The sequence below is a fragment of the Lycorma delicatula genome, chromosome 7 (genome assembly GCF_047948215.1).
Source record: "Lycorma delicatula isolate Av1 chromosome 7, ASM4794821v1, whole genome shotgun sequence".
NCBI classification, from domain to species: Eukaryota; Metazoa; Arthropoda; class Insecta; order Hemiptera; family Fulgoridae; genus Lycorma; species Lycorma delicatula.
In genome coordinates this window covers 7,910,730-7,982,818 of record NC_134461.1, presented here as the reverse complement: position 1 = coordinate 7,982,818, position 72,089 = coordinate 7,910,730, and the positions used below count along the sequence as shown (strand labels likewise).

General features: G+C 36.7%; 1 long non-coding RNA gene across 1 annotated transcript; it reads left to right on the top strand.

Moving 5' to 3' along the window:
• The first annotated feature begins 42,534 nt into the window (after nt 1-42,534).
• Nucleotides 42,535-59,021, top strand: LOC142327863 (uncharacterized). Its single transcript, XR_012757113.1, has 3 exons — nt 42,535-42,776; nt 54,019-54,624; nt 57,533-59,021. It is a non-coding gene; the product is annotated as an uncharacterized LOC142327863 (long non-coding RNA).
• The last annotated feature ends 13,068 nt before the right edge of the window (nt 59,022-72,089 follow it).

Here is a 72,089-nt window from a genome sequence, read left to right as displayed (position 1 = left end):
TCTTTCGGTTATGTCTCTCTATCACACTTTCTCGCATTCACTCTCTCTCTCTCTGCTTTCGGATGTGTGTGTGTGTGAGATAATGGATATGTACAGTAAATTGTCAATTGTCAACGTCCCTCTATCGGTAATGTCTCTCTATCAGAGTTTCTCGCATTCACTCTCTCTCTTTCTGCTTTCGGATGTGTGTGTGTGTGTGTGTGTGTGTGTGTGTGTGTGATATAATGGATATGTACAGTAAATTGTAAATTGTTAACGTCCCTCTATCGGTTATGTCTCTCTATCACACTTTCTCGCATTCACTCTCTCTCTCTCTGTTTTCGGATGTGTGTGTGTGTGTGTGTGTGTGTGTGTGTGTGTGTGTGTGTGATAATGTATATGTACAGTAATATGTCAATTGACAACGTCCCTCTATCGGTAATGTCTCTCTATCACACTTTCTCGCATTCTCTCTCTCTCTCTCTGCTTTCGGATGTGTGTGTGTGTGTGTGTGTGTGTGTGTGAGATAATGGATATGTACAGTAAATTGTCAATTGTCAACGTCCCTCTATCGGTAATGTCTCTCTATCACACTTTCTCGCATTCACTCTCTCTCTCTCTGCTTTCGGATGTGTGTGTGTGTGTGTGTGTGTGTGTGTGTGTGTGTGTGTGTGATATAATGGATATGTACAGTAAATTGTCAATTGTCAACGTCCCTCTATCGGTAATGTCTCTCTATCACACTTTATCGCATTCTCTCTCTCTCTCTCTGTTTTCGGATGTGTGTGTGTGTGTGTGTGTGTGTGTGTGTGAGATAATGGATATGTACAGTAAATTGTCAATTGACAACGTCCCTCTATCGGTTATGTCTCTCTATCACACTTTCTCGCATTCACTCTCTCTCTCTCTGCTTTCGGATGTGTGTGTGTGTGTGTGTGTGTGTGTGTGTGTGTGTGTGTGTGTGTGTGTGAGATAATGGATATGTACAGTAAATTGTCAATTGTCAACGTCCCTCTATCGGTAATGTCTCTCTATCACAGTTTCTCGCATTCACTCTCTCTCTCTCTGCTTTCGGATGTGTGTGTGTGTGTGTGTGTGTGTGTGTGTGTGTGTGTGAGATAATGGATATGTACAGTAAATTGTAAATTGTCAACGTCCCTCTATCGGTAATGTCTCTCTATCACACTTTATCGCATTCTCTCTCTCTCTCTCTCTGTTTTCGGATGTGTGTGTGTGTGTGTGTGTGTGTGTGTGTGTGATAATGTATATGTACAGTAATATGTCAATTGACAACGTCCCTCTATCGGTAATGTCGTTCTATCACACTTTATCGCATTCTCTCTCTCTCTCTCTCTGTTTTCGGATATGTGTGTGTGTGTGTGTGTGTGTGTGTGAGATAATGGATATGTACAGTAAATTGTCAATTGACAACGTCCCTCTTTCGGTTATGTCTCTCTATCACACTTTCTCGCATTCACTCTCTCTCTCTCTGCTTTCGGATGTGTGTGTGTGTGTGTGTGTGTGTGTGTGAGATAATGGATATGTACAGTAAATTGTCAATTGTCAACGTCCCTCTATCGGTAATGTCTCTCTATCACAGTTTCTCGCATTCACTCTCTCTCTTTCTGCTTTCGGATGTGTGTGTGTGTGTGTGTGATATAATGGATATGTACAGTAAATTGTAAATTGTCAACGTCCCTCTATCGGTTATGTCTCTCTATCACACTTTCTCGCATTCACTCTCTCTCTCTCTGCTTTCGGATGTGTGTGTGTGTGTGTGTGTGTGTGTGTGTGTGTGATAATGTATATGTACAGTAATATGTCAATTGACAACGTCCCTCTATCGGTAATGTCTCTCTATCACACTTTATCGCATTCTCTCTCTCTCTCTCTGTTTTCGGATGTGTGTGTGTGTGTGTGTGTGTGTGTGTGTGTGTGTGTGATAATGTATATGTACAGTAATATGTCAATTGACAACGTCCCTCTATCGGTAATGTCTCTCTATCACAGTTTCTCGCATTCACTCTCTCTCTCTCTGCTTTCGGATGTGTGTGTGTGTGTGTGTGTGTGTGTGAGATAATGGATATGTACAGTAAATTGTCAATTGTCAACGTCCCTCTATCGGTAATGTCTCTCTATCACAGTTTCTCGCATTCACTCTCTCTCTCTCTGCTTTCGGATGTGTGTGTGTGTGTGTGTGTGTGTGTGTGTGAGATAATGGATATGTACAGTAAATTGTAAATTGTCAACGTCCCTCTATCGGTAATGTCTCTCTATCACAGTTTCTCGCATTCACTCTCTCTCTCTCTGCTTTCGGATGTGTGTGTGTGTGTGTGTGTGTGTGTGTGTGATATAATGGATATGTACAGCAAATTGTCAATTGACAACGTCCCTCTATCGGTTATGTCTCTCTATCACACTTTCTCGCATTCTCTCTCTCTCTCTCTCTGTTTTCGGATGTGTGTGTGTGTGTGTGTGTGTGTGTGTGTGTGTGTGAGATAATGGATATGTACAGTAAATTGTCAATTGTCAACGTCCCTCTATCGGTAATGTCTCTCTATCGCACTTTCTCGCATCCTCTCTCTCTCTCTCTGCTTTCGGATGTGTGTGTGTGTGAGATAATGGATATGTACAGTAAATTGTCAATTGTCAACGTCCCTCTATCGGTAAAGTCTCTCTATCACAGTTTCTCGCATTCACTCTCTCTCTCTCTGCTTTCGGATGTGTGTGTGTGTGTGTGTGTGTGTGTGAGAGTGTGTGTGTGTGTGTGAGTGTGTGAGTGTGTGTGTGTGTGTGTGTGTGATAATGTATATGTACAGTAATATGTCAATTGACAACGTCCCTCTATCGGTAATGACTCTCTATCACACTTTCTCGCATTCTCTCTCTCTCTCTCTGTTTTCGGATGTGTGTGTGTGTGTGTGTGTGTGTGTGTGAGATAATGGATATGTACAGTAAATTGTCAATTGTCAACGTCCCTCTATCGGTAATGTCTCTCTATCACAGTTTCTCGCATTCACTCTCTCTCTCTCTCTGCTTTCGGATGTGTGTGTGTGTGTGTGTGTGTGTGTGTGTGAGATAATGGATATGTACAGTAAATTGTCAATTGTCAACGTCCCTCTATCGGTAATGTATCTCTATCACACTTTCTCGCATTCTCTCTCTCTCTCTCTGTTTTCGGATGTGTGTGTGTGTGTGTGTGTGTGATATAATGGATATGTACAGTAAATTGTCAACGTCCCTCTATCGGTTATGTCACTCTATCACACTTTCTCGCATTCTCTCTCTCTCACTCTGCTTTCGGATGTGTGTGTGTCTGTGTGTGTGTGCGCGTGTGTGTGAGATAATGTATATGTACAGTAAATTGTCAATTGTCAATGTCCCTCTTTCGGTTATGTCTCTCTATCACACTTTCTCGCATTCACTCTCTCTCTCTCTCTGCTTTCGGATGTGTGTGTGTGTGTGTGTGTGTGTGTGTGTGTGTGTGTGTGATAATGTATATGTACAGTAATATGTCAATTGACAACGTCCCTCTATCGGTAATGTCTGTCTATCACACTTTATCGCATTCTCTCTCTCTCTCTCTGTTTTCGGATGTGTGTGTGTGTGTGTGTGTGTGTGTGTGTGTGTGTGTGAGATAAAGGATATGTACAGTAAATTGTAAATTGTCAACGTCCCTCTATCGGTAATGTCTCTCTATCACAGTTTCTCGCATTCACTCTCTCTCTCTCTGCTTTCGGATGTGTGTGTGTGTGTGTGTGTGAGATAAAGGATATGTACAGTAAATTGTAAATTGTCAACGTCCCTCTATCGGTAATGTCTCTCTATCACAGTTTCTCGCATTCACTCTCTCTCTCTCTCTGCTTTCGGATGTGTGTGTGTGTGTGTGTGTGTGTGTGTGTGTGTGTGTGATAATGTATATGTACAGTAATATGTCAATTGACAACGTCCCTCTATCGGTAATGACTCTCTATCACACTTTCTCGCATTCTCTCTCTCTCTCTCTGTTTTCGGATGTGTGTGTGTGTGTGTGTGTGTGTGTGTGTGTGTGATAATGTATATGTACAGTAATATGTCAATTGTCAACGTCCCTCTATCGGTAATGTCTCTCTATCACAGTTTCTCGCATTCACTCTCTCTCTCTCTGCTTTCGGATGTGTGTGTGTGTGTGTGTGTGTGTGATATAATGGATATGTACAGTAAATTGTAAATTGTCAACGTCCCTCTATCGGTTATGTCTCTCTATCACACTTTCTCGCATTCACTCTCTCTCTCTCTCTGCTTTCGGATGTGTGTGTGTGTGTGTGTGTGTGTGTGTGTGTGTGTGTGATAATGTATATGTACAGTAATATGTCAATTGACAACGTCCCTCTATCGGTAATGTCTCTCTATCACACTTTATCGCATTCTCTCTCTCTCTCTCTCTGTTTTCGGATGTGTGTGTGTGTGTGTGTGTGTGTGTGTGTGTGTGTGTGTGTGTGTGAGATAAAGGATATGTACAGTAAATTGTAAATTGTCAACGTCCCTCTATCGGTAATGTCTCTCTATTACAGTTTCTCGCATTCACTCTCTCTCTCTCTCTCTGCTTTCGGATGTGTGTGTGTGTGTGTGTGTGTGTGTGTGTGTGTGTGTGATATAATGGATATGTACAGTAAATTGTAAATTGTCGACGTCCCTCTATCGGTTATGTCTCTCTATCACACTTTCTCGCATTCACTCTCTCTCTCTCTGCTTTCGGATGTGTGTGTGTGTGTGTGTGTGTGCGTGTGTGTGTGTGTGTGATAATGTATATGTACAGTAATATGTCAATTGTCAACGTCCCTCTATCGGTAATGTCTCTCTATCACAGTTTCTCGCATTCACTCTCTCTCTCTCTGCTTTCGGATGTGTGTGTGTGTGTGTGTGTGTGTGTGTGTGTGTGATATAATGGATATGTACAGTAAATTGTAAATTGTCAACGTCCCTCTATCGGTTATGTCTCTCTATCACACTTTCTCGCATTCACTCTCTCTCTCTCTGCTTTCGGATGTGTGTGTGTGTGTGTGTGTGTGTGTGTGTGTGTGTGTGTGTGATAATGTATATGTACAGTAATATGTCAATTGACAACGTCCCTCTATCGGTAATGTCTCTCTATCACACTTTATCGCATTCTCTCTCTCTCTCTCTGTTTTCGGATGTGTGTGTGTGTGTGTGTGTGTGTGTGTGAGATAATGGATATGTACAGTAAATTGTCAATTGACAACGTCCCTCTATCGGTTATGTCTCTCTATCACACTTTCTCGCATTCACTCTCTCTCTCTCTGCTTTCGGATGTGTGTGTGTGTGTGTGTGTGTGTGAGATAATGGATATGTACAGTAAATTGTCAATTGTCAACGTCCCTCTATCGGTAATGTCTCTCTATCACACTTTATCGCATTCTCTCTCTCTCTCTCTCTGTTTTCGGATGTGTATGTGTGTGTGTGTGTGTGTGTGTGATAATGTATATGTACAGTAATATGTCAATTGACAACGTCCCTCTATCGGTAATGTCTCTCTATCACACTATATCGCATTCTCTCTCTCTCTCTCTGTTTTCGGATGTGTGTGTGTGTGTGTGTGTGTGTGTGTGTGAGATAATGGATATGTACAGTAAATTGTCAATTGACAACGTCCCTCTTTCGGTTATGTCTCTCTATCACACTTTCTCGCATTCACTCTCTCTCTCTCTGCTTTCGGATGTGTGTGTGTGTGAGATAATGGATATGTACAGTAAATTGTCAATTGTCAACGTCCCTCTATCGGTAATGTCTCTCTATCACACTTTCTCGCATTCACTCTCTCTCTCTCTCTGCTTTCGGATGTGTGTGTGTGTGTGTGTGTGTGTGTGTGTGTGTGATATAATGGATATGTACAGTAAATTGTCAATTGTCAACGTCCCTCTATCGGTAATGTCTCTCTATCAGAGTTTCTCGCATTCACTCTCTCTCTTTCTGCTTTCGGATGTGTGTGTGTGTGTGTGTGTGTGTGTGTGTGTGTGATATAATGGATATGTACAGTAAATTGTAAATTGTTAACGTCCCTCTATCGGTTATGTCTCTCTATCACACTTTCTCGCATTCACTCTCTCTCTCTCTGTTTTCGGATGTGTGTGTGTGTGTGTGTGTGTGTGTGTGTGTGTGTGTGTGATAATGTATATGTACAGTAATATGTCAATTGACAACGTCCCTCTATCGGTAATGTCTCTCTATCACACTTTCTCGCATTCTCTCTCTCTCTCTCTGCTTTCGGATGTGTGTGTGTGTGTGTGTGTGTGTGTGTGAGATAATGGATATGTACAGTAAATTGTCAATTGTCAACGTCCCTCTATCGGTAATGTCTCTCTATCACACTTTCTCGCATTCACTCTCTCTCTCTCTGCTTTCGGATGTGTGTGTGTGTGTGTGTGTGTGTGTGTGTGTGTGTGTGTGTGATATAATGGATATGTACAGTAAATTGTCAATTGTCAACGTCCCTCTATCGGTAATGTCTCTCTATCACACTTTATCGCATTCTCTCTCTCTCTCTCTGTTTTCGGATGTGTGTGTGTGTGTGTGTGTGTGTGTGTGTGAGATAATGGATATGTACAGTAAATTGTCAATTGACAACGTCCCTCTATCGGTTATGTCTCTCTATCACACTTTCTCGCATTCACTCTCTCTCTCTCTGCTTTCGGATGTGTGTGTGTGTGTGTGTGTGTGTGTGTGTGTGTGTGTGTGTGTGAGATAATGGATATGTACAGTAAATTGTCAATTGTCAACGTCCCTCTATCGGTAATGTCTCTCTATCACAGTTTCTCGCATTCACTCTCTCTCTCTCTGCTTTCGGATGTGTGTGTGTGTGTGTGTGTGTGTGTGTGTGTGTGTGTGTGAGATAATGGATATGTACAGTAAATTGTAAATTGTCAACGTCCCTCTATCGGTAATGTCTCTCTATCACACTTTATCGCATTCTCTCTCTCTCTCTCTGTTTTCGGATGTGTGTGTGTGTGTGTGTGTGTGTGTGTGTGTGTGATAATGTATATGTACAGTAATATGTCAATTGACAACGTCCCTCTATCGGTAATGTCGTTCTATCACACTTTATCGCATTCTCTCTCTCTCTCTCTGTTTTCGGATGTGTGTGTGTGTGTGTGTGTGTGTGTGTGTGAGATAATGGATATGTACAGTAAATTGTCAATTGACAACGTCCCTCTTTCGGTTATGTCTCTCTATCACACTTTCTCGCATTCACTCTCTCTCTCTCTGCTTTCGGATGTGTGTGTGTGTGTGTGTGTGTGTGTGAGATAATGGATATGTACAGTAAATTGTCAATTGTCAACGTCCCTCTATCGGTAATGTCTCTCTATCACAGTTTCTCGCATTCACTCTCTCTCTTTCTGCTTTCGGATGTGTGTGTGTGTGTGTGTGTGTGTGTGTGTGTGTGTGTGTGATAATGTATATGTACAGTAATATGTCAATTGACAACGTCCCTCTATCGGTAATGTCTCTCTATCACAGTTTCTCGCATTCACTCTCTCTCTCTCTGCTTTCGGATGTGTGTGTGTGTGTGTGTGTGTGTGAGATAATGGATATGTACAGTAAATTGTCAATTGTCAACGTCCCTCTATCGGTAATGTCTCTCTATCACAGTTTCTCGCATTCACTCTCTCTCTCTCTGCTTTCGGATGTGTGTGTGTGTGTGTGTGTGTGTGTGTGTGAGATAATGGATATGTACAGTAAATTGTAAATTGTCAACGTCCCTCTATCGGTAATGTCTCTCTATCACAGTTTCTCGCATTCACTCTCTCTCTCTCTGCTTTCGGATGTGTGTGTGTGTGTGTGTGTGTGTGTGATATAATGGATATGTACAGCAAATTGTCAATTGACAACGTCCCTCTATCGGTTATGTCTCTCTATCACACTTTCTCGCATTCTCTCTCTCTCTCTCTCTGTTTTCGGATGTGTGTGTGTGTGTGTGTGTGTGTGTGTGTGTGTGAGATAATGGATATGTACAGTAAATTGTCAATAGTCAACGTCCCTCTATCGGTAATGTCTCTCTATCGCACTTTCTCGCATCCTCTCTCTCTCTCTCTGCTTTCGGATGTGTGTGTGTGTGAGATAATGGATATGTACAGTAAATTGTCAATTGTCAACGTCCCTCTATCGGTAATGTCTCTCTATCACAGTTTCTCGCATTCACTCTCTCTCTCTCTGCTTTCGGATGTGTGTGTGTGTGTGTGTGTGTGTGAGTGTGTGTGTGTGTGTGTGTGTGTGTGATAATGTATATGTACAGTAATATGTCAATTGACAACGTCCCTCTATCGGTAATGTCTCTCTATCACACTTTCTCGCATTCACTCTCTCTCTCTCTCTGTTTTCGGATGTGTGTGTGTGTGTGTGTGTGTGTGTGAGATAATGGATATGTACAGTAAATTGTCAATTGTCAACGTCCCTCTATCGGTAATGTCTCTCTATCACAGTTTCTCGCATTCACTCTCTCTCTCTCTGCTTTCGGATGTGTGTGTGTGTGTGTGTGTGTGTGTGTGAGTGTGTGTGTGTGTGTGAGTGTGTGAGTGTGTGTGTGTGTGTGTGTGTGATAATGTATATGTACAGTAATATGTCAATTGACAACGTCCCTCTATCGGTAATGACTCTCTATCACACTTTCTCGCATTCTCTCTCTCTCTCTCTGTTTTCGGATGTGTGTGTGTGTGTGTGTGTGTGTGTGTGAGATAATGGATATGTACAGTAAATTGTCAATTGTCAACGTCCCTCTATCGGTAATGTCTCTCTATCACAGTTTCTCGCATTCACTCTCTCTCTCTCTCTGCTTTCGGATGTGTGTGTGTGTGTGTGTGTGTGTGTGTGTGAGATAATGGATATGTACAGTAAATTGTCAATTGTCAACGTCCCTCTATCGGTAATGTATCTCTATCACACTTTCTCGCATTCTCTCTCTCTCTCTCTGTTTTCGGATGTGTGTGTGTGTGTGTGTGTGTGATATAATGGATATGTACAGTAAATTGTCAACGTCCCTCTATCGGTTATGTCACTCTATCACACTTTCTCGCATTCTCTCTCTCTCACTCTGCTTTCGGATGTGTGTGTGTCTGTGTGTGTGTGCGCGTGTGTGTGAGATAATGTATATGTACAGTAAATTGTCAATTGTCAATGTCCCTCTTTCGGTTATGTCTCTCTATCACACTTTCTCGCATTCACTCTCTCTCTCTCTCTGCTTTCGGATGTGTGTGTGTGTGTGTGTGTGTGTGTGTGTGTGTGTGTGTGTGTGTGATAATGTATATGTACAGTAATATGTCAATTGACAACGTCCCTCTATCGGTAATGTCTGTCTATCACACTTTATCGCATTCTCTCTCTCTCTCTCTGTTTTCGGATGTGTGTGTGTGTGTGTGTGTGTGTGTGTGTGTGTGTGTGTGTGAGATAAAAGATATGTACAGTAAATTGTAAATTGTCAACGTCCCTCTATCGGTAATGTCTCTCTATCACAGTTTCTCGCATTCACTCTCTCTCTCTCTCTGCTTTCGGATGTGTGTGTGTGTGTGTGTGTGTGTGTGTGTGTGTGTGTGTGATAATGTATATGTACAGTAATATGTCAATTGACAACGTCCCTCTATCGGTAATGTCTGTCTATCACACTTTATCGCATTCTCTCTCTCTCTCTCTGTTTTCGGATGTGTGTGTGTGTGTGTGTGTGTGTGTGTGTGTGTGTGTGTGTGTGAGATAATGGATATGTACAGTAAATTGTCAATTGTCAACGTCCCTCTATCGGTAATGTCTCTCTATCACAGTTTCTCGCATTCACTCTCTCTCTCTCTCTGCTTTCGGATGTGTGTGTGTGTGTGTGTGTGTGTGTGTGTGAGATAATGGATATGTACAGTAAATTGTCAATTGTCAACGTCCCTCTATCGGTAATGTCTCTCTATCACACTTTCTCGCATTCTCTCTCTCTCTCTCTGCTTTCGGATGTGTGTGTGTGTGTGTGTGTGTGTGTGAGATAATGGATATGTACAGTAAATTGTCAATTGTCAACGTCCCTCTATCGGTAATGTATCTCTATCACACTTTCTCGCATTCTTTCTCTCTCTCTCTGTTTTCGGATGTGTGTGTGTGTGTGTGTGTGTGATATAATGGATATGTACAGTAAATTGTAAATTGTCAACGTCCCTCTATCGGTTATGTCACTCTATCACACTTTCTCGCATTCACTCTCTCTCTCTCTGCTTTCGGATGTGTGTGTGTGTGTGTGTGTGTGTGTGTGTGTGTGTGATAATGTATATGTACAGTAATATGTCAATTGACAACGTCCCTCTATCGGTAATGTCTCTCTATCACAGTTTCTCGCATTCACTCTCTCTCTCTCTGCTTTCGGATGTGTGTGTGTGTGTGTGTGTGTGTGAGATAATGGATATGTACAGTAAATTGTCAATTGTCAACGTCCCTCTATCGGTAATGTCTCTCTATCACAGTTTCTCGCATTCACTCTCTCTCTCTCTGCTTTCGGATGTGTGTGTGTGTGTGTGTGTGTGTGTGTGTGTGTGTGATAATGTATATGTACAGTAATATGTCAATTGTCAACGTCCCTCTATCGGTAATGTCTCTCTATCACACTTTCTCGCATTCACTCTCTCTCTCTCTGCTTTCGGATGTGTGTGTGTGTGTGTGTGTGTGTGTGTGTGTGTGTGTGAGATAATGGATATGTACAGTAAATTGTCAATTGTCAACGTCCCTCTATCGGTAATGTCTCTCTATCACACTTTCTCGCATCCTCTCTCTCTCTCTCTGCTTTCGGATGTGTGTGTGTGTGTGTGTGTGTGTGTGTGAGATAATGGATATGTACAGTAAATTGTCAATTGTCAACGTCCCTCTATCGGTAATGTCTCTCTATCACAGTTTCTCGCATTCACTCTCTCTCTCTCTCTGCTTTCGGATGTGTGTGTGTGTGTGTGTGTGTGTGTGTGTGTGTGTGTGTGTGATAATGTATATGTACAGTAATATGTCAATTGTCAACGTCCCTCTATCGGTAATGTCTCTCTATCACACTTTCTCGCATTCTCTCTCTCTCTCTCTGTTTTCGGATGTGTGTGTGTGTGTGTGTGTGTGTGTGAGATAATGGATATGTACAGTAAATTGTCAATTGTCAACGTCCCTCTATCGGTAATGTCTCTCTATCACAGTTTCTCGCATTCACTCTCTCTCTCTCTGCTTTCGGATGTGTGTGTGTGTGTGTGTGTGTGTGTGAGTGTGTGTGTGTGTGTGTGTGTGTGATAATGTATATGTACAGTAATATGTCAATTGACAACGTCCCTCTATCGGTAATGTCTCTCTATCACACTTTCTCGCATTCTCTCTCTCTCTCTCTGTTTTCGGATGTGTGTGTGTGTGTGTGTGAGATTATGGATATGTACAGTAAATTGTCAATTGTCAACGTCCCTCTATCGGTAATGTCTCTCTATCACAGTTTCTCGCATTCACTCTCTCTCTCTCTCTGCTTTCGGATGTTTGTGTGTGTGTGTGTGTGTGTGTGTGTGTGTGAGATAATGGATATGTACAGTAAATTGTCAATTGTCAACGTCCCTCTATCGGTAATGTCTCTCTATCACACTTTCTCGCATTCTCTCTCTCTCTCTCTGCTTTCGGATGTGTGTGTGTGTGTGTGTGTGTGTGAGATAATGGATATGTACAGTAAATTGTCAATTGTCAACGTCCCTCTATCGGTAATGTATCTCTATCACACTTTCTCGCATTCTCTCTCTCTCTCTCTCTCTGTTTTCGGATGTGTGTGTGTGTGTGTGTGTGTGATATAATGGATATGTACAGTAAATTGTAAATTGTCAACGTCCCTCTATCGGTTATGTCACTCTATCACACTTTCTCGCATTCTCTCTCTCTCTCTCTGCTTTCGGATGTGTGTGTGTCTGTGTGTGTGTGCGCGTGTGTGTGAGATAATGTATATGTACAGTAAATTGTCAATTGTCAATGTCCCTCTTTCGGTTATGTCTCTCTATCACACTTTCTCGCATTCACTCTCTCTCTCTCTGCTTTCGGATGTGTGTGTGTGTGTGTGTGTGTGTGTGTGAGATAATGGATATGTACAGTAAATTGTCAATTGTCAACGTCCCTCTATCGGTAATGTCTCTCTATCACAGTTTCTCGCATTCACTCTCTCTCTCTCTGCTTTCGGATGTGTGTGTGTGTGTGTGTGTGTGTGTGTGTGTGTGTGTGTGTGTGTGTGTGTGATAATGTATATGTACAGTAATATGTCAATTGACAACGTCCCTCTATCGGTAATGTCTCTCTATCACAGTTTCTCGCATTCACTCTCTCTCTCTCTGCTTTCGGATGTGTGTGTGTGTGTGTGTGTGTGTGTGTGAGATAATGGATATGTACAGTAAATTGTCAATTGTCAACGTCCCTCTATCGGTAATGTCTCTCTATCACAGTTTCTCGCATTCACTCTCTCTCTCTCTCTCTGCTTTCGGATGTGTGTGTGTGTGTGTGTGTGTGTGTGTGTGTGAGATAATGGATATGTACAGTAAATTGTAAATTGTCAACGTCCCTCTATCGGTAATGTCTCTCTATCACAGTTTCTCGCATTCACTCTCTCTCTCTCTGCTTTCGGATGTGTGTGTGTGTGTGTGTGTGTGTGTGTGTGTGTGTGATATAATGGATATGTACAGCAAATTGTCAATTGACAACGTCCCTCTATCGGTTATGTCTCTCTATCACACTTTCTCGCATTCTCTCTCTCTCTCTCTGTTTTCGGATGTGTGTGTGTGTGTGTGTGTGTGTGTGTGAGATAATGGATATGTACAGTAAATTGTCAATTGTCAACGTCCCTCTATCGGTAATGTCTCTCTATCACACTTTCTCGCATCCTCTCTCTCTCTCTCTGCTTTCGGATGTGTGTGTGTGTGTGTGTGTGTGTGTGAGATAATGGATATGTACAGTAAATTGTCAATTGTCAACGTCCCTCTATCGGTAATGTCTCTCTATCACAGTTTCTCGCATTCACTCTCTCTCTCTCTGCTTTCGGATGTGTGTGTGTGTGTGTGTGTGTGTGTGTGTGTGAGATAATGGATATGTACAGTAAATTGTCAATTGTCAACGTCCCTCTATCGGTAATGTCTCTCTATCACACTTTCTCGCATTCACTCTCTCTCTCTCTGCTTTCGGATGTGTGTGTGTGTGTGTGTGTGTGTGTGTGTGTGATATAATGGATATGTACAGTAAATTGTCAATTGTCAACGTCCCTCTATCGGTAATGTCTCTCTATCACACTTTATCGCATTCTCTCTCTCTCTCTCTGTTTTCGGATGTGTGTGTGTGTGTGTGTGTGTGTGTGTGAGATAATGGATATGTACAGTAAATTGTCAATTGACAACGTCCCTCTATCGGTAATGTCTCTCTATCACAGTTTCTCGCATTCACTCTCTCTCTCTCTGCTTTCGGATGTGTGTGTGTGTGTGTGTGTGTGTGTGTGTGTGAGATAATGGATATGTACAGTAAATTGTAAATTGTCAACGTCCCTCTATCGGTAATGTCTCTCTATCACACTTTATCGCATTCTCTCTCTCTCTCTCTCTCTGTTTTCGGATGTGTGTGTGTGTGTGTGTGTGTGTGTGTGTGATATAATGGATATGTACAGTAAATTGTAAATTGTCAACGTCCCTCTATCGGTTATGTCACTCTATCACACTTTCTCGCATTCTCTCTCTCTCTCTCTGCTTTCGGATGTGTGTGTGTCTGTGTGTGTGTGCGCGTGTGTGTGAGATAATGTATATGTACAGTAAATTGTCAATTGTCAATGTCCCTCTTTCGGTTATGTCTCTCTATCACACTTTCTCGCATTCACTCTCTCTCTCTCTGCTTTCGGATGTGTGTGTGTGTGTGTGTGTGTGTGTGTGAGATAATGGATATGTACAGTAAATTGTCAATTGTCAACGTCCCTCTATCGGTAATGTCTCTCTATCACAGTTTCTCGCATTCACTCTCTCTCTCTCTGCTTTCGGATGAGTGTGTGTGTGTGTGTGTGTGTGTGTGTGTGTGTGTGTGTGTGTGTGTGTGTGTGTGATAATGTATATGTACAGTAATATGTCAATTGACAACGTCCCTCTATCGGTAATGTCTCTCTATCACAGTTTCTCGCATTCACTCTCTCTCTCTCTGCTTTCGGATGTGTGTGTGTGTGTGTGTGTGTGTGTGTGTGAGATAATGGATATGTACAGTAAATTGTCAATTGTCAACGTCCCTCTATCGGTAATGTCTCTCTATCACAGTTTCTCGCATTCACTCTCTCTCTCTCTGCTTTCGGATGTGTGTGTGTGTGTGTGTGTGTGTGTGTGTGAGATAATGGATATGTACAGTAAATTGTAAATTGTCAACGTCCCTCTATCGGTAATGTCTCTCTATCACAGTTTCTCGCATTCACTCTCTCTCTCTCTGCTTTCGGATGTGTGTGTGTGTGTGTGTGTGTGTGTGTGTGTGATATAATGGATATGTACAGCAAATTGTCAATTGACAACGTCCCTCTATCGGTTATGTCTCTCTATCACACTTTCTCGCATTCTCTCTCTCTCTCTCTGTTTTCGGATGTGTGTGTGTGTGTGTGAGATAATGGATATGTACAGTAAATTGTCAATTGTCAACGTCCCTCTATCGGTAATGTCTCTCTATCACACTTTCTCGCATCCTCTCACTCTCTCTGTGCTTTCGGATGTGTGTGTGTGTGTGTGTGTGTGTGTGAGATAATGGATATGTACAGTAAATTGTCAATTGTCAACGTCCCTCTATCGGTAATGTCTCTCTATCACAGTTTCTCGCATTCACTCTCTCTCTCTCTGCTTTCGGATGTGTGTGTGTGTGTGTGTGTGTGAGATAATGGATATGTACAGTAAATTGTCAATTGTCAACGTCCCTCTATCGGTAATGTCTCTCTATCACACTTTCTCGCATTCACTCTCTCTCTCTCTGCTTTCGGATGTGTGTGTGTGTGTGTGTGTGTGTGTGTGTGTGTGATATAATGGATATGTACAGTAAATTGTCAATTGTCAACGTCCCTCTATCGGTAATGTCTCTCTATCACACTTTATCGCATTCTCTCTCTCTCTCTCTGTTTTCGGATGTGTGTGTGTGTGTGTGTGTGTGTGTGAGATAATGGATATGTACAGTAAATTGTCAATTGACAACGTCCCTCTATCGGTAATGTCTCTCTATCACAGTTTCTCGCATTCACTCTCTCTCTCTCTGCTTTCGGATGTGTGTGTGTGTGTGTGTGTGTGTGTGTGTGTGAGATAATGGATATGTACAGTAAATTGTAAATTGTCAACGTCCCTCTATCGGTAATGTCTCTCTATCACACTTTATCGCATTCTCTCTCTCTCTCTCTGTTTTCGGATGTGTGTGTGTGTGTGTGTGTGTGTGTGTGTGTGTGTGTGATAATGTATATGTACAGTAATATGTCAATTGACAACGTCCCTCTATCGGTAATGTCTCTCTATCACACTTTATCGCATTCTCTCTCTCTCTCTCTGTTTTCGGATGTGTGTGTGTGTGTGTGTGTGATAATGTATATGTACAGTAATATGTCAATTGACAACGTCCCTCTATCGGTAATGTCTCTCTATCACACTTTATCGCATTCCCTCTCTCTCTCTCTGTTTTCGGATGTGTGTGTGTGTGTGTGTGTGTGTGTGTGTGAGATAATGGATATGTACAGTAAATTGTCAATTGACAACGTCCCTCTTTCGGTTATGTCTCTCTATCACACTTTCTCGCATTCACTCTCTCTCTCTCTGCTTTCGGATGTGTGTGTGTGTGTGTGTGTGTGTGATATAATGGATATGTACAGTAAATTGTAAATTGTCAACGTCCCTCTATCGGTTATGTCTCTCTATCACACTTTCTCGCATTCACTCTCTCTCTCTCTGCTTTCGGATGTGTGTGTGTGTGTGTGTGTGTGTGTGTGTGTGATAATGTATATGTACAGCAATATGTCAATTGACAACGTCCCTCTATCGGTAATGTCTCTCTATCACACTTTATCGCATTCTCTCTCTCTCTCTCTGTTTTCGGATGTGTGTGTGTGTGTGTGTGTGTGTGTGTGTGTGTGTGTGATAATGTATATGTACAGTAATATGTCAATTGACAACGTCCCTCTATCGGTAATGTCTCTCTATCACAGTTTCTCGCATTCACTCTCTCTCTCTCTGCTTTCGGATGTGTGTGTGTGTGTGTGTGTGTGTGTGAGATAATGGATATGTACAGTAAATTGTCAATTGCCAACGTCCCTCTATCGGTAATGTCTCTCTATCACAGTTTCTCGCATTCACTCTCTCTCTCTCTGCTTTCGGATGTGTGTGTGTGTGTGTGTGTGTGTGTGTGTGTGTGTGTGTGTGATAATGTATATGTACAGTAATATGTCAATTGACAACGTCCCTCTATCGGTAATGTCTCTCTATCACACTTTATCGCATTCTCTCTCTCTCTCTCTGTTTTCGGATGTGTGTGTGTGTGTGTGTGTGATAATGTATATGTACAGTAATATGTCAATTGACAACGTCCCTCTATCGGTAATGTCTCTCTATCACACTTTATCGCATTCCCTCTCTCTCTCTCTGTTTTCGGATGTGTGTGTGTGTGTGTGTGTGTGTGTGTGAGATAATGGATATGTACAGTAAATTGTCAATTGACAACGTCCCTCTTTCGGTTATGTCTCTCTATCACACTTTCTCGCATTCACTCTCTCTCTCTCTGCTTTCGGATGTGTGTGTGTGTGTGTGTGTGTGTGTGATATAATGGATATGTACAGTAAATTGTAAATTGTCAACGTCCCTCTATCGGTTATGTCTCTCTATCACACTTTCTCGCATTCACTCTCTCTCTCTCTGCTTTCGGATGTGTGTGTGTGTGTGTGTGTGTGTGTGTGTGATAATGTATATGTACAGCAATATGTCAATTGACAACGTCCCTCTATCGGTAATGTCTCTCTATCACACTTAATCGCATTCTCTCTCTCTCTCTCTGTTTTCGGATGTGTGTGTGTGTGTGTGTGTGTGTGTGATAATGTATATGTACAGTAATATGTCAATTGCCAACGTCCCTCTATCGGTAATGTCTCTCTATCACAGTTTCTCGCATTCACTCTCTCTCTCTCTGCTTTCGGATGTGTGTGTGTGTGTGTGTGTGTGTGTGAGATAATGGATATGTACAGTAAATTGTCAATTGCCAACGTCCCTCTATCGGTAATGTCTCTCTATCACAGTTTCTCGCATTCACTCTCTCTCTCTCTGCTTTCGGATGTGTGTGTGTGTGTGTGTGTGTGTGTGTGTGTGTGTGTGTGTGTGTGTGATAATGTATATGTACAGTAATATGTCAATTGACAACGTCCCTCTATCGGTAATGTCTCTCTATCACACTTTATCGCATTCTCTCTCTCTCTCTCTCTGTTTTCGGATGTGTGTGTGTGTGTGTGTGTGTGTGTGTGTGTGAGATAATGGATATGTACAGTAAATTGTCAATTGTCAACGTCCCTCTATCGGTAATGTCTCTCTATCACACTTTCTCGCATCCTCTCTCTCTCTCTCTGCTTTCGGATGTGTGTGTGTGTGTGTGTGTGTGTGTGTGAGATAATGGATATGTACAGTAAATTGTCAATTGTCAACGTCCCTCTATCGGTAATGTCTCTCTATCACAGTTTCTCGCATTCACTCTCTCTCTCTCTCTGCTTTCGGATGTGTGTGTGTGTGTGTGTGTGTGTGTGTGTGTGTGTGTGTGTGTGTGTGTGTGTGTGTGTGTGTGATAATGTATATGTACAGTAATATGTCAATTGTCAACGTCCCTCTATCGGTAATGTCTCTCTATCACACTTTCTCGCATTCTCTCTCTCTCTCTCTGTTTTCGGATGTGTGTGTGTGTGTGTGTGTGTGTGTGTGTGTGTGAGATAATGGATATGTACAGTAAATTGTCAATTGTCAACGTCCCTCTATCGGTAATGTCTCTCTATCACAGTTTCTCGCATTCACTCTCTCTCTCTCTGCTTTCGGATGTGTGTGTGTGTGTGTGTGTGTGTGAGTGTGTGTGTGTGTGTGTGTGTGTGATAATGTATATGTACAGTAATATGTCAATTGACAACGTCCCTCTATCGGTAATGTCTCTCTATCACACTTTCTCGCATTCTCTCTCTCTCTCTCTGTTTTCGGATGTGTGTGTGTGTGTGTGTGTGTGTGTGTGTGTGTGAGATAATGGATATGTACAGTAAATTGTCAATTGTCAACGTCCCTCTATCGGTAATGTCTCTCTATCACAGTTTCTCGCATTCACTCTCTCTCTCTCTCTGCTTTCGGATGTGTGTGTGTGTGTGTGTGTGTGTGTGTGTGTGAGATAATGGATATGTACAGTAAATTGTCAATTGTCAACGTCCCTCTATCGGTAATGTCTCTCTATCACACTTTCTCGCATTCTCTCTCTCTCTCTCTGCTTTCGGATGTGTGTGTGTGTGTGTGTGTGTGTGTGAGATAATGGATATGTACAGTAAATTGTCAATTGTCAACGTCCCTCTATCGGTAATGTATCTCTATCACACTTTCTCGCATTCTCTCTCTCTCTCTCTGTTTTCGGATGTGTGTGTGTGTGTGTGTGTGATAATGTATATGTACAGTAATATGTCAATTGACAACGTCCCTCTATCGGTAATGTCTCTCTATCACACTTTATCGCATTCCCTCTCTCTCTCTCTGTTTTCGGATGTGTGTGTGTGTGTGTGTGTGTGTGTGTGAGATAATGGATATGTACAGTAAATTGTCAATTGACAACGTCCCTCTTTCGGTTATGTCTCTCTATCACACTTTCTCGCATTCACTCTCTCTCTCTCTGCTTTCGGATGTGTGTGTGTGTGTGTGTGTGTGTGTGATATAATGGATATGTACAGTAAATTGTAAATTGTCAACGTCCCTCTATCGGTTATGTCTCTCTATCACACTTTCTCGCATTCACTCTCTCTCTCTCTGCTTTCGGATGTGTGTGTGTGTGTGTGTGTGTGTGTGTGTGATAATGTATATGTACAGCAATATGTCAATTGACAACGTCCCTCTATCGGTAATGTCTCTCTATCACACTTAATCGCATTCTCTCTCTCTCTCTCTGTTTTCGGATGTGTGTGTGTGTGTGTGTGTGTGTGTGTGTGTGTGTGTGATAATGTATATGTACAGTAATATGTCAATTGCCAACGTCCCTCTATCGGTAATGTCTCTCTATCACAGTTTCTCGCATTCACTCTCTCTCTCTCTGCTTTCGGATGTGTGTGTGTGTGTGTGTGTGTGTGTGAGATAATGGATATGTACAGTAAATTGTCAATTGCCAACGTCCCTCTATCGGTAATGTCTCTCTATCACAGTTTCTCGCATTCACTCTCTCTCTCTCTGCTTTCGGATGTGTGTGTGTGTGTGTGTGTGTGTGTGTGTGTGTGTGTGTGTGTGTGTGATAATGTATATGTACAGTAATATGTCAATTGACAACGTCCCTCTATCGGTAATGTCTCTCTATCACACTTTATCGCATTCTCTCTCTCTCTCTCTCTGTTTTCGGATGTGTGTGTGTGTGTGTGTGTGTGTGTGTGTGTGAGATAATGGATATGTACAGTAAATTGTCAATTGTCAACGTCCCTCTATCGGTAATGTCTCTCTATCACACTTTCTCGCATCCTCTCTCTCTCTCTCTGCTTTCGGATGTGTGTGTGTGTGTGTGTGTGTGTGTGTGAGATAATGGATATGTACAGTAAATTGTCAATTGTCAACGTCCCTCTATCGGTAATGTCTCTCTATCACAGTTTCTCGCATTCACTCTCTCTCTCTCTCTGCTTTCGGATGTGTGTGTGTGTGTGTGTGTGTGTGTGTGTGTGTGTGTGTGTGTGTGTGTGTGTGTGTGTGTGTGTGTGATAATGTATATGTACAGTAATATGTCAATTGTCAACGTCCCTCTATCGGTAATGTCTCTCTATCACACTTTCTCGCATTCTCTCTCTCTCTCTCTGTTTTCGGATGTGTGTGTGTGTGTGTGTGTGTGTGTGTGTGTGTGAGATAATGGATATGTACAGTAAATTGTCAATTGTCAACGTCCCTCTATCGGTAATGTCTCTCTATCACAGTTTCTCGCATTCACTCTCTCTCTCTCTGCTTTCGGATGTGTGTGTGTGTGTGTGTGTGTGTGAGTGTGTGTGTGTGTGTGTGTGTGTGATAATGTATATGTACAGTAATATGTCAATTGACAACGTCCCTCTATCGGTAATGTCTCTCTATCACACTTTCTCGCATTCTCTCTCTCTCTCTCTGTTTTCGGATGTGTGTGTGTGTGTGTGTGTGTGTGTGTGTGTGTGAGATAATGGATATGTACAGTAAATTGTCAATTGTCAACGTCCCTCTATCGGTAATGTCTCTCTATCACAGTTTCTCGCATTCACTCTCTCTCTCTCTCTGCTTTCGGATGTGTGTGTGTGTGTGTGTGTGTGTGTGTGTGTGAGATAATGGATATGTACAGTAAATTGTCAATTGTCAACGTCCCTCTATCGGTAATGTCTCTCTATCACACTTTCTCGCATTCTCTCTCTCTCTCTCTGCTTTCGGATGTGTGTGTGTGTGTGTGTGTGTGTGTGAGATAATGGATATGTACAGTAAATTGTCAATTGTCAACGTCCCTCTATCGGTAATGTATCTCTATCACACTTTCTCGCATTCTCTCTCTCTCTCTCTGTTTTCGGATGTGTGTGTGTGTGTGTGTGTGTGATATAATGGATATGTACAGTAAATTGTAAATTGTCAACGTCCCTCTATCGGTTATGTCACTCTATCACACTTTCTCGCATTCACTCTCTCTCTCTCTGCTTTCGGATGTGTGTGTGTGTGTGTGTGTGTGTGTGTGTGTGTGTGTGTGTGATAATGTATATGTACAGTAATATGTCAATTGACAACGTCCCTCTATCGGTAATGTCTCTCTATCATAGTTTCTCGCATTCACTCTCTCTCTCTCTGCTTTCGGATGTGTGTGTGTGTGTGTGTGTGTGTGAGATAATGGATATGTACAGTAAATTGTCAATTGTCAACGTCCCTCTATCGGTAATGTCTCTCTATCACAGTTTCTCGCATTCACTCTCTCTCTCTCTGCTTTCGGATGTGTGTGTGTGTGTGTGTGTGTGTGTGTGTGTGTGATAATGTATATGTACAGTAATATGTCAATTGTCAACGTCCCTCTATCGGTAATGTCTCTCTATCACACTTTCTCGCATTCACTCGTTCTCTCTCTGCTTTCGGATGTGTGTGTGTGTGTGTGTGTGTGTGTGTGTGTGATAATGTATATGTACAGTAATATGTCAATTGACAACGTCCCTCTATCGGTAATGTCTCTCTATCACACTTTATCGCATTCTCTCTCTCTCTCTCTCTGTTTTCGGATGTGTGTGTGTGTGTGTGTGTGTGTGTGTGTGTGAGATAATGGATATGTACAGTAAATTGTCAATTGTCAACGTCCCTCTATCGGTAATGTCTCTCTATCACACTTTCTCGCATCCTCTCTCTCTCTCTCTGCTTTCGGATGTGTGTGTGTGTGTGTGTGTGTGTGTGTGAGATAATGGATATGTACAGTAAATTGTCAATTGTCAACGTCCCTCTATCGGTAATGTCTCTCTATCACAGTTTCTCGCATTCACTCTCTCTCTCTCTCTGCTTTCGGATGTGTGTGTGTGTGTGTGTGTGTGTGTGTGTGTGTGTGTGTGTGTGTGTGTGTGTGTGTGTGATAATGTATATGTACAGTAATATGTCAATTGTCAACGTCCCTCTATCGGTAATGTCTCTCTATCACACTTTCTCGCATTCTCTCTCTCTCTCTCTGTTTTCGGATGTGTGTGTGTGTGTGTGTGTGTGTGTGTGTGTGTGTGTGTGTGAGATAATGGATATGTACAGTAAATTGTCAATTGTCAACGTCCCTCTATCGGTAATGTCTCTCTATCACAGTTTCTCGCATTCACTCTCTCTCTCTCTGCTTTCGGATGTGTGTGTGTGTGTGTGTGTGTGTGTGAGTGTGTGTGTGTGTGTGTGTGTGATAATGTATATGTACAGTAATATGTCAATTGACAACGTCCCTCTATCGGTAATGTCTCTCTATCACACTTTCTCGCATTCTCTCTCTCTCTCTCTGTTTTCGGATGTGTGTGTGTGTGTGTGTGTGTGTGTGTGTGAGATTATGGATATGTACAGTAAATTGTCAATTGTCAACGTCCCTCTATCGGTAATGTCTCTCTATCACAGTTTCTCGCATTCACTCTCTCTCTCTCTCTGCTTTCGGATGTGTGTGTGTGTGTGTGTGTGTGTGTGTGTGAGATAATGGATATGTACAGTAAATTGTCAATTGTCAACGTCCCTCTATCGGTAATGTCTCTCTATCACACTTTCTCGCATTCTCTCTCTCTCTCTCTGCTTTCGGATGTGTGTGTGTGTGTGTGTGTGTGTGTGAGATAATGGATATGTACAGTAAATTGTCAATTGTCAACGTCCCTCTATCGGTAATGTATCTCTATCACACTTTCTCGCATTCTCTCTCTCTCTCTCTCTGTTTTCGGATGTGTGTGTGTGTGTGTGTGTGTGATATAATGGATATGTACAGTAAATTGTAAATTGTCAACGTCCCTCTATCGGTTATGTCACTCCATCACACTTTCTCGCATTCTCTCTCTCTCTCTCTGCTTTCGGATGTGTGTGTGTCTGTGTGTGTGTGCGCGTGTGTGTGAGATAATGTATATGTACAGTAAATTGTCAATTGTCAATGTCCCTCTTTCGGTTATGTCTCTCTATCACACTTTCTCGCATTCACTCTCTCTCTCTCTGCTTTCGGATGTGTGTGTGTGTGTGTGTGTGTGTGTGTGTGTGAGATAATGGATATGTACAGTAAATTGTCAATTGTCAACGTCCCTCTATCGGTAATGTCTCTCTATCACAGTTTCTCGCATTCACTCTCTCTCTCTCTGCTTTCGGATGTGTGTGTGTGTGTGTGTGTGTGTGTGTGTGTGTGTGTGTGTGTGTGTGTGATAATGTATATGTACAGTAATATGTCAATTGACAACGTCCCTCTATCGGTAATGTCTCTCTATCACAGTTTCTCGCATTCACTCTCTCGCTCTCTGCTTTCGGATGTGTGTGTGTGTGTGTGTGTGTGTGTGAGATAATGGATATGTACAGTAAATTGTCAATTATCAACGTCCCTCTATCGGTAATGTCTCTCTATCACAGTTTCTCGCATTCACTCTCTCTCTCTCTGCTTTCGGATGTGTGTGTGTGTGTGTGTGTGTGTGTGTGTGTGAGATAATGGATATGTACAGTAAATTGTAAATTGTCAACGTCCCTCTATCGGTAATGTCTCTCTATCACAGTTTCTCGCATTCACTCTCTCTCTCTCTGCTTTCGGATGTGTGTGTGTGTGTGTGTGTGTGTGTGTGTGATATAATGGATATGTACAGCAAATTGTCAATTGACAACGTCCCTCTATCGGTTATGTCTCTCTATCACACTTTCTCGCATTCTCTCTCTCTCTCTCTGTTTTCGGATGTGTGTGTGTGTGTGTGTGTGTGTGTGTGTGAGATAATGGATATGTACAGTAAATTGTCAATTGTCAACGTCCCTCTATCGGTAATGTCTCTCTATCACACTTTCTCGCATCCTCTCTCTCTCTCTCTGCTTTCGGATGTGTGTGTGTGTGTGTGTGTGTGTGTGAGATAATGGATATGTACAGTAAATTGTCAATTGTCAACGTCCCTCTATCGGTAATGTCTCTCTATCACAGTTTCTCGCATTCACTCTCTCTCTCTCTGCTTTCGGATGTGTGTGTGTGTGTGTGTGTGTGTGTGTGTGAGATAATGGATATGTACAGTAAATTGTCAATTGTCAACGTCCCTCTATCGGTAATGTCTCTCTATCACACTTTCTCGCATTCTCTCTCTCTCTCTCTGCTTTCGGATGTGTGTGTGTGTGAGATAATGGATATGTACAGTAAATTGTCAATTGTCAACGTCCCTCTATCGGTAATGTATCTCTATCACACTTTCTCGCATTCTCTCTCTCTCTCTCTGTTTTCGGATGTGTGTGTGTGTGTGTGTGTGTGATATAATGGATATGTACAGTAAATTGTAAATTGTCAACGTCCCTCTATCGGTTATGTCACTCTATCACACTTTCTCGCATTCTCTCTCTCTCTCTCTGCTTTCGGATGTGTGTGTGTCTGTGTGTGTGTGCGCGTGTGTGTGAGATAATGTATATGTACAGTAAATTGTCAATTGTCAATGTCCCTCTTTCGGTTATGTCTCTCTATCACACTTTCTCGCATTCACTCTCTCTCTCTCTGCTTTCGGATGTGTGTGTGTGTGTGTGTGTGTGTGTGAGATAATGGATATGTACAGTAAATTGTCAATTGTCAACGTTCCTCTATCGGTAATGTCTCTCTATCACAGTTTCTCGCATTCACTCTCTCTCTCTCTGCTTTCGGATGTGTGTGTGTGTGTGTGTGTGTGTGTGTGATAATGTATATGTACAGTAATATGTCAATTGACAACGTCCCTCTATCGGTAATGTCTCTCTATCACACTTTCTCGCATTCTCTCTCTCTCTCTCTGTTTTCGGATGTGTGTGTGTGTGTGTGTGTGTGTGTGTGAGATAATGTATATGTACAGTAATATGTCAATTGACAACGTCCCTCTATCGGTTATGTCTCTCTATCACACTTTCTCGCATTCACTCTCTCTCTCTCTGCTTTCGGATGTGTGTGTGTGTGTGTGTGTGTGTGTGAGATAATGGATATGTACAGTAAATTGTCAATTGTCAACGTCCCTCTATCGGTAATGCCTCTCTATCACAGTTTCTCGCATTCACTCTCTCTCTCTCTGCTTTCGGATGTGTGTGTGTGTGTGTGTGTGAGATAAAGGATATGTACAGTAAATTGTAAATTGTCAACGTCCCTCTATCGGTAATGTCTCTCTATCACAGTTTCTCGCATTCACTCTCTCTCTCTCTGCTTTCGGATGTGTGTGTGTGTGTGTGTGTGTGTGTGTGATAATGTATATGTACAGTAATATGTCAATTGACAACGTCCCTCTATCGGTAATGTCTCTCTATCACACTTTATCGCATTCTCTCTCTCTCTCTCTGTTTTCGGATGTGTGTGTGTGTGTGTGTGTGTGTGTGTGTGTGTGTGTGTGAGATAATGGATATGTACAGTAAATTGTAAATTGTCAACGTCCCTCTATCGGTAATGTCTCTCTATCACAGTTTCTCGCATTCACTCTCTCTCTCTTTGCTTTCGGATGTGTGTGTGTGTGTGTGATATAATGGATATGTACAGTAAATTGTCAATTGACAACGTCCCTCTATCGGTAATGTCTCTCTATCACAGTTTCTCGCATTCACTCTCTCTCTGTCTGCTTTCGGATGTGTGTGTGTGTGTGTGTGTGTGTGTGTGTGTGTGTGTGTGTGTGTGATAATGTATATGTACAGTAATATGTCAATTGTCAACGTCCCTCTATCGGTAATGTCTCTCTATCACACTTTCTCGCATTCTCTCTCTCTCTCTCTGTTTTCGGATGTGTGTGTGTGTGTGTGTGTGTGTGTGTGTGTGTGTGAGATAATGGATATGTACAGTAAATTGTCAATTGTTAACGTCCCTCTATCGGTAATGTCTCTCTATCACAGTTTCTCGCATTCACTCTCTCTCTCTCTGCTTTCGGATGTGTGTGTGTGTGTGTGTGATATAATGGATATGTACAGCAAATTGTCAATTGACAACGTCCCTCTATCGGTTATGTCTCTCTATCACACTTTCTCGCATTCTCTCTCTCTCTCTCTGTTTTCGGATGTGTGTGTGTGTGTGTGTGTGTGTGTGTGTGAGATAATGGATATGTACAGTAAATTGTCAATTGTCAACGTCCCTCTATCGGTAATGTCTCTCTATCACACTTTCTCGCATCCTCTCTCTCTCTCTCTGCTTTCGGATGTGTGTGTGTGTGTGTGTGTGTGTGTGTGAGATAATGGATATGTACAGTAAATTGTCAATTGTCAACGTCCCTCTATCGGTAATGTCTCTCTATCACAGTTTCTCGCATTCACTCTCTCTCTCTCTGCTTTCGGATGTGTGTGTGTGTGTGTGTGTGTGTGTGTGTGTGTGTGTGTGTGTGTGTGTGTGTGATAATGTATATGTACAGTAATATGTCAATTGTCAACGTCCCTCTATCGGTAATGTCTCTCTATCACACTTTCTCGCATTCTCTCTCTCTCTCTCTGTTTTCGGATGTGTGTGTGTGTGTGTGTGTGTGTGTGTGTGTGTGTGAGATAATGGATATGTACAGTAAATTGTCAATTGTCAACGTCCCTTTATCGGTAATGTCTCTCTATCACAGTTTCTCGCATTCACTCTCTCTCTCTCTGCTTTCGGATGTGTGTGTGTGTGTGTGTGTGTGTGTGTGAGTGTGTGTGTGTGTGTGTGTGTGTGATAATGTATATGTACAGTAATATGTCAATTGACAACGTCCCTCTATCGGTAATGTCTCTCTATCACACTTTCTCGCATTCTCTCTCTCTCTCTCTGTTTTCGGATGTGTGTGTGTGTGTGTGTGTGTGTGTGTGTGTGAGATAATGGATATGTACAGTAAATTGTCAATTGTCAACGTCCCTCTATCGGTAATGTCTCTCTATCACAGTTTCTCGCATTCACTCTCTCTCTCTCTCTGCTTTCGGATGTGTGTGTGTGTGTGTGTGTGTGTGTGTGTGTGTGTGAGATAATGGATATGTACAGTAAATTGTCAATTGTCAACGTCCCTCTATCGGTAATGTCTCTCTATCACACTTTCTCGCATTCTCTCTCTCTCTCTCTGCTTTCGGATGTGTGTGTGTGTGTGTGTGTGTGTGAGATAATGGATATGTACAGTAAATTGTCAATTGTCAACGTCCCTCTATCGGTAATGTATCTCTATCACACTTTCTCGCATTCTCTCTCTCTCTCTCTCTTTTTTCGGATGTGTGTGTGTGTGTGTGTGTGTGTGATATAATGGATATGTACAGTAAATTGTAAATTGTCAACGTCCCTCTATCGGTTATGTCACTCTATCACACTTTCTCGCATTCTCTCTCTCTCTCTCTGCTTTCGGATGTGTGTGTGTCTGTGTGTGTGTGCGCGTGTGTGTGAGATAATGTATATGTACAGTAAATTGTCAATTGTCAATGTCCCTCTTTCGGTTATGTCTCTCTATCACACTTTCTCGCATTCACTCTCTCTCTCTCTGCTTTCGGATGTGTGTGTGTGTGTGTGTGTGTGTGTGTGAGATAATGGATATGTACAGTAAATTGTCAATTGTCAACGTCCCTCTATCGGTAATGTCTCTCTATCACAGTTTCTCGCATTCACTCTCTCTCTCTGCTTTCGGATGTGTGTGTGTGTGTGTGTGTGTGTGTGTGTGTGTGTGTGTGTGTGTGTGTGATAATGTATATGTACAGTAATATGTCAATTGACAACGTCCCTCTATCGGTAATGTCTCTCTATCACACTTTATCGCATTCTCTCTCTCTCTTTCTGTTTTCGGATGTGTGTGTGTGTGTGAGATAATGTATATGTACAGTAATATGTCAATTGACAACGTCCCTCTATCGGTTATGTCTCTCTATCACACTTTCTCGCATTCACTCTCTCTCTCTCTGCTTTCGGATGTGTGTGTGTGTGTGTGTGTGTGTGAGATAATGGATATGTACAGTAAATTGTCAATTGTCAACGTCCCTCTATCGGTAATGCCTCTCTATCACAGTTTCTCGCATTCACTCTCTCTCTCTCTGCTTTCGGATGTGTGTGTGTGTGTGTGTGTGAGATAAAGGATATGTACAGTAAATTGTAAATTGTCAACGTCCCTCTATCGGTAATGTCTCTCTATCACAGTTTCTCGCATTCACTCTCTCTCTCTCTGCTTTCGGATGTGTGTGTGTGTGTGTGTGTGTGTGATAATGTATATGTACAGTAATATGTCAATTGACAACGTCCCTCTATCGGTAATGTCTCTCTATCACACTTTATCGCATTCTCTCTCTCTCTCTCTGTTTTCGGATGTGTGTGTGTGTGTGTGTGTGTGTGTGTGTGTGTGTGTGTGTGTGAGATAATGGATATGTACAGTAAATTGTAAATTGTCAACGTCCCTCTATCGGTAATGTCTCTCTATCACAGTTTCTCGCATTCACTCTCTCTCTCTCTGCTTTCGGATGTGTGTGTGTGTGTGTGATATAATGGATATGGACAGTAAATTGTCAATTGACAACGTCCCTCTATCGGTTATGTCTCTCTATCACACTTTCTCGCATTCTCTCTCTCTCTCTCTGTTTTCGGATGTGTGTGTGTGTGTGTGAGATAATGGATATGTACAGTAAATTGTCAATTGTCAACGTCCCTCTATCGGTAATGTCTCTCTATCACAGTTTCTCGCATTCACTCTCTCTCTCTCTGCTTTCGGATGTGTGTGTGTGTGTGTGTGTGTGTGTGTGTGTGTGTGTGTGTGTGATAATGTATATGTACAGTAATATGTCAATTGTCAACGTCCCTCTATCGGTAATGTCTCTCTATCCCACTTTCTCGCATTCTCTCTCTGTTTTCGGATGTGTGTGTGTGTGTGTGTGTGTGTGTGTGTGTGTGTGAGATAATGGATATGTACAGTAAATTGTCAATTGTCAACGTCCCTCTATCGGTAATGTCTCTCTATCACAGTTTCTCGCATTCACTCTCTCTCTCTCTGCTTTCGGATGTGTGTGTGTGTGTGTGTGTGTGTGTGTGTGTGTGTGTGTGTGTGATAATGTATATGTACAGTAATATGTCAATTGACAACGTCCCTCTATCGGTAATGTCTCTCTATCACACTTTCTCGCATTCTCTCTCTCTCTCTCTGTTTTCGGATGTGTGTGTGTGTGTGTGTGTGAGATAATGGATATGTACAGTAAATTGTCAATTGTCAACGTCCTTCTATCGGTAATGTCTCTCTATCACAGTTTCTCGCATTCACTCTCTCTCTCTCTGCTTTCGGATGTGTGTGTGTCTGTGTGTGTGTGCGCGTGTGTGTGAGATAATGTATATGTACAGTAAATTGTCAATTGTCAATGTCCCTCTTTCGGTTATGTCTCTCTATCACACTTTCTCGCATTCACTCTATCTCTCTCTGCTTTCGGATGTGTGTGTGTGTGTGTGTGTGTGTGTGTGTGTGTGTGTGTGTGATAATGTATATGTACAGTAATATGTCAATTGACAACGTCCCTCTATCGGTAATGTCTCTCTATCACACTTTATCGCATTCTCTCTCTCTCTCTCTGTTTTCGGATGTGTGTGTGTGTGTGTGTGTGTGTGTGTGTGTGTGAGATAATGTATATGTACAGTAATATGTCAATTGACAACGTCCCTCTATCGGTTATGTCTCTCTATCACACTTTCTCGCATTCACTCTCTCTCTCTCTGCTTTCGGATGTGTGTGTGTGTGTGTGTGTGTGTGTGAGATAATGGATATGTACAGTAAATTGTCAATTGTCAACGTCCCTCTATCGGTAATGTCTCTCTATCACAGTTTCTCGCATTCACTCTCTCTCTCTCTGCTTTCGGATGTGTGTGTGTGTGTGTGTGTGAGATAAAGGATATGTACAGTAAATTGTAAATTGTCAACGTCCCTCTATCGGTAATGTCTCTCTATCACAGTTTCTCGCATTCACTCTCTCTCTCTCTGCTTTCGGATGTGTGTGTGTGTGTGTGTGTGTGATAATGTATATGTACAGTAATATGTCAATTGACAACATCCCTCTATCGGTAATGTCTCTCTATCACACTTTATCGCATTCTCTCTCTCTCTCTCTGTTTTCGGATGTGTGTGTGTGTGTGTGTGTGTGTGTGTGTGTGTGTGTGTGTGTGTGTGTGAGATAATGGATATGTACAGTAAATTGTAAATTGTCAACGTCCCTCTATCGGTAATGTCTCTCTATCACAGTTTCTCGCATTCACTCTCTCTCTCTCTGCTTTCGGATGTGTGTGTGTGTGTGTGATATAATGGATATGTACAGTAAATTGTCAATTGACAACGTCCCTCTATCGGTTATGTCTCTCTATCACACTTTCTCGCATTCTCTCTCTCTCTCTCTGTTTTCGGATGTGTGTGTGTGTGTGTGTGTGTGTGTGTGTGAGATAATGGATATGTACAGTAAATTGTCAATTGTCAACGTCCCTCTATCGGTAATGTCTCTCTATCACAGTTTCTCGCATTCACTCTCTCTCTCTCTGCTTTCGGATGTGTGTGTGTGTGTGTGTGTGTGAGTGTGTGTGTGTGTGTGTGTGTGATAATGTATATGTACAGTAATATGTCAATTGACAACGTCCCTCTATCGGTAATGTCTCTCGATCACACTTTCTCGCATTCTCTCTCTCTCTCTCTGTTTTCGGATGTGTGTGTGTGTGTGTGTGAGATAATGGATATGTACAGTAAATTGTCAATTGTCAACGTCCCTCTATCGGTAATGTCTCTCTATCACAGTTTCTCGCATTCACTCTCTCTCTCTCTGCTTTCGGATGTGTGTGTGTGTGTGTGTGTGTGTGTGTGTGAGAGATAATGGATATGTACAGTAAATTGTAAATTGTCAACGTCCCTCTATCGGTAATGTCTCTCTATCACACTTTATCGCATTCTCTCTCTCTCTCTCTGTTTTCGGATGTGTGTGTGTGTGTGTGTGTGTGTGTGTGTGTGTGATAATGTATATGTACAGTAATATGTCAATTGACAACGTCCCTCTATCGGTAATGTCTCTCTATCACACTTTCTCGCATTCACTCTCTCTCTCTCTGCTTTCGGATGTGTGTGTGTGTGTGTTTGTGTGTGTGAGATAATGGATATGTACAGTAAATTGTAAATTGTCAACGTCCCTCTATTGGTTATGTCTCTCTATCACACTTTCTCGCATTCACTCTCTCTCTCTCTGCTTTCGGATGTGTGTGTGTGTGTGTGTGTGTGTGTGTGTGTGTGTGTGTGTGTGTGTGTGTGTGTGTGATAATGTATATGTACAGTAATATGTCAATTGACAACGTCCCTCTATCGGTAATGTCTCTCTATCACACTTTCTCGCATTCTCTCTCTCTCTCTCTGTTTTCGGATGTGTGTGTGTGTGTGTGTGTGTGTGTGTGTGTGTGAGATAATGGATATGTACAGTAAATTGTCAATTGTCAACGTCCCTCTATCGGTAATGTCTCTCTATCACACTTTCTCGCATTCTCTCTCTCTCTCTCTCTGCTTTCGGATGTGTGTGTGTGTGTGTGTGTGTGTGTGTGTGAGATAATGGATATGTACAGTAAATTGTCAATTGTCAACGTCCCTCTATCGGTAATGTCTCTCTATCACAGGTTCTCGCATTCATTCTCTCTCTCTCTGCTTTCGGATGTTTGTGTGTGTGTGTGTGAGTGTGTGTGTGATAATGTATATGTACAGTAATATGTCAATTGTCAACGTCCCTCTATCGGTAATGTCTCTCTATCACAGTTTCTCGCATTCACTCTCTCTCTCTCTGCTTTCGGATGTGTGTGTGTGTGTGTGTGTGTGTGTGATATAATGGATATGTACAGTAAATTGTAAATTGTCAACGTCCCTCTATCGGTTATGTCTCTCTATCACACTTTCTCGCATTCACTCTCTCTCTCTCTGCTTTCGGATGTGTGTGTGTGTGTGTGTGTGTGTGTGTGTGTGTGTGTGATAATGTATATGTACAGTAATATGTCAATTGACAACGTCCCTCTATCGGTAATGTCTCTCTATCACACTTTATCGCATTCTCTCTCTCTCTCTCTGTTTTCGGATGTGTGTGTGTGTGTGTGTGTGTGTGTGTGTGAGATAATGGATATGTACAGTAAATTGTCAATTGACAACGTCCCTCTATCGGTTATGTCTCTCTATCACACTTTCTCGCATTCACTCTCTCTCTCTCTGCTTTCGGATGTGTGTGTGTGTGTGTGTGTGTGTGTGAGATAATGGATATGTACAGTAAATTGTCAATTGTCAACGTCCCTCTATCGGTAATGTCTCTCTATCACACTTTCTCGCATTCACTCTCTCTCTCTCTGCTTTCGGATGTGTGTGTGTGTGTGTGTGTGTGTGATATAATGGATATGTACAGTAAATTGTCAATTGTCAACGTCCCTCTATCGGTAATGTCTCTCTATCACAGTTTCTCGCATTCACTCTCTCTCTCTCTGCTTTCGGATGTGTGTGTGTGTGTGTGTGTGTATGTGTGATATAATGGATATGTACAGTAAATTGTCAATTGTCAACGTCCCTCTATCGGTAATGTCTCTCTATCACAGTTTCTCGCATTCACTCTCTCTCTCTCTGCTTTCGGATGTGTGTGTGTGTGTGTGTGTGTGTGTGTGTGATATAATGGATATGTACAGTAAATTGTAAATTGTCAACGTCCCTCTATCGGTTATGTCTCTCTATCACACTTTCTCGCATTCACTCTCTCTCTCTCTGCTTTCGGATGTGTGTGTGTGTGTGTGTGTGTGTGTGTGTGTGTGTGTGTGTGTGTGTGTGTGTGTGTGTGTGTGTGTGTGTGTGTGTGATAATGTATATGTACAGTAATATGTCAATTGACAACGTCCCTCTATCGGTAATGTCTCTCTATCACACTTTATCGCATTCTCTCTCTCTCTCTCTGTTTTCGGATGTGTGTGTGTGTGTGTGTGAGATAATGGATATGTACAGTAAATTGTCAATTGACAACGTCCCTCTATCGGTTATGTCTCTCTATCACACTTTCTCGCATTCACTCTCTCTCTCTCTGCTTTCGGATGTGTGTGTGTGTGTGTGTGTGTGGTGAGATAATGGATATGTACAGTAAATTGTCAATTGTCAACGTCCCTCTATCGGTAATGTCTCTCTATCACAGTTTCTCGCATTCACTCTCTCTCTCTCTGCTTTCGGATGTGTGTGTGTGTGTGTGTGTGTGTGTGTGTGTGAGATAATGGATATGTACAGTAAATTGTAAATTGTCAACGTCCCTCTATCGGTAATGTCTCTCTATCACACTTTATCGCATTCTCTCTCTCTCTCTGTTTTCGGATGTGTGTGTGTGTGTGTGTGTGTGTGTGTGTGTGTGATAATGTATATGTACAGTAATATGTCAATTGACAACGTCCCTCTATCGGTAATGTCTCTCTATCACTCTTTATCGCATTCTCTCTCTCTCTCTCTCTGTTTTCGGATGTGTGTGTGTGTGTGTGTGAGATAATGGATATGTACAGTAAATTGTCAATTGACAACGTCCCTCTTTCGGTTATGTCTCTCTATCACACTTTCTCGCATTCACTCTCTCTCTCTCTGCTTTCGGATGTGTGTGTGTGTGTGTGTGTGTGTGTGTGTGTGTGTGTGTGTGTGATATAATGGATATGTACAGTAAATTGTAAATTGTCAACGTCCCTCTATCGGTTATGTCTCTCTATCACACTTTCTCGCATTCACTCTCTCTCTCTCTGCTTTCGGATGTGTGTGTGTGTGTGTGTGTGTGTGTGTGTGTGTGTGTGTGATAATGTATATGTACAGTAATATGTCAATTGACAATGTCCCTCTATCGGTAATGTCTCTCTATCACAGTTTCTCGCATTCTCTCTCTCTCTCTCTCTCTGCTTTCGGATGTGTGTGTGTGTGTGTGTGTGTGGGTGAGATAATGGATATGTACAGTAAATTGTCAATTGTCATCGTCCCTCTATCGGTTATGTCTCTCTGTCACACTTTCTCGCATTCTCTCTCTCTCTCTCTGTTTTCGGATGTATGTGTGTGTGTGTGTGTGTGTGTGTGAGATAATGTATATGTACAGTAAATTGTCAATTGTAAATGTCCCTCTATCGGTAATGTCTCTCTATCACACTTTCTCGCATTCTCTCTCTCTCTCTCTCTGCTTTCGGATGTGTGTGTGTGTGTGTGTGTGTGTGAGATAATTTATATGTACAGTAAATTGTCAATTGTCAACGTCCCTCTATCGGTAATGTCTCTCTATCACACTTTCTCGCATTCTCTCTCTCTCTCTCTCTCTGCTTTCGGATGTGTGTGTGTGTGTGTGTGTGTGTGTGTGTGAGATAATGGATATGTACAGTAAATTGTCAATTGTCAACGTCCCTCTATCGGTAATGTCTCTCTATCACACTTTCTCGCATTCTCTCTCTCTCTCTCTCTCTGCTTTCGGATGTGTGTGTGTGTGTGTGTGTGTGGGTGAGATAATGGATATGTACAGTAAATTGTCAATTGTCATCGTCCCTCTATCGGTTATGTCTCTCTGTCACACTTTCTCGCATTCTCTCTCTCTCTCTCTGTTTTCGGATGTATGTGTGTGTGTGTGTGTGTGTGTGAGATAATGTATATGTACAGTAATATGTCAATTGTCAACGTCCGTCTATAGGTAATGTCTCTCTATCACACTTTCTCGCATTCACTCTCTCTCTCTCTGCTTTCGGATGTGTGTGTGTGTGAGATAATGGATATGTACAGTAAATTGTCAATTGTCAACGTCCCTCTATCGGTAATGTCTCTCTATCACACTTTCTCGCATTCTCTCTCTCTCTCTCTCTCTCTCTCTGCTTTCGGATGTGTGTGTGTGTGTGTGTGTGTGTGTGTGTGTGTGTGTGTGTGTGTGTGTGTGTGTGTGTGTGTGTGTGATAATGGATATGTACAGTAAATTGTCAATTGACAACGTCCCTCTATCGGTAATGTCTCTCTATCACACTTTCTCGCATTCTCTCTCTCTCTCTCTGTTTTCGGATGTGTGTGTGTGTGTGTGTGTGTGTGTGTGTGATAATGGATATGTACAGTAAATTGTCAATTGTCAACGTCCCTCTATCGGTTATGTCTCTCTATCATACTTTCTCGCATTCTCTCTCTCTCTCTCTGCTTTCGGATGTGTGTGTGTGTGTGTGTGTGTGTGTGTGTGTGTGTGTGTGTCTGTGTGTGTGTGTGTGTGTGTGTGTGTGTGTGTGTCTGTGTGTGTGTGTGTGTGTGTGTGTGAGATAATGTATATGTACAGTAAATTGTCAATTGTCAACGTCCTTCTATCGGTAATGTCTCTCTATCACACTTTCTCGCATTCTCTCTCTCTCTCTCTCTGCTTTCGGATGTGTGTGTGTGTGTGTGTGTGTGTGTGTGTGTGTGTGTATGTGAGATAATGGATATGTACAGTAAATTGTCAATTGTAAATGTCCCTCTATCGGTAATGTCTCTCTATCACACTTTCTCGCATTCCCTCTCTCTCTCTCTCTGCTTTCGGATGTGTATGTGTGATTGTGTGTGTGTGTGTGTGTGTGTGTGTGTGTGTGTGTGTGTGTGAGATAATGGATATGTACAGTAAATTGTCAATTGTCAACGTCCCTCTATCGGTAATGTCTCTCTATCACACTTTCTTGCATTCTCTCTCTCTCTCTCTCTGCTTTCGGATGTGTGTGTGTGTGTGTGTGTGAGATAATGGATATGTACAGTAAATTGTCAATTGTCAACGTCCCTCTATCGGTAATGTCTCTCTATCACACTTTCTCGCATTCTCTCTCTCTCTCTCTTATGTAATGTAAAGTACATTAGATACATTAGTACATTACAAAAACAAAAGTATTAAATATTGTCGACAAAAATTATTTAACCTATGTTTCTGATCGTTAATTATAACAGAATACGATACACATCAAATAACATCGGTTTGATTAACGTAACAAACAGTAGAAAATATATATACAAATTAAAGTTATGTAAAATGCTGTATATTAAATAAAAAATATAAAGATGATAAAAAACCTAATGTTAAAATAAAAATTTTACATCCGTAACAACAAATTATGAGAATTCCTAACAGCGATCAGAAAAACGGCACTTTCAAAAACCATAGCAAAATGAGAAATGAGATTTTGAGTGACAAATGGCTAAGTAAGATGTTCCTGACTTGCATACGTATCACCGATAGTCAGTTTAATTTTTCACTTACCAAATGATCACTTTATCAGCATGCATATATTTATCCATAAAATCAAGTATTGTTAGCCAGAGTGCAGTAAACATTGACAGTGTTTGAAGAGGAGTAAGATGATGCAGAAATACCTAAAAATAAAAATCAGACAATAATTCATTATACCGTTTTAATCTATACTACATACTCAAAAAAATAAATAACAATGAGCTATTTACTTTAGTACTTAAAATAACAATGTTAAGATTTCTTACACGCATATTTTTTACTTATCACATTAAAACTCTAACTGATTACAAAAAAGTACTTGATTATATATACTGTATTTTTTTACATTAAATGTAGGTTTATTATTTTTTTAATTGCAACTAATCAAAAAACTTACTTAAATTAGCATCATGCATTCAGTTCTTCTGCAAGTTTGCTATCTTCATTGGAACAATCACTTATACTATAATTATCAAAGTCTACACGAAGCACATAACAGATTTTTCAGTCATTTTTTATATCGACAATTCAAGTTTCAAGTGGATCTAGATTTGCAATAACAATTACTGTCATTCTATACTTTTGAAGAAAATAGCCTTTAAAACTTACTTTTACAGTACTTAAATGTTAAATTTCCCAATGGCCTTTACTTTAGAGATATTCCTTGTAGTATATCCTTCACAGCTATTGAAGATTGATTCTGTTTGGGTGATCACTGATGATTTTAAATGAGTGTTTACATGAACCCTTTGTCATGTTTAATTGTTAAGAAGTGGACATATTAAAATAATACCTTCTGTAACAAGGGTAGCCACCAGGTACATCCCCATATTTGGGCTACCAACCCCGGATGTCCAACCCAGTATGCCAGTGGAACCAGCATGTCAAAGCAGAGACCAGAGAGCCCTATGAACCGACACAAATGGACACCTTATTACAAGCTTGCCATCGCAGGGAGCAGTGAGAAATGAATTGATCAATCTGAAATGAAATCAATCAATCTGTTACACAACAGAGATCAATTCAAGCTGTAGTAGTGTCTACTACAGCTTCAACCCTGGTCGCTATATCACCAGCACAAAAGATGGTGTAAACCAGTTTCCAAAATCCGATCTGTGTATCGATCTGAAGTTGAAAGTAAGATCAGCATTATTAAAAAAGAACGATCACATTTTCGAGGAAAAGATTTGGAGTCCCGCTAGCCAGCTATAGTATAGCTAGTACGTATAACTGTTATTGCCCCAGATGGTATATTCCAGATATGGAGATGATCTACCTCAGGGCATTCTTTTTATTATTTTTTATTTTTTTATTTTAAGTGTAGAATTAACTACTGGTAATTTAAAGAGAATGAAAAGATGATTGTCATTCATCTGTTTGTCATTTTCTTTAAATTGCCCTTTAAAGAGCAATTTAAATGATTAGATGAATTGATTATCACAGATTTTACGTAATTTAATAATTCCAACAAAAAAAAAATAATAAAGATCGTTGCTGCTCAATTTTTATAATCTTAAGTATAAATAAAATCTTAAGCGTAATACCATGAAGTTTTATTACATAAAAAAATAAAATAAAACAATGCAATATATATATATATATATATATATATACAAAAATTTTAATGTATATGTTGGTAATGCTAACAGCTGGTCAACAGTGAAAACTGTGTACATCGTTTGAATCTGTTGTCATAAATTATCGTACAGAAAAAGGAAATTTGTTTATCATATCGTAATGTAAAAATGTTGTTTCAATTTACTATGCCGATGTAATTTTTGTTCATGGATTTTGTAATGGAAATTCTGAAGCTGCTCGTTGTGAATATCAGGAGAAATTTCCTGGAAGGCGGATTCCAAATATGAAAAAATGTTCTTCGAACGAGAGGATCATTTAAAAAGAGATCGTTTTCTGTTGAAACAAAGTAAATCATCGTGTTAATGAGGAACATCATGTGATTCAGCATATTCAGCGTAGGCCAGGCACAAGTACACGGCGAATTTCATGTCGGACTGGTTTGTCAAAAAACAAAGTGTGGCGCAGCCTACAGGAAGAAAATCTTTATTTTTTCCGCCTTTTCCTACTGATGTTCAGTAACCGGTTTCGGGAGCAGAACCAGTATAGCCTCCTAATTTTGACGGAAAGTCAGATTCGTCAACGCCTTGTTCATGAGCTCTAATACTATCCAGGGGTGGTGGCTCACTAGGTTGTTTACGATAAAGCCAGGAACTTCGTCCGGCTCCGGGTCTTCTGTCTTGTAATTCTCAGGGCCGCAGTTCGCAGCTCCTCTTCCGAAGGCCTGGGAATCGCGCTCTCGACCTCCACCCAGTCCAGATCCATGACTGGGAAGAGGGTTGATACCGCTCTCGTCGTTTGATCCTTGGAAAGCAGGGGGAGTCGCTTACCAAACCTTTTCATGATGATTTGATAAGCCCTCCCCACGGTTTGTCAATCAGATCCTATATCAAGCGATCCCAGGCCTTCCGGATTTCCTCCCTGAGGCTTCTCTTGGTCCGGTGATATTCTTCCTCAGCCAAACCCCCGTATATGATCACTACCGTAAACCACACGCACTGATCTCTATAAAATTGGATAGGGGATCCCGTGTATTGAAATTAGTAAAATTTGAAGCATGAACTAGCGCAACTAAATGAGTGGTAGAACTAACTAAAATGAATCGTCGCTTGCGCAGATGTAATATAGGGATAAAAACACGTTTTAAACCGATGCAGTAGACGTGTTCTGATTTTGAACGCTGATCTCTATATACATTTTCTATAACTGTTCAAAATTTCTGCTTGTGTTGCGAAAATGACCGTTCTTTTGATTATCTGACTTGAGTAAAGTACGCATCTCTACCATCACTATTATAGTCGCGAATGCGTACAATGGTTTTATTTATTTCCCAGCCGCTCATTCCGCGGCGCTGGAGTATGCTTCAATATTGAACACTTTTTTCCTGTTTATCATCGGGGAATTACAGTCAGGTATTACTTAAGAGGATGATATGTACGCGTTTTAAGTGAAGTACAGTCTCAGGTCGACCATTTCTGAGATGTGTGGTTGAACAGTGAGACAAGAAGAATTTGTCACGAACTACCACGCATCATCTTTACCGTTGGGCACGTCCGGCCTGGACTAGTTAGAGTTTCACGTTAGAAACCTACAGACAGTGACAAGAGATGTCGTAGACGAGGTATCGAGTATGTTCTGATCACGCCAGAAAGATTGTCTAAATGTATGCAGACATGTTGGGTTAAGGGAAGGTCCGAGTAAGCGTAGTCTATTGGTGGTCCTCTGTCATAGCCGAAAGGAGAGCTGCAATTCTTGCCTCTAGGAGGAGGCTGCAGCAAGATAGGGTTGACGAGGGGCTAAGAGAAGATTACTGCCGTGTCAGAAAGGCAATGAAGGACGCCAAGTTCAGAGCATGGCACGAACTGCTGGAAGACCTTGAAGTAAACTTCTGGGGGGTGCTTACAACCTAGTCATGGACCGATTTGGACGATCACCCCCCCCCCCCTCTTTCTAGTGAGGTGACGTTGCGAGTGGTAGAGGAACTCTTCCCAGTAGTTGAGTCAGAATGGAGAGAGATGACAATTGAACACAACGCGAGGTTCACGATCTGGGAGCTCAAGAATGCTGCGGTGACATTACACCCCAACAAGAGTCCAGGACCAGATTTGGTTCCAGGTAAAATAGTCAAGGAAATGGTGGCCAGATACCCCTGGATTGTGTTAGACGCCTTTAATCAGGCCCTAGAGGGCTCTCGTTTTCGGTGTGCTGAGAATTGGCACGACTGTTTCTGGTAATGAAGAAGAGGGATACAGAGATGGAAGGAGTCAGGTATCGACCAATCTATCTGTTAAACACGATCAGTAAACTATTTGAAAGACTGATTGTTGATCGTGAATTGGTGGAGTTAGAAATGACGGGGGATTGTTCCCTAGACAATACGGTTTTGTGAAGGGGAGGTCCACGTTTGATGCGTTATAATACTAACTAACTGGTCTGCCTGAGCGGGTGGCACCTGGCGTCAAAGTTGGATTCCTTAGTGGTCCTGCTAGAAGTCAGGAAAAGTTTCGGCTGTCTCTGTAATCAACGAAGAATTACGAGAAAGGAATATTAGTAATTATCTGAGGGGCATAATAAACTCTTATCTACTCCAGAGGAAAATACATGTATGTATTAAAGAGGGCGAAATTCCGGTAGAGGTATTCGGGAGGTTCCACAAGGGTCTATCTTTGGGCCTTTGACGGAGTATTGAGACTGGAGTTTGAAGGGGACGCCGAACTGATAGCTTATGCCAACGACCTGGCTGCTCTCTTGGTCGCCGGCAAGACGGACAAGAAGTGGAGATTTGTGCAGCAATCGTGGTCAAAAGTATACAAAGGTGGCTTGAAGAAAAAGGACTGAGATTAGCGCCTAATAAGTCACCGGCGGTCACCTTAACAGGTAGGAGAAGAATCAGAGAAATAGGAGTCAGAGTAGGTAGCATGATAATCCTCACATCTACATGTATTATATTTATGCGTATGGTTGCAAATCGTAGGCTATATACTTGAACAAGGTAACGCAGCGTGCCGAGGCTGTGATTGGTAAGCTAAGCAGGCTCATGACCACATACTGGGGTTCTTGTTCATCGAAAAGGAGACTGATTTTGTCAATTGCAATGACAGTTATTTTATACGTGGGCCGAGGCCTTTGATAAGAATAACTTAAATAAGATATCTGCTCTGCAGAGGAGAGCTGTAATACGAATTGTGTCTGCATATATGACCGTATCGATATACTGATGGGATGAGATTAGACACTCATTTGGAATAAGTCAATTGCATACGGAAAACACGCTGCAGTACATGCTAAAAGGAAAACATGAATGGGACAACGTAGCCTGTATGGTAACCAGAATAATACAAATCAAGGGGAGAGACGCTAGGGAGTGGTATGGGGACAGATACTGGAGGTAGGGAAATACAAGGCAGCCCTGCTTTTTGGGCGGTTCGCTGAGGTGGGCTGCTCTCGATGATTGACCGTTGAGTTAGGGGAAAATTGAAAAGACCGGAGACCCGGCCAGATCCCCTCCTTGCTTCTTGGAGGAGATCTGGTTTGAGATATGGCGCAAAGGAAAGATCGAGTCCCGGCCTACTGGTGGAGCGACCCTTACAGGGCACGGCATCACCGGATCCTGTGGGGTCCCGGGAGGTTAGAGACCATGCAACCATTGAGAATCGCAATGCGTAACTGGTGGACCATCATTAGTGGTCTTGGGGAATAAAAACCACCAAAGAACACTGGTACCCACGATCTAGTGTTCAACTCCATATACAAGTAACTACTTTTACTAGGATTTGAACGTTGGAACTCTCGACTTCGAAATCAGCTGATTTTCGAAGAAGTGTTCACCGTAGACCAACTAAACTTGTGGGGTCAATATTGAACGTTTTATTGTATTTTACGCCATAAGGATCCCATATCCAGTTATATAGAGATCAGTGACCACACGAAAATCTTGGTCCAATTTTGTTTAAGAAATGACATATACATTTTATATCTATTTAATAAACATATTTGACTTAAAATAACTTTTTCAGGTCGAGGGTAAAACATATTAAAGTTTTCTTAAAGCAGCTAGTGCACATGTATTCTTCAGGTTTATGGTGTTAAGCGGTAAGTATAAAGTTAGAAATGATCGCTGGATGTAAAATATTAATTAGAAGAGGATTTTCAGGTTTCTTTTGCTACAGATCTCAGAAATCCTGTCGAATGTCCTTACAGGACTTTGCCTTCTTTAAATGATGTTGATGATTCTCTTTAGAGGATAACATCCACTAAGATTAACATATGAACTTCCCACTACATAATTTTTAGTTATTTTAAGGCAGATAATATTTTGGAAAAACCGAGTTTTATTAATGCAATCTGATTTTTGTAAATTAAGGAAGCAGGAGGGAGAGACTTGTTGGAGCAAGACGGCTTTGAATCTCCCTCGTCGATGTGGTATTTTTATTTTTCTGAGAGTAAAACGCATGTCAAAAAACGAGAGTAAGTTTATCCTGTGAATAGAGGTTTACATTACAAACAAAAAAAATGTAATACTGCTCAGTAAGAAGTCTACAGCTTTAGCAGCTTAAAAAAGACTTAAGATTATGGATAGCACTGCTATCCGTAATTTAATTTTGAAGAAAGTAGTAAAAGTAGGTTTGTTGAAGGATACTATTGGAAAAATAGTTTTTATATGATAAAATTTTTAAGTCTTTTGCAGCTTCGATTACCAATATCTATCGGTTCAAATTTATCTTTTACTTCAAAGAAGTCGTACTCAAAGTTTGGTAATTTGTTTTGATTTTCATTTTTTCCTAATTCAATTATAAATATTCAGGTACCACATAAAAAAGATGTAATAACTTAGACACTACATTTGCTGAATCTTTGTTCCCGAAATATTACCTTGTGCGAGCATTTACTTGACAAATATTTTAGTAAAAATTCTTTTTTAATAATGAACTATACTAAAATAATCTGCTAGAATTATTACGGCAATATCCAGTAAACACTGGCTGTGGTTGTCATTAATTTTGAGTTGATTATTTGTTTATTTTGTTTTTATGAGTAACTACAAAAAAAAGGCCCCGAAAATCCAATTATATATTTAAAAAGCCTGCAGGTGATCGAGGAATAAATGAAAAAGAAAAAAGTTAATATGTGAAATGTTATATTACACTATGCTAGTTTAAATATAAGTTGAGGTTACATTTGTAGGTTATGTCAAACTTAAAGAATGTAAGTACAATTTCATAACTGATTTCATTAGTTCCTCGCGAATAAAATAGACAATAGTAATAACAATAAATTTATTTATTTTCAACTGCATCAATATATAATACATACATGAAAAATACAAGAAACCCATGAAGTGTAATCCATAGAGTAGGTCTAGTAGTTTACTACCCACAAAGCTAAAGCTTGACCATAGGTAGAGCAGTACTAGATCAACAATTTAATTAATAAAAAATTAAAATAAAAAACCCTTAATACACTTAACATCACACATGCACTGTTTTCTTCAGTCATTTTTCTCTCACTTAAGACAACACAATATCTTTACATTTGTATCAGGTCGGTGTCAATAAAGATACCATTTAATACAATTTATAAATTGAATATGATTGGAATCAACATTTTGGTTATTAATGAATCTAATAAGCTTTACCATAAAGTATATGCGAAAACAAATCATTAATAAAGATTATGAATAGAATATGCTTAAGAACCGATTCCTGAGGAGACTCCACAGTTCACCTGCAAGGTATTGCTAACATTTGCGCACAACTATGCACTTACTTCGGCCCTCCAGATAATATGCAAAACATTTTAAAGCTATACCTTTAATGTCAGCACATTAAATCATTTTATCTAATACAAGCAAATGTTTAACTGTATCTGTTGATTTATGAATATCAAGAAATAAGCCAGAAACCTTTTAACCATAAAAATATTAGCAATTTCACTATCATCAGAAACAACTTTACCATATACACATATTATTGATAGTTTATTTTTAATAGCAGACATACCAGTTCACTGATTTATAATTCTCCACTGATTCTTATTTCTTCATATTTTCCACTCAGGTAATTCCTTCATATTTTTAAAATATTGTTTTTAGCTGCCGTAATCCCATCAGTCTTTTTCTTCAGTTGTTCCCCAGCAGTGCTATCCATTATTTAATTTTAAGTAAAGTAGTAAAAGTAGATTTGTTGAAGGACACTATTAGAAAAATATTTTTTATGTGATAAAATTTTTTAATGCATATAAACTAATATCTTTTCACTAAGTATATGCTAATTCCATGAAAATTTGTCATCTACCATCAACCTTTAATAAAATTCACCTGAGATGACTCAGTTGCATTGTAATTGAGTATAAGCACAATCACATTATGGTTTATTAATGGAGCTAATAAGCTGAAACCAAACGTAAAAATTAGATATTGGGATTTTAAAGCATTAAGAGCTTTAAAATCCCAATTTTTATATTGACATAAAACCATAAGCCTGAATTTTCCAGATAAGTCTGAAATCTAAAAAGATTTTTAGATTAATATACTAGAGCAGTATCATCTGAAAAACATGTAGCTTTACCATAACATTTATGTAAAAATAGGTCATTAATAAATATTATAAATAGAATAGGTCCAAGAACCGTATCCATTAAAAATATTCACAATTTCATTCTCATCAGAATCAACATTACCATTTACAAATTTTATTTTTAATAGTAGACATACCAGTATAGGGGTTTATAATTTTTCACTGATTCTTAGTAGGTAATTCATATTTTTAAAATATTAAATTTTATCTGCCATAATCCACACATCTATTTTTTTTAAAAATCTAATGTATTCAGTATAATTTTGTGGCTGTGAGAATTTTTACGCCATTTCTTATACAATCCATCTGAGAAATTGTAATGCACGCCCAACTGTTGTCCATGGCATAAAGTAAAAAAAACAGATTTTGATTAATTAATATACCGTAATAAAATATCTAAAAAGTTATTAAACTGAAAATCAACATCATTATCAAGAATTTTACTGCAGTCATGTTCATATAAATGACCTTAATTTATCATAATCCAGAACCTCTTTAAAATCCTTAACAAAATTATTTTGAGTTCTGCCCTTAGAAATAGTAATGGCAACAACCCTATGACCATTAAAATGTCAGAATAACAACACAAGAAATATTTTGTTTATAAAAACTTGATTTAAAAAATGTGATAAACACAGGTTAGCTATCATTATCAGTAACTCTAGTATCCAAGCGATGATAATGTGAAAACATTTTTCGCCCCAAAAAAAAAAAACTAGTATAAAAATTAATTAAGGAGCTGTACCCATTCATAGTGAGTACTTGTAGATATTGTTAATCATTATTATCCATTCTTTCATTAATATTTATGTTAATATTAACCATTAATAAGGTATCGCATGTTGGAATTGAAGGAAGAAGAAGGTGAAGGTCAAATATCAAGTCTAATTTTTCTTATTCCAGCCATAAACACTGAGAGTGTAAAAACTAAACTAAATATATTCCAAAAGAATAATATCTGTATCCAGTGACTCACAATCTATTGTCATACAGATAAAACCCTCCAAAACAGATCCAAACACAATAAGCCCAGTAGCTTTAGAAAAATTACTACACACAAAAAATTATGTAATCCATTTTTCTATATAAAGAAGCCTTATCATTTCATGCATGTTTCAGATAGAAACATGCATTAGTGCAGAATTTAAAAATTCACATCTAACCAGTAACCAGTAAAAATGAATTTGCATAACATATACAACAAACATAATTTTTTCATACACACCCACAGATATCACTAATATCCCCTTGTCAATTAAGTACAGACAAAACAACTCTTCTCACACACGCATTCATACACTCTTATCACACACACACATTCCCATAACCAAAAAGAAAAAAATCATCAATCTATCTATCCAGAGAAAGACACTACTCATATGAAGCTCCTAAACAAATCGTAGGTTAACTTCATTAATTACTGGTGGTAATGCTTAACTTAAAATATTGTAGAAAAAATTGAGTAAGTACTGTAATTAAGTAATTGACTGTTTCTATATAATACACAAGCAGAAATGGAATTGAAAAACAAGTAATGTAGTAACTCAGCAGTCCCCTTTAAGAGTCTTAATTCACTACATTTATGATTTAAAACTCATATTCCAATTATCATTAACAATATGTATTTAATTATTACATATGTATTTCAGTACATGGCTTTTTTAAGTCTGAAGATGATTATAAGGATGAGTATTACTTTAGCTGCAGATATATTATTTATTTAATAGTACCATAAATTTTCCCGTTCTGGAACACCACTTTTCTCTATAGATTTAGCTGGCCACCTTGAAGCCTCCAATTTTCAGTAGACATAGATTCATTCATGTAAACAAAGTTATATCAATTCTCCCAACTAATATCTGAAAGTTTAACAATTTTACTTTAGGAACTCAACTTTAGTTCAAAAGCAATTAAATTTGACTATTCAATAGAGGTAGTCTGAAAGTTTCAGAATTTCTTTAAAAAATTGTGTGATAATTGTCAATCATTACTTCATTTAACTGAAACCCAATTACAGGTGATATTCTATTCAAAATATCAAAAAATATGTTCCAAGTTTCTTCAAAGGGGGGTCCCAATTATATTTTCTCAAGTACTGGTTTATATTATTATTTTTAGTATTTAAAACTTTTGTCAAATTTTATTTAACTTTAAATTTTTATCATTTATTTTCATCAGTTTATTAGAGAAATATATTATAATCATTTATGTTATTCCATTTTTGAATTTATGGAAGTATCATTTCAATATTATCAATTGATTATCCTTTTTTTCTTGTTTCAGTTAAAATTTCCTTTTCAATGTTATCAGATTTGCTTAAAATCAAATCCAATTTATCTTCAACTGAAAAACTTTCTTTAATTTGCCTTTTCCCTTTCTTTTTCTCTTTTGTAGCAGAACTTGTTCTTGATGTCATTTGAAATTTCTGAATTATTAATTCTGTTAAAAATTTAAAATAATAAAAATTTAATTTTCAATAAATATTACCAGTGTTTGACACAGATAAGGTTATAGATGTTGAAATACTTAGAAAATACTCCCAGATGAGTGAAAATTTAAAAAAAAAATAGTAAAGAAAAAGTGGAAAAACATAAAGAAAGTATTGCTTTAGGATGAACTATACTGAAGGAAGTTGCAGGTGCAGCAACTTCATATTTGATGATCTGTGAGTAATAGTAATAATAATAGGTATTCAAAGTACCTGGGTGATAGTGATTGCAAAGCCTTCATTTAGGTACTTGAAGATTACATGATGTAAATTCTTATCTGGAGCTGGAAGATTGACTGATAAGGAAATAACCAGCTTGCAGAATTATTTTAGTCTTTCTATTTGATGAAACCCAAACAATTTAGAAAAAATGAGAAGAAATGTTTTACATAAAATATACATTTATCAAAGACCGCAAAAAAATTCCTGTTGGGGAAAATTTCTGGTGCAAATTCAATAGATCCAAAATCACAGGTGAACAGTGTACTCATAAACATTCTTTACCACCAGCTGTAGCTCAAGTTATCAAATCAATCTTTGAAAGCCTATCAGATAGAAACCTGTTATGGAAATATTTACATGTAATTACCCAAAATCCCAAGGAATCTTTTTATAGTCATCTGGAACAGACTTTCCAAAATGTTTTCATTGGACTTTATGCATTCAAAGTTGAAGTATATGATGCTGTCTTGTCTTTCAATGAAGTTGCTTAGGAAATTATGTTTAAATAAACACTTAGTATTTTAACCCGGTTATAGTGCACTAAATATCTTCAAAAAAATGGAGTTCAATTGACAGAGTAAGAATTAGTAAGGGACTATTTCATGCAGTTCTATTTCTGAAAATTCTTATTCTTTAATTCTTAAGTATAATTTTCTCAAAAACTTGTTGAGCTAGGATGATGAAATTTATGCTAGAACCTTGTTAGAGTGTTTTAAATGTGCTCTTTGTAGCTATTAACCACACGACAGAAAAATTTATTCATAATTTTTTATAGCAAAAACAGAAAAATTGGGTAATTAAAAAATTTTTGTTTATTTAATTACACAAAAGTCAGTAAAAAGTGAAAGTTATGTGGTAAATAACTGTTTTTGAATCAAAAAGGTATCATAAATACTTTTAAAAAATGTACAATTTACATTAATGATATAGCCTATATTACCTCCCCTTAAAAAAATTAAAAAAGTTTTCAATTCTAGTGATGGGTTGATCTCATAGAATCAAATATCCAATTTAATGGTATATTTTCTTAGTCAGGTTTTATTTTTTGTATGTACGAGTTAGTAATGAATGATATTAGAATGAAGGGATACCAAGGGTGAAATTGGATAGTGAAAAGGGTTATGAATCGTATTATATAATAATATAGGTTTTAATTTTATAAGTATATTATGTTTTGTTATTTTCAAATTATATTTGACATTGATCTAATTAATTGGTCTTGTTTAAGACTTTTAACTACTCCAATCTGCCCTTCTCTTGCACTGCCTACTTCCTTGAAGAGATAGGAACTGAAAATTGTTATCACTCACAAACATATATGTGGGCAATATAATTTCCAACAATTGTGCCATGGTGGTATCCTTAAATAGCCGACTGCTTTTTTATTGGTACTAAGTGGGATGTAACCTCTACCTGCGGTAGTATATGGAAACATTGTTTCCTTACTAGTAGTTGCATAATAAGCCAGAAATTGGCTTAGATGCATACTGTAATATAATAATTAAAAAATATAATATAATTTAAAATTATTTAGATGTAATTTTATCATTACATTTGTATGCTAACCCACTTGACTGGTCTTGTGGGCAGTCAACTTGTTGCAAATCAATTGTTTAACAGCTGATTTTCAAAGTTGAAGGTTCTGAGATTAGATTCTTAGTAAAACCGGCGTACTTTAGTGGTTGGAGTTCAATTAATCACACATCTCAGGATTGGTAGGTCTGGGTCTGGTACGAGACAAAATTTCATTTGCATGTCACTTGTATCATCCTCATCTAATTGGGCCATATGGGGGTTGCTTATTGTTGACAAGTTGAACATATTGTAATGTACACTTTAGGAATATAAAAAGGTTTTGTGTAGTACTATATTTTTCTATATTATTATTTTTCTTTATTGTTGACTTTATTAAAATCTTATTTAAAAAGTAAAAGCTGTGCATGAAATTTAATATTGTTATATTGGTATAACAATATTTACAATATTTGTTATTTGTTAAATTGAATTTAGCAAAGTTCAAACCAACCTCCACTTCAGCTACCATGTAATCAAGATATCACATCTATCTGAATTCTGATTAAAGTTAGTAAATCATTATTGATAGAAACAGAAATATTACATAATTTATTACATCATCTAGAGGTCTTCACAGATAAAATAGTTTTGGTATGTGTATATATTTGCTGGTACAGAAAAGATAACTTCTCCCTCTCTTTTACAAAGTGATAAAAATTCATTTATGAACTGTGATTTAACAATAGTTACTTGGCCTCTAACTTCATAAGGTAATTTAGTTAAATATGGCAAAAAACAAAATTTGCTTTTGCTGTTCCCATGCTGGGCAAAATTACTATAAACCAATGAGTTGTGGGTGGAAATAACTTTACTGCCTGGAAGTAACTTTTACTGCCCCTCTTACTGCTTTCTTTATTGGTAGATTGCCCATACTTACTATTTATCTCTTTCCATTCACTTGATGATGAGTTATGTGAATGCCGGTCAGTTGCTCTACCTCTACCTGTGGTCACTGAGACCTTGATAGCCAGTGCAAAGACCTTTAATTAGCAAATGTATTACCTTTTGACTTGACTATAATGTAAATTTTAATCATCATTGTATGAATGCCCTGCCAGAGGAATTGGTGGACTTAAATAGTTCAGTAAGCATTACCGGTAGAATCGGTAGCATTTTTCATGCTCATGATCACAAACTCAGTTCATTTTATTTTGTGTTTGGGTTATATATGTAGTGTGATTGACTACTATACTTCTATAGTATTAGTAATTATTTTTAGTGGTAAGTGTTGTATAGTGTAAGTCTAAAAAATTCATATACAGTATAATTATCAGGATGGAAAAAACAGAAAAACTATACAGTTTACATTTGAAATTTCAAAAGAAAAAAAGAGTTTGTGATCATCTAGCTGAAAGTGTTGCTTTGACATCATAGGTTAGTAAGTGACTAAATGTGTAAGTAGTGATTCACTCTTGGAATCGATTCACCTAGCTCAGCTAAAGAACAAAAGTTTAGTAATGCCTTGTTTGATGATCCTTATTAAAATCTTGGATTCTGCCTAGTGATGATAAAAAAACAAATGCCGTTCTATAAATACTGTAATATTGAAATTAACAGTAGCAAAAGCCTTATGCATAGACATGCAAATACCCCTTAGTATAAAGCAAATGTAGAATGTACAATCACCATCTTTAATGTAGCCACCAGTCTATTAACAGCATCTGTTCCTCGTTACATAAGAAGCATGTGGTTGCACTGATACTCTATATTTAATAAGTAATGCTGTTTAGCAGTTAATGCTAGAAATATCTTATCAGAAAAACTGTTTCTCTTTGATTGTTGATAAATCAATAAACATTTCTTTTACAAAATCATTAGCTGTTGCTACTCAACAATGTGATGAGTCAAAAATGGTAGAAGACTCATTCTTAAGCATCACTGACAAGTCAGTAGTTCATCTTTGTTCAAAACAATTATTTTGCTGCTTGAAGAATTAGCAGTACCACTTATAAACTTGTTAGGATTTACCACTCCACAAAAAATAATGCCTCTATAATGATGGGACAGCAAACAGGAATTCAACCTGGGCTTAAAGAGTTGATTAACATTTATATATATCTAGATGCATTTGGCACAGCGTTAGTTTGTAGACTTCACAAGCTTGTACTGTAAATACCTTCCAAATGCTGTTGAAGAGCTCTGTAGTGACATATCCAATTTCATTCAAAAGAAACGAGAAAGATTAGAAGAATTTAAGGTGATTCAACATTTATTGGATCTTAAAGCTCATAACTTAAATTAGGTAAAATATGATGGTTTTTTATAAATGATGTAGTTCAAAGGATTGTAGAACAGTGGAATGTATTACTGTCTTATTTTAGTTTGTGTTTGTACAGTTGTTTTGATCGCAGGAGATGGTGTTTGTCTCTTTCATTTTGCTTTTCTATCTCAATTTACGATATTCGAGTACAATTTCTAATTAAAGTTTGCTTTGCAATGACCATTAATTAATCACAAGGACAGTCACTGAAAGTTGCAAGAATCAATTTAAGAGAAGACTATTTTTCCCCAAAGCCAATTCTAAGCAGCCTGGTCCAGAGTAAGTTCTCCATTAAGTTTAGTGATACCAACAGAAGGACTACTAACTTAATGTACAAAGAGGTTCTGACATAATTTTCTGATGTAATTGTAATAATTTGTGACTTTGCATCATACATATTTTTTAAAAGCATTTTTCATAATGTAAATACAAAACAAATCCAGCAAATAGTCAGTTTATTTTTCAATTCAATCAATCTATCAATTCCTCAATTAAATTTTTGTGGGTGAAGCTGTAAAGGGTAAATATTAGTGAGTCTATAAATTATGTACAGACATCATTATGATTAGTATACATTTGCATTTATAAAATAACTGTTTGAAAAATAATGTATAAAAACCTCTTTCATTTCGTCACAGGACACACTCTTTTGCAATTCTCACAGTATCAATCGCCAATTTATAATGGGGAGACTATAGGTGAGATGACGGGCAAACCTTTTTTTAAGTCATGATAGTATGAACAGTATGATATGAATTTATGCTTTGTTGCAGTATACAAGTCTATTCAGAAAATAACCGAACATTTTTAATTACACGCCAACAGAGATATTTAGTGACATGTGGTTGGCAGCATTATGTTCCACATAACCTCCTCTGTAACCACATGCTCTTATTGTTGATATCTCATTTGATTTTCATGTTTAATTATTTTAATGCTACGTGTTTAAGTGTTAGTAGCAATTTTTGTAATGTGTGATTTTTGGGAGCAACGATACAAAATTAAATTTTGCGTGAAACTGGGGAAAACTTTCACATAAGTGTTTCAACTTTTGAAACAAACTTACGGAGATGATGCTCTGGATCGTACACAATGTTACAAATGGTTTTAACGATTGAAAAGTGGTCGTCAGTTAATTGAAGATGACCCACGACCAGGATGGCCTTCGACTTCAACTGATGACACCCATGTTCAGAAAATCAACAATCTGGTGCTTTCAAATCGCTGATTAACTGTCACAAAACTTGCAGAAGAGGTTAGCATTTCAGTTGGATCATGCCACGCATTTTGACTGAAAAATTGAACATGCATCGAGTTGCAGCAAAGTTTGTTCCTCCTTTGATAACCGAACAGCAGAAAGAACATCGAGTGGACGTTTGTCGGCACCTTCTTGAGTAAGCCAAAGATGATGAAACATTCATGCAAAGGATTATAATGGGAGACGAAAGCTGAATTTACAGCTACAACATGAAACAAAAGTTTAAACACCAAAAAAATGCTACTAACACTTAAAACACATTGCACTTAAAACATGTGATAACAGAGGAGGTTATATTGAACACAATGCTGCCAACTGCATGTCTCTAAATATCTACATTGGTGTGTAATGAAAAATGTTCTGTTATTTTCTCAGCAAACCTCATATGTGAATGATGGAAAAGTATTCAACAACAAAAATCAAAAAGATAAATCACATATTTGTCAAAAAATTCATGTAGATAAAAAAAAGATTGAAAAACATGAAATGGATGACAGTATTTCAGAAAAATTATTTACATTTCTGTGATGATGTTCATGTGGATCATTCATGGATAACAAGGCATTTAAAAAATATATGAGCGATGATCATACCTCACAGTCGGCAGGATTTTCAATTTTTTATTCATTATAAACACTTGCAAAATCTCTTCCGAGTCACAGTACAGCTATAGAATTTCATACAATGCTAACAGAACAACTGAGATCAGCTGGCCTTGACCCAATGTTGTCAATGAAGCTGTGTGCATGTGATACACTGATTCTTACTTTCTGGACAATCATAGTAAATTTTTGCCAATTATCCAAGAATAAAAATGAATTCTTAGAAAAGGATTGTTCAATATCATCAGAAATTACTCTTGCGCACTTTAGAGGTTAAAAAAAATTTACACAAGGTTGGCAGTACCAATTTCATTTAAATGAAGTTGTGAATTTCTCTCTGTAATTTATGTGAAATCTGCATGGCAGAAAGTGGTGTTTAAAGCTCAAGCTCATTTAAAAGAGGATGTGTTAGTGTACATTCTAGTATTGTATTTTTAAATTTTTTTATTATGTAATAAAAAATACCTGTTAAGTACCCACATTTATGTGCAACAAAATTGATATAGTAAAATAAAATTAATTTAACAGGATAATAAACCAATGGATGTGGTAGCCTTGAACAGTTAATAAATTGCAAGCACTCTTTCAGTTAATTAAAATATTTAATAAGAAGGTGTTCAACAAGTAAATAACAGATAAGAATAATAAACTCTTTTTTATTACTAATTGGAATATTCACTCTCTTGATTGAATTATAGCTGGCACTGACTTTGAAATATTAAATTATTTTTTGTCCTTTGTCTTAAATTTGTGTTTATTTTTGCTTTCTAACTTTCTTTTATTTCTATTATTTTTTAAAATTTTATTTACATAATTTTTATTTTTTTATTTTTCCTAAAATGTTTATTTATTTTTGGGATAATTATAATTATAGTAATATTATTTAAATATATAAACAATATATATATTCTGGAGTGCTCTTGCTGTAGCTTATTTGAGCCATATGTCTAAGCTAGTGATTCTCAATCTTTTTAGCTCCATGACCTTCAAAAAGTTAAGACAAAAATATAATGAATACTTTACGTTCCCCCAACTGCAACCCAATGTAACCTTGTTAAAACTATTCAGTTGTGTTGACAGCGACAGATATGAACATGCATGTATGAAGTGTACAAACATGATCATGAAGTTTACAGGTTTGGAACCTGTAAATTGTGATCAATTTACAGGTTCCAAACTGATGTGTATGTGCTCCATTTAATTTGGTTTGCTAGCATAACATTCACTGTGAGAGCATCATGTTTGAACATGCATGTGATATGTTTGAACACGTCATGCTCTTAGCAGTATAAGAGGCGTAAGGGATTGCAGAACATCAGTTGAGTTTTGGATGAGAAGCATGTAACTAAACCTTTAAGTTTTTAAAAGCGTAGTTTCATTGAAATTAATAATAATTCAAGTTTCGATTTTTTAGTGCGCGGTCAAATGGTGTAACTGTGTTTTTTTATTTTTATTTATTTTTTTCAGTATTCAATTTGATGAATCAATAGATATGGCAAATATTTCTCAGTTCTTATGTTTTCTGAGATAGGAATACGATAGGAACAGAACAATAGAAGAAAATATGTTGTTTTGTAATTCAATACCTGGTCATGCAACAGGACAATGTCTTTTTGACATTTTTATGAAGATACTATAAACTATAACATAGGCTACTATAAACTGTAACATAAATGTTTTGCAGTACGTAGTGATGGTGCAAAGACAATAACAGGAAAAAACAGTGGATTTCTGAAAAAATTAAGATTGTTTTTTCCAAGGGTGCGAATGTAGTTCCAACATGATTGTGCCACAGCTCACATGGCAAGAGCATCGATTGAAGTGGTTTGACAAATGTTTCCTGGACATGTCAGTTCATGATTTGGCGATGTTTCTTGGCCCCCACACTCACCCAATCGATCGATTTGTGAGGCTACCTGAAATCAAGAGTGTATGTGAACAAGCCACACACAATCGAAGACTGAAAATTTCCATTCATAAGAAATTGAAAGCTGTGCAGAGCTTTAAGGAGAGGCTCCAAATTTGTGACCAACAAGGATGTCATCTTATTGACATTTTCAAAATGTAATTAAGGTATGTTAATTTCAAAAATGCAATAAAAATATTATTTAATGAAAACTTTTTTTCTACAATTAATACAAGTGAAGTTATTTAGTAGTGAAAAACATGTTTCCTCTACTCCACCCTTATTATGATGAGCAATATTTACAAAAAATGACGTAAAATATTTCTCTAGCAGACTCAGTACTTGAATTTTTTTTGTTGAGATGACTGCTTTTGGTCAATTTGCCCTATGAGAATAGAAATTTGTAGCATTTGAAAATGCCATGCCTGACCAGGTTTCAAACCAGGACCTCCAGATGAAAACTTTCAACATATAATTCCACATAAGTGTATATAATGTTTTTTTATATATTTAATAATGCAATATCAAAACCTATAAAAACAATTCCTCAGAAATCATGAAATATTACTGTATGCACATCTCTTGTTACAAGTGGCAGAAAACATACAATAAAACGAAATTTTATGGTAATATCTGTTCTCTTTAAAAATAAACATGTTTTTTTCTAATAAAAAACAAAAAATAAAATTAACAAAATCCTTCTCTTCAGTGGAAGTCTGGCTAAATAGATTAATAGTTCAGTTAGATTCTTCTTGGGATAAGGCAGGCGTTTAGTTTAAGAAAGGATAAGCCTGTATTTGGATAGTCTTTTATTACTAAAGGAAGAGCAACTTATATTGATAAACAAAATTGCTCATTAGAAAATAGCAGAAGTGCATTTTTTTCACACTGCATAAAGATAACCCAGTTTCCTGAGAATTTGTGAATGGAATGGATGCTTGTTACAAGATGTTAACTCCTTTGGATGGGGTTGTTTTCTCATTACCACCAATTTCCTGTATTCTTGATCCCTTCCCACCCCAGTGATGTTAAAAAATGATTGGAATTTCATTTATGTGGTTAGACAGGGTTATCTTACCAATTGCTTTATCGAGGATATTTTGGGTTAAAAATCACAATTGGGAGTGAAGTTTAAACTTAAGTTAAAGTTTCTACATAATTTCTTATAAGCAGAAATATGTAAACATGTGATCTTGAATGGAACTGTACTATCCTAGTCTTAATCACAAAGATAAAAATGATTATTCAATCATCATCAGCAGCATTAAGTCTCAATATTTACTAACTTGAAACATCAGAAAAAAGTTGTATCAGCTGTGAAAATAAACTTCTTTGTATAGTTAGTTTTATGATACTCAGAACCTTTAGGAGCATTATAATCACAGAAATTACAAAAAATGAGAACTATACAGTTCGTGGTTAGTAGGAAATTCAAATTAAAACTGAACTTATGCTTCTTTCCTTCACTAAAAAGAAGTGATCAAAAAATAATATGTATGTTTTATTTATATTTATGTGATTCCAAATACCAATAGATTAAATGAAATTTGGGTTTTCTTTTTTTTACTTCATTATATATCATTAGCAAAACATTCCTTTGGATGTTCCATTAGTTTTCTGAATTAACTGAAACCAAAGGGGGATAGATAATTCATGGCTTCCCTTCTGTACAATTTCAACATTAACATACGACAATAACAAGTTCAATTTCATAAAAAGTGTATGAAACATTATTTCTTGTCAACAAGACTGGTCTTCCTGACATGTAACTCATCATGCGATTGATGGGCCATTACTATTTAACAACGGTGATGCATGTTTCTGTATGTTCACGACATTTGATCTTATTTTCATATTATATGAGATTTTATTTTTTTGTCCATAAGAAACAAATTATGTAATGCACCTCTTCTTGAACATAACCAATTATATAAAGCATAATTTTAACATGTTATCACTCTATAATGAGACCGGTGCACCACTGTTTGATGCATAAGGAATCTTATTTTTTCTCACTATTCAACTACAAAGGCTTTTTCAATGTTTATATAGGCAAATTTGAAAGGATGTTTTTGTTTGAGTAACCTTTGTAAATGTGTAATACCTTACACAGCTTAATGTTTACTAACTTTTCAAAATTGTATGTAAATACTTCATTCTAAATAAAGATTGTATGCATACATTCTGAATAAATCTTCAAATGCTACAATATTATGTTGCAATGGTTAAAACAAAATAAATATCATTTATGTGGTAAGACAGGGGGTTGTCTTTACCAACTGATTTATTGAGGATATTTTGGGTGAAAAAAGCACAATTGGGAGTGAAGTGCTCTTTGGGTAGAATCATATCCCTAATCCTAATATTAAAAATACTTCTTATTCAAATAGCTGAAGTGCAATAACATCAATAATAAACAATACTTACTGGGTATAAGAATCATTAATGATTTCAACTGAAAAATAATCAATCCTAAAAACTAAAATAAAACAAGAATGTGCTTGGCTGAAAAGGACAACCTGGTTTTAAACAAACTCATATAAGTTTATGCTTGGAAAAATAACTAAGTACCAGCTCATTTTCATTCATAACAGATTTAATTAAAAGTTTACACAGCGTAAAGAAATAATAAACAGGAAATTCAAATTTTAAAACTTCAAATTGTCACTATATTTATTTCATTATTGTAAAATTTTGACTTTGTAAAAAATAAAACTGAGAATTAATTCCACAGCAATAAATCACATTAAAAACTAAAAACAAATTTTCTAGCTTAGGGAGTAGGAATCATCCACATCACCCAATTTCAATGTTATACTAATATAACATATATATAATAAATACATATTTATATATAGCAAGTGAATATCGTAAACACCTGATCAAAAGTTAATGGCAGTTTCAGATAAAATACATGGACTAAAAAACAACTAATTCTATGATCTTAATAATTTTTTTTATGTAATATAGACTTACAAATTTATAATATATTGTGATATTTTAACCTTACTATGTATTTCTGCAACTTATACCTAATGTTTGTATTGTGATTTTCTTTTATTGCTTTTTTTACAGCTGTAACAGGGCATGTTACTACCATCATATTGGTAGATGCATTCATGTATGATGCTGGTATGTTGATATATCGTACATAATTTTGGTTCTTTTTATTCCAATTATTTATTTCTGAATTTTGGTTTTGATACCGAATTAGAAGAGAAAACCTTGACTGCTATGTCTTCACTCTATTCAGTCTAGGAAGTGAGATTGTAAATGGCTGCTAAGACCATGAAGTGTTATTGCTAGAGACTGACAGCCTTTTGAAGTATTTGAGGTTGAATTACCAGGTAGGTATCTGGTGGTGAGATTAGGGGAAGTCTGATCATTTTTCTTCATGTGCCTGAAACGTTAGCATAAGATTTTATTTTTCAGGACATCATTATTGGTGATAAAAATGACATCAGGTGCTATAGGGAATCCTCATGTCCTGGAAAACCTGGAATTTGAAAACTATTTTTCCGTACTGGAAATGTTCTGGGATTTTGTATTTTTACTTATTTACCCTGGAATTACTGCCCTATAAATTGTGAAATTTACTGTTTTCAGTTTATTATTGTAAAAGTTCATTTTTTAGTGAAGTATATATTGAAAATAAAGCTAACACAATGAATGTTTGAATAGATGTACCCTACTAAAAGTTTCAAAAGAAAACGATTGATTCTGTTTGTAATTTTTATAGTTTTACGTTCTGTTTAGTTTCTACTTCGATGTTGAGAAAATATACATCTTTTCCATCTTATCTTATTGTAATACTGTGATATAATTTGAATCAATTTCTATAATGTGCTGTTTTTTAAGCGTATTTAAGGTTTCTGTGTTATATTCACAGTGGGGATTATCTATCATACCTTTTTAGAAGCATAAGGTTTTATTGTGGATGCATAAATCAATTTTGGAAACCTTCATGTAGAAATTATATACAAAACGATGAAAATTTCCTATTTACTATAAGGAATTTTCACCAGGTTGAGCATATTCTAGGTATTTTGTTTTTTCTTGTTTACTATAAATTAAATTTATTTCCCTGAATAGGCCAAAATGCTTCTGTGCCTCTAAAGTGTGTTGCATTGTTGATTTGAGTTTCTTTTTTTATGTAATTTCATGCATCTAATCACATTCATTAGTTTCAAAATGCTTAATTAACTGTAATATTTGGCTAAACGAATGATGTTACCTATCAATAATAGAGTTTGGAGAAAACCTTTATTTGATTCTAGTAACATTTAAGGCTTTTAAAAATTTTACTTGACCTGTACTTCCTTCCTATGATTATTAGTGAGGAAGTCAAAATTATTCTTTGTTGATTACCTTTAATTTATAGACAGGTATGTGCGTAGTATTTCAGGCAGGTTCTTGACCATTATTGTACCTTAATATTGCAGCAAGTGTGGTGGAGTTGAGTGCCTGCATTATTAATATATATTAGTAATAAAGTGTCTTAAATAATGTTGAAACTGTTGTTTTTTTTTTTTTTTGTTTTATGTATAATAAATGTTATGTCGAAATATAATTCCTATGCAATATAATTTTCCCTGTTATCCGTCACTGATTTTTTTTTTGGAAGGTGAAAATAATTTTTTTTTTTATTTGAAAATAAACGATCACCTAAAGAGACAATGGTATGATTTTGGAACCTTGTCATTGGAAATTCTGTAAAGGAGTCTTTTTTTGCTGTAAATAAGGGGATCCTTTTCCTGTTTTTGAACTACTCTCCTCATAAATTCTTCACATATCTTGTAATAGTATTTAGACTATAATATAATATAATAAATAACAATTTTCCAAAAAAAAAGAAGTATTATTCAAATACTGATCAGTTTTAAAAAGAAGTATCCTTCTGTGATGTCTCCACTCAAAGTGAATTTTAATTTTAAATTATTGCACTAATTCCTCTTATAAGGAAAATAATAAATACACTAATATTAAGATTTTTGATTAATATTGAACATCTAAGAAATAAAACCAAAGAAGCCGAAATATTTTTTCTGAGTTACTGGATTTTGTATTTATTAGAATATTGACTGACCAATAAAGAAACCATTTCTGAACTATACAATTTTTAAGCTTGTTGAAGATTTATGTAGAACTGTGTATAAAATGGGGATGCTTCAATTTTTGTTAGAGAAATTAATAAATTTTTGGAAGAAATTAATTTTGAACAGTGTGTATATAATATTGCCATTACCTAAAGTTGAATTTGACAGTCATTTTTATATATCCTTTGATTTCTTTGAAACTTTTTATGTAAACTGCCAGAATCATTTTAAAATACCTAATAAATTTAATATTACACCGTATGCCATTTTTCATGTTAACTTGTTTAGCATATTTAGTCATGATGAATAAGATCTTTGTTAATTCAGTTTTGAGTTAGCAGAACTAAATATCTTTATCTTTCAGCCATCTAAAATAACAAGTAATTCAGCCAGTGGCAATATTTTTACAAATTTACCAAATGATAATTTTATAATCTTATGTGCTGATTATGGTCTGTTTGATCTCAGTTGCAAATTACAGTAGCTTCATTTATTTGTGTAAGATATAATTTTATTCTTTTTGAAGAGCGATCAATTAAAAATTTAACAACCTTACCTTGGGAAAATAATATCAGTATTAGGTTTGAAAATTGTAATAATTTTTTTGTATGCCCTTTAGTAAAAAATAAGTAGTTCAAACATAAAAAGAAACATGATTACAAAGTAATTGTAAAATTGAGCTCTATTATAAGGAATCTATTATGACAATGCAATTTGTCTGTTATCTTGGGAAATTGTTTGAAAAATTACAAAGGAATTTATGTCAAATTAATTTGTAATTGTAAATGATTTGTTCCTAGCTATGATAATTTAATATCTAATTCAAACAAGTGAAAGTGAATTTAAAAAATAAAACAGGTCTGTTAACGTCACCAAAAATATGAAAGGATAAACTTCCATTGTCTCATCACTGATTCAAGTAGCAGAGGAATAAGTTTTTTTTTTTTGCATTTCGCTTAATAATATTGATTATTCAAACAAGGCCATTCATTTTGTATAATGAATGGCTTTGTAATGAAGGAACAAATAAAAATTTTTACCAGGGTGAGGCAAAAGTTTTAAAAATATTTCCAAGAACATTGCCAGCTTAAAAATATGCTTAACGAAACACTTATGTGGATCCCATTGAAAAATAAAAGAATACCTCAAATAGAAGATATTAGTTTTAGTTTTTGATACTACTTGATTTTTACTTTTTGTATAACAGGTTGATCAGAGAATAGTATTAATTTATCACCTGCATATTTCTTGATATTTTGGAAATTATTCCTGTAGCATATGTACAATGAAAGTGGTTCATATACGATTGTACTTCTGCACATTTTTTCTGTTAATGATTGGCAGTTCCTGAAAAATTGCTTTCTTGAACATCGGGTTCAGTTTGGTGATCCAACTGTTGTGTCGCTTTCCCATTCATTAAATTTAAAAAAGGTGGATTTTTATTTGTAGAATAATTTGAGATGTTAATGTATGCCGCATCAATAAGCACAATGAGTAAATTGAGAGCTAAGATAATTAATTGTTAAAAAATAGAATATTTGGACTTCTGTGGTTAGACAGGCTGCATTGATGGAGATGGAGGCATGTCGAACATTATTCTGTGCCATTGTTTAGGTAATGATTCATTTGCATAAGAGAAAAATGAAATGTTTGAAATTTCTTTGACATTTTTATTTTGTATTTTCTTATAAATAATAATCTTATCTTTAATAATAAAAAAAAAAAATTAATGATATAGTGTTATTTGAGGAGCATCAACTATTTGATTGGTACCGACTAATATTTTCACTTAAAGGAGGAGATTAAAACTGATATATAATTATTTTGAGCATATTTTTGGACTAAGATTATTAGCACTTAAAATTTTAGCTTAATAAACAATTGCTTGTTAAGATTTGGAGTGAAGAATTAAGCTGGTCACAATTTTTAAATGTATGAACATAAAATTTCATAACACGCTAAATTACATAAAATGTAATCAAATTTTATCTTGAATTAAATAAATTATATAAAACTTTTAAACACAATTAATCGATTATACTCATGTATTCAGAGGTTAAACCTTATTGATTTAACCTCTGCTTATTGTAATTGATTATAACTTCATTGTTTTGGGAATTTAAAAAGGCAGGTCAGTGGTACACTATGACAACATCCCCTCCGCTGCTCTTAACTTCACTCGGTGACTTCTCACACCAGCAGCCAAAGTAGTGTATTTCAATAGTTACATCATTTAATTTGTACTGACTTGAATTATGTCGTTATTGTGGTAACGAAATATGTTACGGTAATTTTTTATTAGAAATAAAATTATTATTTTGTTCAAGATGTGTATGAAGTAATTTATTTATTTCTTGAAAGTATAAGTTTTCTTTATATACGTTAAACTAAGCTTTTGCTATAAATAAAAATTAACAGTGACTTAATACAAAATTATATGAAATGAATTGTTTATTTATTATAGGCTATAATGATTTTCTTTGACTTGGCATAGTTATTTATGAAAATTATTTGTAAATAGTGTGTACGCACCAATAACTAACATTCTTTTGAGCTTAGTAGAGGTCTACAAAAGTACAAAATAAAAATATTAAGTTGTACAAAATAATACATTAATAAATAAATATTTAAATAAATGTGAGTAAAAGTAGTATAATTGTAATCATTGTTAAATTTATTATTAAAAAAATTATAATACTACAGAGATTTGTACTATAATAAACTTTAAATTATATTAATTTAAATATTTCGTACTATATTTTATAAACTTATAACAAAATGATTTCATACAAAATAATTTATATAGTAGCTCAAATAAATAAATACAGTAGAATAAATAAATCATTTAACAACAAATTTTAGTTATTTAACAGAAATAAATGAATATGGTAGAATAAACAGTTATAAGAAGATAAAAAATAATAAATACAAGTCTGTATCATTTTGAGGTCTTACTTTTGTTGCAACCAGTTGCATGTTTTCCACAGCCTGGTTGTTGAAGTGATGTAGAGGCAGCTTGTAGGGGGACCTGCCTTTAGATTTTACACACACTATAACATTACTTTCAAGATTATAGTAAATACGTTAAGATAGGATCACTATCTTAACGATAAGAGTTTGATTATACTGAAGGTTGTGTGGCCCCCAATAGTACATTAATTAAACATCAATGAATCATTCTGAACAATATTCAGTTTGAAATAATCACATTTAAATGAATAGATATGCAACCCCATGGACAAAAAAATCTGATGTGAAAACCAGTAGTGTTATTAGTCAGTTTAAGGACATGTTCAAGGTCATTCGACGCTTCTGAGCAAGGTGCGGCATGTGTAAGGCTAGACTAGTGTAATAAGTGAGCAATCCATGCGAGGCTTGATGATGTAAGGTGAGTATCCCGTACGAGGCTATGGAGACAGAAGCACAAACAATTAAATTATTTAAAAAATTGCAAATATCTCGAAAAACATGCGTCCTAGGGTATTTTTGACTGAAAAATAATACTACAGGTTATATAGCACCCCGTTTATGGCTAGGAACCATTTGTGCCAAATTCTAAAAAGTTAGAAAACTAATCGCACTTCGCACAGGTCATAAAATTTATAATTCTGTATATCTGGGGAACAATATGTCCGATTAAAAAATTCAAATGGATTCCTAAACTGTACAATCTAACTAAACATGCTTCGCACAAGTTATATCTTCTACTCTAAAAAACTTGTGTGAAAATAAATATACAAATAATTTAAGTATGTGTGTCTTTAAATAAAATATAGACAAATCCCGAGGATGACTCTGGTTGTCGTGGCCCATAGGCGGCGATTGGAGGATGAGGTGTTGGTCGAGATCTACGCACCAGGAGTTTGTGCATGACTTGTACTGTCTAACATTAAATATAAATTATCTTAATACTTTGAACCTGAGCATGCCTACCAGCCAGTTCGTTACTGCTATATGCATGCAAAGTGCCACACCCGAGCGAGGTTGTATGCTCTTTTTAAAAAAAAATTTGCAGGGGCAAGAAAAAATTTCAGGGTCACCAAAAATCATTTTTTGTATGAATAACCCCAACAATAAAAAAATTGTGTTAGCCGAGTTGGTAGCACATCAGCTGATTGTTGTCATCTGCTATGATGTGTGGGTGGGAGAATAAATATTATTTCTATTACCGCACTCCTCTTACCCTAACCTAACCTAACCCTCCATGGGGATGACCTGATAAGATTGAAGAACAAATACATTATTGAAACCATTTAAATGAACTGTGAGATGGGTTTTAATTATACTAATAATTTGAATGAATAATAAATATCTGTTAAGACTGCATATGAGGCTAGGTGCAAGCACCCTATGCGAGCCTAGATCATGAGGCTTTCTTGGAACTGACCTTTGGCAAAATACAATGAATGAATGAAATATGTTAACTGTAGAAAATGTTGCATTCTATTAATTTCACTTGTTATTCGCTTACATTCATTGAATATATATACTTATTCTTCTTATTCGCCAATGGATTTCAATTGAATGTCCTCCTTTTTTTATTCCTGAACATTTTCTTTTATTACCTAATTGCTTATCTTCTTCCTATTCTACTGTATTAGCATCCTTGTGCTTCTTCTTCCTCTTCTTTTCACATTTCCCTCTATGATGTGAGTTTCCAGCTTAAGTCCCAACAAAGAAGTGTCCTCTTCCTTATTTTCTCCATCAGACTCTTCTGTCTCCTATTCTTGTTATTAATTTATAATTTTTTATGTTTTTTTTTATTCTTCTCCACAACCGTATTTCAAAACTATTTCAGTTTCTTTCCCATTTTGAGTAGCTGATATAAGTTCATATGATAATACTCTCCCACAAAGTATTTAATTAGTTCACTAGGATCCTTCTTGCCATCACGTATACTTTTACCTTTGTGAAAGATCTTTTCACTTACCCTTAGGTAAGTGAAAAGATTTTGATGTGAAATTTTGTAAGTGAAATCTTGGATTTTGATGCAGTATATCCATTCTCTCCTACTAACATATTTTTCATACTGAGAAAAGAATTTAAATTATATATATATATATATATATAATGTATGTATGTATGTATATAAGTTACATTTCCTTTAAGAAGTTCTATTTTATGAAAATATTTTATTTTTAAATGAATGTAAAAGGCTTTGATTTATAACATACACAAAATCAGTTCTTATGCATATATATATATATATATATATATATATATATATAGAGTTAAATAAACACAAATATTCACTTGGTATGTTGGTGGACTTGCCTCCGATTTTTTTACAATACAAATTTCACTCGAATATAATTAAATGCATTAATAAATATTGTTTCTAACAAATAGATTTTATGATAAATATTGGAATTATAAACCCAATCGATAATGATTTTATACAAAATATAAAATAATTTAAGCCAAACCAAGTTTTACTTATATAATTTTGCTGAATATTTTTTAAAATATCCTTCAAAATGGAGTAAAACATTTTTGAATTATTCTAACTTCATATTATGGAGCATAAGTATAAGATGTTGAAAATTTATAATTGATTAGATAGGACAGCCCATGATATACACAAAAGTTTTTATCATCAACAGTTAAGCATATACTTATGGTGCACATACGGTTACACTTTTAAACTTCTTTATAGCTTAATAAGTAACAGAAAAATTTGTTTGTCGATTTCACACCACCTTAGAGGCAGCAAGTGGCATGTTGTTTTTTTATAGTGCTTTCCCCTATAGGCCTAGTGCATTGTTTTTTATTTGTATAACAGTTACATAGATAATACAACAATTACATCAATAATTTCAATATAATTGCATGTAGCAATAGGTCAAACATGTGATGTATCAGAAAACCTGGGGTTCCTAATACACTAAAAATTAAAACGTATAAATGTCAATGTAAAAAACTAATAATTAAGTTGCGTTCTAATAATTTTAATCACTTATTTTAAGAATTATTCCAGAATAAATATGTATATTCTATTTGAATTGTTTAATAAAATGCGATTAAAAAAGTAAACAGTAACATTGTAAAGCGGTTAACAAGAATGGAAATAATTATTAAAGGTTACCTTTTTGACTAAGTTAAGCAGAGCTACGATCTTTATTATTTATTTATTTATTATCATAAAAATTTAATCAACAATATTAGTGAACTTTACTTTTAATGGACAGTTGTCAATTTCAACAACGTAACAATAAACGATTGCAATAAATAAAATACTCATGGGTTATTAGATGCGCCGAACAAGGTAAGAAATATTTACGGTGTTCGTGTGATCGTCGCCTCCAGTTCTGCATCGGTAAACAGCGGTGTAGTTCCAGCCGCGTTTCTCACCTCAGGAAGTAATTCGTCCTCCGAGGGGTCAACTATGTGAGGCACTTCTTGCGGACACCTCATAACTGTAGCTTACTGCTTTCTTCACTAGAACCGCATATGCAGACCTACTTACGTGGGAGGACTTCGCAGGCTTCTTAAAGAGAATCGGTGAGACATGGGGCCTTCCCCTCCGCCGTGGAGACCCGACGTACTACAACTCAAGCCGTTCGGTAAAAACACCAGGGTCGAAGTCCTTGGTGCTCCAGCACGTGAATATAGGTGGTCCATCGATACCAGCTCCGGTGCCAGCAATCGTCGTCAAATTCTCTTGATGATAGCTGCAGTGTAACCTTCCCACACTCTCCTGTCTGCAATGCGGGCACCAAACTCGGGGGAAACAAAAGTCACGTCGATTATAGAGCCCGAGGGCCCTATCCGAAACGTATATGCATCGCCAACATTTAGCACTACTAAATCCAGTGCCGCAGTCATATCCATAAGCACCGAACCTCTTGCGTTTGTCCTGGTAGATCCTCACTCGGTCGACTGGGCATTAAAATCGCCTACCACCAGCACCGGTCGACGTGTAGACATATCACTCACCGTAGTAGTTAAAATCTCTTTATAACACTCAATGCTGATGTTGGGCGAAAATGTTTAAAATTTTTTTTGTTTTCTGTTGACATTATTTATATCAATCTTATAATTAAATTCTCTACAATTTATGTTAAAAAAATGTATGATTTATCGCCAATTTAACAACGTTATTGTACGTAAAACGTAAAAAAATTGTTTTTGACCCTATTTTTGGTGTTTTACATAGAATATCTTAGAAACTAAGAGATATACAGTTCTGGGACCTATTTTTTCGATTTCCGATTTTTCGATGTTAATTACATCCGTCTATGTGAACTTTCTATGCGGTATCTATTTACTTTTAACGCATTTCAGAACTTTGTTCCATCTTTAGAAAATCACTAACTGGAGGTCATCATCCATCTTGATAAAATGAAAAACAAAAACCAAACACAAACGAATACATGCAAAGTCAATACGATCTACAATATATAAAACTATGCACAAATATGATATGTGTGCAGGCAGTCCATTTAGAATTGCTCATATTGCATCTGTGTATGGTTGGGTATAATTTATTAAATTAATTATCAGTTGTGAACTGGATTTATTAAAATGAATTTAAAAAAATAAACAAGTGCTTTTCTACCCCCACTCACAGATTTATATTTGGTTATTTGAATAAGACTTTATAACAATAATTATATATATATATATATATAATAATAATAATAATAATAATAATAATAATAATTATATAATATATAATATTGATTATAATAAGACTATTTGAACATTATCACACAATATCTTAACTACCTAAGGGACATTAAATTATGTGAAAAATGTACCTAATATTTGAGTAAAGTTTTGAAATATGAGAACCATAAAGTTTGTATTTCCCTGACCTCTTGACCAGTTATTACCAAAATAAATGGCATTTATGTGTTGTACACAGAACAGAAATCATCGTGCCAAATTTTTTCCAGATTGGTTCACCATCTAGTTTGGATATATCAAGCAAAGAATAGGTCTATGTAGATACATTCTTTCACTATTTATTAATGAAAAAATTACGTTGTTTAGTTAAAAGAGGCTAAATGCCAAGATCTGCAAAAAACCTTCATGTAAAGTTTAGCTAAACATCCAAATGTTTTTATTTTTTCAGTATGCTGTAGAGCATTACAGTATAATTTTATGGCTAGGAAAGTAAAAATGTTAATATTATTGTTTTGAAGTTTGTATTATATTATTTTAGGTAATGGTTGCTGCATTAAGTTTTTCATTTGATCTGACCCAACTGAAGAAAAGAAATCTGATGACAGTGATTCAGATGCAAGTTATTTTTGTAAATTTAAATATGAATTTATTGAATCTATATATTTCATAATTAATACGCTTTGAAATTAGTTAACGAGCTCATTGTTGCCATTTAAAGTTATATTAGTTCTAGATAAAAATTATAGTCTCTTACTAAGATTTTACGATTATGGTATTTACATGGTTAATAATCATGTATAGGCTAACCGTTCAGTTATAGTTGTTGATGATGGGAATGAACTTTTTTTTCAGGATGAGCTCGATCCAAGGGAAGTAATGATAGAAAATAAAGTGAACAAGAAAAGTAACTGAAAAAGTTAAATGACTTGCACAGGTTTGTATTCAAAATGGTTTAATTTAAATGTTATTAGTTTACCACAGTAAATTAATAAAAGACAAAAAATTGGTGAACTAATAAAATTATTTTATTAACTAATAATATCTTATATTATTAACTGATATTAGGAATATTCTCATGCAAATTTCTGTGAAATTAGCGGTAACTTAGGTTTAAAGGGTAATATCCATTCACACTTAGCTCATGACTCATTAATAGTCAATTATGTTGCTTCTTGACATCACTTAATTTATTTTTACAAAGATGCTGGTTTCTCACTGTTTTCTTATAGGCAGTATTTTCTGACTACTTTTTTCATAATGAAAGTAATGATAATCTATTGTTAATTTCAAATTTACACAATCTTGGATTGTTACACTTTGAACTAGGTTATAATAGATTGAAATGTGTACCTTTGTTTCCTGGAGATGCAGTTTTTAGTTTTATAATATTTCTTTTAAAAATACTCTATAAACAAAAAATTGAGTTTTTTTTTAATTTTGAGTAGAATGTTTTTTTTATAATTTAAGAAAAAATATAACTATGTAAACTTACTGTTATAGTGTTATATATTTTATAATTTTTTTGAAATTATATTCATTTAATACATATTTTAACACATTTTCTAAACACCTCTATGGTATAGGGAAAATCTATACAGCAAATGAGAATGCTGCAGGTAAACTACCAAAACACAATAATTTTTTTTCCTTTTCACCTTCTCCCCTGGGCTGGATCCTGCAGTTAAGTATAGCCCAGGGGAGTGTACTATACCCTAATGGGCCTCTCCATCTCAGCCCACCAGTCAGATCTTACTCAGCACCTGCCTCAAACACCCAGAGTAGGAACTCAATAATTCATTGATCTTTGGAGTTGCATTCATCTGTGAGATGACTTGTAAAACATTTAGTGAAAATTTCAGGAAAATCCTTGAAAAATTACACATTGTTGTGTATTCTTGCAGTACAAAGCCCACTCAATATATTTAAACAAATTAAGTGATGGCCTAGGGCACCACAACTTTGGAAATACTGAATTGCTTCATACCAAAATAAAATTAATAAAAAACGAAATGTTTAATGGCTAAGTTTTGGAGATAAAAAGAGAAGCTGTTTTTTTTGTTCTAAACCGAAATTTTTTATTTTAACGTTAATTTTTAATTAAATTTTAATGTAAACATTTTGTAAATTGTTTTTCATTTGTTAGCATTTATTTTTATTTAATTGAGATATACTTGCATCTGTTTTTTAGAAATATATGTTCTAAATATGTGACCTTGGCCACAAAACCTTAGAACATTGTTTTACAATTTCTTTTGCATTGAATCATTTGCTTAACTAGGATCTCCTGTAAAGTCTTTTTTCTTTTAAAACAGTTAACAATTGAGATACAGAACATTTTAATTTGAACAGTTTTTTAAATTAATTTATACTTTGTTTTAATCATTGCAACTCCTATGGTCTTGAACTTGATTTAAATCTTACTCAAGTTGTCTAAAATTTTAAACAATGTATACTAGTGTAGCTTATACAGTTTCAGTGTTGCATGTTTATCTCATAAACCCTTTTTTTTACCACTTTTAAACCTTAAAGTATGAAGGTGAAGAGGCCTTTTGATGTTCAAGCCATTGATTCCTGTTTCCTTATTATCTACTCTTTAATATTTTTATTCAAATAGATAGTAATATTTGTTACTATCATAATTTTTTTAAAGATTTTGCTTCTTAATCACATGACATAACCCACTACTGGTTAAACAGTTTGTTAAGTTTTTCTCAGTATTAGTAAATATATTAAAGTATTACCTAATTGGTTTCACCCTAACTCTTCAGCCACCTGTTTTAATAACTAATTTTTTATGGATATATTTTATTTTTTGAAAGAAAGATTTTTTTTGTAATGTCATCTCAAAGTTTTTCAAAATTTTGGTAATTATAGTAATTAACGATTTTAAATGAGTTTGCTATTTTGGTAATTTCCTTTTCTATAATTAGGAATGTTAAAATTCATTCCATACAAATGTCACTTAATTATTATATCTTTAATGTCTGCTGTGTTTTGTTTTTATCAGTTATTCTAGTAGAAAGTTAATTAACAATAATTAGTTAATGTTAGTCTTCTTATTAAGTTATACATTTCAAGTAAATTCGTTAATGAAAATTGGTACAAAAATTACTTTATTATAAAAACACTATTGATAGACAAAAAATATTTATCAGTTTTTTAATACGATATTTTTATGTTTATTTCAATTTTATGGTATTATATGTTCTCAGGGGAGCCTGTATCCCTAGAGAACCCGTCCCCAGGTAGTGGATAGGCGGCGCTTACCAGTCATCATGTAAGAGATGACTGGAGGGCTGGAGGGAAATAAAATCCTCCTGTGGATCAAACAGGCCGGAGAAAGACACTTCGTATCAAACTCCATCTTCGGGCTTCTTCGACATATTCAGAGTAGAGATTTTTTTTATTCCTTGCATTGCTGCTATTCATCTAAAAAATTTAATTCCAGTTGGTGCTGTAGGTGTGCTGTGCGTTCAGGCTGGAACGAACAGAAGGATCGGCAGCGAAAGAATCTCAAGAAGATCAACAGCAGCGACCTAACCTTTGTGTAAGGTTACGGTCTTGGTGCCAGGTGGCAACCGACTATAAAATGTCAAACTCTGTTGATACAATATGAAAGTGTACCAAAATAGTGAAGCGATAAATACTAGGGCATCCCCAAGAAGCAACAGTCAGAGTTCCCAAACGAAGCATGCGATATATACTAGGGTGTACCCCCTATGTAATGTATCTAGACGCAACGCTATCAATATGCATATAGTGATGTGGAACATTGGCTCACTGACTGGACGCAGTCAAGAATTGATTGAGATCTTAAATAGGAGCAGTATAAACATATGCTCCATCCAAGAAATTAAATGGAAAGGTGCTAAATCTAGGGATATCAATTAGACTACCAACTCCTGTACAATGGCTCATCAACATCAAGAAATGGTGTGAGTATAATTCTTGGCAAACACCTCAAACAGCAAGTTATTTAAGTAAATAGAACAAATGAGAGAATAATATACCTAAAACTAGCATTAGATAATCAAACTCCTATTATCATTATCTCTGTATATGCGCCCCAGACAGGTTGCAATAGGGAGGAGAAGGAGTCTTTTTGGGAGAACTTACGTGATGTGCTTTTGGGCAGCCATAACACAGAAAGTAAAGTAATTGCAGGAGATCTAAATGGACATACATATCCATGGGAACTTTGGATTCAGCACCCTAAACGATCAGGGAAAGGATATTTTAGAACTTACTGTTAATCATGACATGCCAATAGTCAACATTTTTTTCCAGAAAAAGAGCGAATACCTAATCACTTACAGGAGTGGAAAAGCACAGTCTCAGATAGAATTTTTCCTGTATGATTCTTCAATGTGCATGCTGTTTAAGAAATGTAAAGTCATCCCAGGAGAGCCTCTGACAAGCCAAAATTAAATCCTCATGGCCTGTCTCTGAATGCCCATATGGAACACAAAATGCAAAGCTAAACCCTGTCCTCAAATTAAATGGTACGACTTGAAAACATCAGAAGGTAATCAGGCCACAAAAAGAGTCAAAGATTATTTCACTGACTTCATCATGACCCAAGACACTGACACAACATGGAACGATCTCCACAACCAGCATTGCCAAGGAAGAACTCGGCTTATCTAAAGGCAAACTGAATATTGGAAAAGATGCCAACTAGTTGTCTGATGATGTCAAACAAAAGCTCAGAGAGAAGGAAAACAGCTTTAAATACAGATAAAACACATGTAACATTGCAAAAAAGTGGCTAAACAAGCTGTTGCTATCACCAAAGACTCGGCCAACAAAACTCTGATTACCCGACTAGAAAATACTGAAACTGATAAGGAAATATTAAAAATAGCCAAACAACGTTACAAACAAAATAAGTACATCAATGATGTTTC